The sequence below is a fragment of the Uloborus diversus genome, chromosome 8, assembly GCF_026930045.1.
Source record: "Uloborus diversus isolate 005 chromosome 8, Udiv.v.3.1, whole genome shotgun sequence".
Taxonomy (NCBI): domain Eukaryota; kingdom Metazoa; phylum Arthropoda; class Arachnida; order Araneae; family Uloboridae; genus Uloborus; species Uloborus diversus.
Window position 1 is genome coordinate 49,855,622 of NC_072738.1, and position 72,089 is coordinate 49,927,710.

The 72,089-nt window shown below is 32.4% G+C and overlaps 2 protein-coding genes across 2 annotated transcripts; both read right to left on the reverse strand.

Moving 5' to 3' along the window:
* Positions 1-8,221: 8,221 nt before the first annotated feature.
* LOC129227369 (aminopeptidase O-like) lies at positions 8,222-53,727 on the reverse strand. The gene is made up of 16 exons (XM_054861919.1): positions 53,102-53,727; positions 51,246-51,409; positions 49,077-49,179; positions 48,012-48,072; positions 35,946-36,067; positions 32,949-33,135; positions 31,499-31,605; positions 28,705-28,813; positions 26,119-26,226; positions 24,628-24,668; positions 24,369-24,426; positions 22,017-22,076; positions 19,925-20,005; positions 15,875-15,991; positions 13,633-13,719; positions 8,222-11,083 (listed from the first exon to the last, which is right to left on the reverse strand). Exons 1-16 carry the CDS (start codon positions 53,635-53,637, stop codon positions 10,928-10,930), a joined length of 2,097 nt encoding a protein of 698 aa, XP_054717894.1. The 5' UTR covers positions 53,638-53,727; the 3' UTR covers positions 8,222-10,927.
* LOC129228354 (syntaxin-17-like) lies at positions 53,716-54,660 on the reverse strand. The gene has a single exon (XM_054863033.1). It carries the CDS (start codon positions 54,658-54,660, stop codon positions 53,716-53,718), a length of 945 nt encoding a protein of 314 aa, XP_054719008.1.
* Positions 54,661-72,089: the final 17,429 nt, after the last annotated feature.

Below are 72,089 nucleotides of genomic sequence, written 5' to 3' on the forward strand. Positions count from 1 at the left end.
AACAAAAAAGGAACTCTTAATGTTTATAGATTATTTTCCATAATCCCTCTGATTTAAAAATCCAACTGTGCCAATGCCAACCATTTCTTCGGAATTCGGAAAAGGTGCCATTGTGTCTTTTTATACATATGTATATAAATCAAAGAAGTACCTTTGTGTAGAAAAGTAAAAGAAAATGTAACAATGATAATTCGTTACAGACACCTGTTTTGAGGTTTCAAGGATCCCATTTTTCATCGAGAAAAAAAAAAAGATCGTGCTCACTTTTCTGCATTAAAACTGGGTGTTCCTTGAAACCCCGAAACACCTGTCTGCAATTCTCGGCAAATTTGTGTAACTCAGCGTTGTTTTATTATCTAAAATAACATACTTCAACCCTGTACACGCGTTTTCCTTTTATACTCTAGTAATAACGGTGAAGATCCAAGATTAAATAACCAGTTTTCGAAAAAAAAAAAAAAGATTGACCTTTCTAAAAAAATTTATTCAAATAAAAAAATTTAGAAACTTCATGGGAACAATTAGCTATTACTGCATTTCGGAGCTCAGAGAAGATATTAATTTTGAATTTTCCAAAAAAAAAAAAAAAGGTCGATTTTAAGCTCAACTTATTTATGAAAAAAGTTAAAAATAATAAACGAAAATGCATCGAGGTTTGTGCAAATAGAAAAGTTATGGCTCTCCATTTTGCGTGACTGTGAAAGTATATGATTAATCCCGAAACTCAGTTTATTAAAAATTATTTTACTAACCCTTAGCGTAGTTAATGTAGCCTACTTTATAGGTATATTTTGGGAGTGAGTAAATTTACTTAATATAAAAAATTAATTTAAGGCAGGGGTTCTAAACCTGGGGAGGGTGGGGCGAATTAATTTCGTATTTCAAGGGAGATGTGTATGTTTCAAATTTAAAGTGAAAAAGCAAAACTTCTTCATCCAGCAGTTCATCGGTGTAAATTTGTAATAGTGAATCTGTACATACGTGTGTAAGAGCATTATATTTTTTTCCTCCATAAACTTTTCAAACGATCCAAAAAAGAAAAGAAGAAAAAAAACGACTTTTGCCGTAGCAAGGATTTGTACACAACAAGTATTCGTTACATTCAAACAAAATTCGGGTTTCTTTCATTTTTTCACAATAATTTTCTTGAAGTTTGGGCTCATTATGTAAGAAACGAAAGCTATTTAAAACTACCAAGTAAAATAAATCTCGAATTCAAAGAAAAAAAATCCCATTGTATTTGTAATTGCAGCAAGTAAATAATTGAAAATTAATATTTTCATTTCATTTTTTATTTCTTACTCACGAAAACTGTTTTTAAAAATGTATTCAATTGCTTGGAAATAACGATGGAAAGCATAAATGAGAAAACAGACCAGGCAGAAATGCTTTGACCACAATAAGGAGAGTTCTTTCAAGAGTCATAATGACAATCAGATGTTTTTCCTTGGGCGATGCGAAGTGGGGAGAAACGAGTTCTGGGGGGTTTGCCGTTCCACAGGAAGCCCGCCAAGGTTAACCTTGAAAACTCAAGTCTTCGCCAAGACAAAGTCGAGTTACGGCACTTTGATTTTCCTTTCGTAATCAAATTCTTATAAATTAAGTATATTTAACACACAACAACTTCAACTATATGTCTCAACCACATACAATCTCTATTTTTTTTACATCATTTGGGAATTTACACCCGTTTAAACCTCCAAATTTACTAGAACTACTTCTCATCGCGGAGTAACACATCTCGTACCTTTCCCTTCAGTGCCAACTTAGATTGGAATATACTATAATTACCTTGACGGCGACAGCATGAAATCAATATCATCTTGACGGCGACAACATGTATGCAATGTTGTTATTGTAAGGTAATATCAATATTGATATTTTAAGATGAATGCAATGTTGCATACGTGTTGTTATTGTAATATTGCTTTTTAATCTTTATGCAAGCTTTATGCAGTATGAAACACATCAATATTGACGCCGTCAGTATAATATCAAGATCTGTCAAGGTTGATGCAAGAAATTTTGCTAGTAGGGAATAGGCATTTTGTTGAATGACAGGATCAATAATTTTTTTAGATTTTTACTTATGTAACGAGATGCTGTAATAACATTGATGAGAAACAGCAAAAATTTTGTTTCAATTCCAGAAGAAGAAAAATTTGCAACGGCTATACTCCCGCCAACAGAGCCATCAACATTTTTTGGTGTTAATGCCACTTCAAAAGTGGAGCAAATGAGGCTTTCTCAGCCAACGCTATCAAGAATGTGCTACCAGTACGGCATTTCTGATAGATGTGCGATGTGCTGCAGCAATTGCTTCAGAAACATTACAGGATTTTGGTACTGTGTCAAATAATTGTCGCTCTAAAGTCGTTGATAGGAATAAAATTCGAAGACAGCGACAGAAGTGTCACAGGTGTCACAGACGAAGTTCGTGCTTCTCTTCAAAACCTGCAACCTAGAAGTGAAAGGGTTTGAAAAGTGCATTTTTCGATAGCCGAAAAGACAAAACTATGACAAAAAGAAATGGTTGGAGACAGATACCAACCAAGAACCATAAGCGAGGAATCCATGGTTGAGAATTCCAATTCTCTTTATTTGGGTCATGTGATGCCAATTTCTGGAAAGGGAAAACATGTCGCGACAGCAATGAGATTTTTGAACTGAAAATTTCTTTAAGCCTTAAGGATCTTTTAGCTTTTGGCTGTGATGGCACGACCACGAATATACCAGGAAAAAAAAAAAAAAACGGTGCAATTGCGGCCATAGAGAATAAAATTGGACATCCTGTCCCATGGTTAATCTGCGAACTGCATACGAGCAGCCTTTGCGTCACCTGTTCACATTACTTGATGGTGAAACTGCTGGTCCATGTAAATTTTCGCAGGACCAATAGGTAAATAACTAGACAGGTGCGACAATTTACCACTGGTCCAGTTTGAAGAAATTACGCTCCTTGTCGTAAGTGCTGGGCTGTTAACATAATAAAGTATAATTTCATTTCCGTTTAAAACTGCATTCTGCACAGTCATTGCAAAAAAAAAAAAAAGGACTTTAAAAGAAAAAATATTGCAATGTGTAAAAAGGCTTGAAAAAAGTCAGTTTTTGAAAATTTCACGAAATTTTACGAACTTGTGTGCGAACCTAATACTGCAAAGAATGTAAATAATTTTGGAGATACATGAAAAGCGTGTTAAAAGGAAATATTTTAATGGTATTAGAACAAAAATTTTGAACCTTATTATTTTCATAAAAATTTTGAAAAATCGACTTTTTTTACTATTTTTGGAGAAATTCAAGCCTTGGTAGGACCCTCAAGGAGTTGTTCAAACTTGATAATATTTTACATGTGTATTGTTCTTACACATGCACAGCTTTTGGTGGGTATTCCAAATTAAGATTCGAAATTTCATTTTTTTCGATCCACCCTAACGTTCATGAGCGTTATTTTCCCTTGAAATTCGAAGTATTGAGTTGATATTAGACCAGGGCTCAACTTCCCAATAGGCAGAGTAGGCACCTGCCTAAGGCGGGCAAATTTTTGAAATGATTTTTTTTATTTTTGAAAGTAAAATAGTATTAGCATTCTTTCACTTTTCAAAGAGACAATTTTTCTTGTAATTTAATAATGATTACTTTCACACACCTTATCTTATTAGTCTTTGAAATTCCTTAGCAAAGTGTACTTCAATTTTATTTCTTATCTAGTGTATAAATAATGAATTGTCCAAATGAGCAGCATAATAATCTCTTGTTACCTATTTTCGAAATCTGTACACCATTTCTTTTAAAGTATTTTTTACTATTGATCATTTTGTACTTAATTCATTGTTGTATGCGTGGGTAGGTTGGAGGCTTGATCAAAAACTAATTGCATTGAAGCGACAGCCAATGTAAGCAAATAACAATGCATAATCATCTGTTCTCCCTTGTTTTTTCTCTCTGAGTACTGCTGTTATTGATTTGTCAACTCCAAAACAATTTTTACTGTGTGTTATCGTAATTTGCAAAAGAGTATGTTTGCCTATTTTTATACTTCCAATTGCCCCTTATAAGGCTTCAAAATGCCGAATTTTAAATCTATTTTACAAAACTCCCCGGACCCCCCTAAAATTGGAGATATTCTATACCCCACTTAAAATGGATTTCATTTCCCCTCTTGAGTTCAAGTCAAAAAGGACAGCAAGCAACACAAACACAAAAAAAGTAAGGCATTACCTTATGTATCAAACGAAAAAACAACAAAATGGGGTGGGGGGGTGGCTATATAAAATGGCCTTTTTTCGCCACCAACAGAAAAGTTGTCTGGACTACAAAAGAGATCCAAAACCAGAAATAGTCTTGGGCCATGTTAAGTCTAAATTCAGCCTTGATTAGAACTAATGCTGCTCAAAAAAAAAAAAAAAAAATCGCTGCCTCCCCCCCCCCCCCCCACCCGGAACTTGGTCCTAAATCGCCGATGAAAAAGAGTTATTTCAGATGTTTGTATGATGCCTGCAAATTCTTGATAGTACATCCCTTGAGCGCCGACAACCCTTTTGCCAGCAGATTTTCAAGATTCGAAGACTCCCAGGTAGGTGGATTCCAGAAAGTCCTTAATGACAGAAGGGTCCCATGGCGGTGTCCTTTGAAGGAGGGGGGGGGGGGGTTAACTTTTGGGAATAAGAAATAGTTAGCTGGTGCCAGGTCGAGACTCTAAAGAGATCGGGCATTTGTTGGGGCATGCCGGTATTTCGCCAGGCAGTCGGTTACCTTGGATGGATGGTGCACTGTCATCTTATCAAAGCCAATATGATCTGTGATCATGCACACTTTACTGGTGGTCTGAATTCAACCCTTAAAGGGCACATATTGCACGTTATCGTCGGTTCTTGATGTCAATGGCCATCCAATGTGGACTTTGTACTCCACATATTCTCGGTCATCTTTCAAGAGCTTGTGCTACATGAAAACTGCAATTTGTAATATTCTTTCATCCTTGAAGAATTATGCCCAACAACTCCGTACCCGATTTCATTAGTCCAACACAAAATTTGATCGTGTACCGCTCTTCAATCGGAATTTGCATTTTGTGCTTGCACCGAGTCAGTCGGCAGTAGTCCACATAAAACACGATCTAGCATGAACGAACAAACGCGGACAACTGGCGCTTGGCGCTCAAGGTCAGACCGCCCACTATCAAGCATACGTGGAGTGAATGCGATGTGATGTACAGTCACGTCAGCAAAAAATTGCTCCTGATACTTTTTATACAATCCTTGCATATGGTAAGCCTCTTTGACTTTGAAGGGTTTATCTTCGCATTAGAAGATTTCTCTCAGTGCAATCAGGTTCTTTCTATTTCTCGAGATTGATCTTTTAATCATAAAAATGTTTCATTTAGTTAGGGGGTTGCTCATAAACGATGTCCCTCTTTGAGGGGAGGAGGGGGGTTCATGATACAGTGGTCGCCGCTTATTTGAATCCCGTTTTGATTCCATAAAGCGGCTAACTCAATAAAGCTGGATTTTGTTGTTTTTGACAATTTGGTTAATTTAAGCGATTGACTCAATTAACCACTGATTCAATTAAACGGCGGTCCACTTTATTACGATAAGAAAGGGGAGGTAGGGGTAATAAAAAGCATGAACTTACACATTTTGGGTTAAATAAAAACATTTAAATCAGTAAATGTTCAAAAAAATCTTGGGGTAGTTTTTTCCCTCCTTATAATATCAAAAACAAAAAGGCAGTTTTATTCTGATGAATTTTTAGTGAAAGTTCTCGAAGTGGCTAGTTCCTACGGTACAGAATTTTTGCCCTATCCACATAAACATTTAAGAACAGCATTTAAACCTCTCTGAGCACCAGAGTAGTCGAGTAGCGGCCTGAAAAAATAGATTGGCCACTACCCTTTAATTTCTTTTTTTAACTTGCATGCTTTCGTTAAGTGAGCTACCAAGAATTTTCTGTTTTTAAATTGCCAGGTTTTGGTGTGTGTGTGTGTGGGGGGGGGGGGGGCAGTTTGAGATATAGGCACGTGTAGGTGTAAACTATCGTTTCACCAATTGGCTGCTTTAATACTCTGAGGACTGATACTTTTTCCCCCAGAAAGAAAACAATATTGTTTAGATTTAGGGGAAAATTTTAACTTTGATTAATTTTTTACTCATTGATTGATGATTGTAAAAAATAATTTATGACTTTTAGGTAGTATTTTGGATTTAGATGATGAAGTTTTTTTATATTTGTCGTGATAAACAGAAATAGATTTTTCAACACAGCAAATTTTAGAAAACATTAGTGATATCACCGCTAATTCGAAAGCTATAGCTGATGATTCAATTTGGGATTTGCTTTAACAAGTTTAAAATAAATTTGAAAAGAAAAAGTTGTTTTAGTAAAATTGTAAAGAAATACCCATTGAATCATTTTCCTAAAAAGGATAAATCATGGAGAAAATATTTTCTTCTGTTATTTCCTTCCTTAAATATCATTAAAAAGAGTTGAATTATATCACTAGTAAAGCTTGACCACGAAAGAAGGCGGATGACCTTGAGGCGAAACACCATTTGTATCATTTGTAATAGGTAGAATCTGTTAGAAAGCACCGAATAGTAAGAGGCATGGTCTCGCTAAACCTATCTATTCCAAAATAATAACAAACCTATTACAAATGATACAAATGATGTTTTTGCATCAAGGTCATCTGCCTTCTTTTCATGGTATAATTCAAGTTCAGAAATGAAAACCCTCAAGAGCGGCCACCTCCTCTGCGTGGCCACATTTTCACAGAACAGAGGGGTGGGAGATCGGGGAGGTTTCACTTTATTTTGCATTTGCATTGATTTTATTTTGCATGGAAAAAAATAGACACTGATTAGAGTTTGAATTAAGTCTTAGTTTTATGTTTAAACTGTTTAAAAAAGTTTGACAGAAAGTTATTTCTCCTATTAACGTGGTAGCAAGTGGAAAAAAAAATCAGAAGACACTGGAAAGTGAACTCGTGATACAGGCAGCAGCGCTCATAGCATGTCAGACATTTTTTTCGAGCTATAAGATAGCTGATATTGTTGATTAGAAAACTTAAGTTAGAAAACATTGCACACAATTTTAGTTGCAACACTTATAAGGATTGCATGAAAATAACTGATAAATTAAAAAAATTGCAAATAAAACGTAAGATAAAAAGCTTCAAAATAAAATTAAAAACTGAGGAGCCAGTAGTAACTGCCAGAGCAAGTTCTTTAGACTTCTCAGCCACAACGGACCAATGCATAGATTCAGGCTCATTTTTTGTATCTATAACTTTTGTTTCATTCCAACAGAATGTTGCAACTTTATATTCAATAGAATCGCATAGAAAGCATATATATATATATATATATATATATATATATATATATAATTAAATAAAATTGTTTCCAATTTAGAAACAGTTTGCACTTCCTCAAGAATCTACGACAGGGATTTCACTGCTGCAGTTCCTGCTACCGGAAGTAAGAGAAGTTATACAAGAGTACTTCCTTGAATATAACTATCCACAACTTTCTCCAAATATTTTAAAATAATTTTATGAGTTTTTATTCTAATAATTTGAATTTGTTCAATTCGCTAATTTATTGATAAATATGTACGAATCGAATAAAAGTGAATCGTCAGTTTTGTAAAGTTCTGTGGGGGACCTTATACCGAGGTCCGACTGTATTACGCATTATGGCTTTAAAAAATAAATCTTTTCTGCTTTCACATTGCTTTTTACTGTATTCAGAATTATTTTGACAGATATTCATCTTCATACGTAAGTAACATTAAGCAGGGTTAGAGTGAGTAAAAGAAAGAAAAACTGTTTAAGTTTTAAATTTTGTCCAGCAGTTGTTTGCCATTCCTGTTTACAAAATTAAGCAACTAACGTCCACTGAAGGCAACATTAGGGCAGGTCGTGCTATTCAAATAACTTATTCAAGTAAAATGCTGTAATCCAGGATTTTTTACCTCTGACTGTGTACTTTTGTCCAGGTTTCACATCGTGTTAAATGTCAAAGCTGCCCATTTTTTAGTTACGTTAGTTTTTTAATTTTACTGATGAGTCATACAGAATTTAGAACTATTTTTTAAATTACTCATAATTATGTAAATGAGAAAAGTTAAACTGAGTTAAGTTATGATTTAAAAAAAAAACGAATCTATAATTATGTCTACCAGTTTACTTAAGAAGTTTCCATACATACCAAAACAAATCCCATTTATTAACATTGCTATATACACAGTATCAAAGCAAACAAAATATTTGTATGAAACTTTCCATCTTAATACAGCACTTAAGAATATGATACACATTTTAAAATTAGTTATGAGCATTGATTTAAAGATATCTACAATGCGATAAAATAAAATACATAACAATACTAATTTCATCTTAATCGATCATGATTCAGAATTTTTTGCTCTTTAACATATAGATTTGACATATATATTCATTCATATATTTCCATAAATATTCATATCAAAGTACTAGACAAATATCCATATCACAAGAAGATATTCAAATAGTACTTTTTCAATCACAAGCAAAAAATGGAAACTTAAATAAGTACATAAATTTTTTTCATTGATATGCCAAGTTTGTACAATCCTCATTAGTAAAGAAATTCTCCATGACAAATTCTAGATAAAAATAAAAGATCACAAGATTTATGGGTCAAGAAAGCAAATAATCATACTTAAAATAACACAAAATACTTCACAATACTTACGACAATGAAACACTCGCTTACAAACAATTTTCAAGGAATATAGTTTGAGCAATACAACAGAAAAAAATCTTTTTAAAATCTAGAAAAAGAAACTATAAAAAAAGTATTTTTCCATTATGGGACTACTATATTTAGCATATTTTCAAAAAAAGTGTTTATTTTTCATTGTCCACAAATTTGGTTCAAGTTACATAAAAGCTATTTACCTGGCAATACCATACGTTATTTCATCCTTGCAATGAGCCTTCAAGCAAAACAGACCATCCAATAAGACATAAGGTTCAATTAAAATGAAAAACTTTCCATTAAATAATTAAATTAAGTGATTAAAAAGTAAAAATAACAGGTCAAATAAAAGAATAAGCCAAATAAATAGCATGAAGAACCCCATTAAAATAACTTGATAACTTAATACAGAAACTTAAAAATCTTCATTAAAATCTTATATCTTTAAACGAGCAATTCTTGTGGGTATAGATATATTTCTTATCTCCGAAACGGCTCTAACGATTTGGATGAAATTTTGGATTTAATTGTAGTTTTGCATTCTAAGTTCATCTACATCAGTGTTTTTTCTGTAAAAACGCGATTTTTTACAAAAAACAGTTTTTTAATATAAAGTCAAATTGAGTTTAGCCTTGAAGTAAACTGTGAGTTGAGGAATCAAGCAGACAATTTGCAACCATAACAATGAAAATTTGTCTCTTCTCGCATTAAAATTTTATACTTGCTTAGGGTTGCCAGGCTTGGCTGATATTGGATACTTTGGCTAATTTCAAACACACTTGGCTGAAAACAAATTCAAAAGCATTATGTAAGAGTTGATGTAAGGCTTTTTTTCTTTTTTAAGTGAAACTATTGCTTGACCATCCTATTTATTTTATTTTATTTATTTATTTTCTTTTTACACTTCAAATAGTTTAACATGTTCTTTAAATCACGCATCTAAATTTTATTTCGAAGAAGCGTATGTCTTGAGATTGTTTATGTTTTGTTAAGACAGTTGTTATCATTTGTTAGAATGGTTTGTGGATCATCAGTTTTGATGGATATCATGCTGCATTTAGCATTTTCTGGCGTAAAAACTAAAAGTACTAATTCAAAAAGAAAATCTCGACTGGGATAAAATCCTGAAACGCATCACAGTATGAAAGGAAGTATTCGGTTAAAAACCGATTTCACCATAGCAAAACTAAGGTCAAAATATTTTAATTACTGACAAGAAAATTGTATAGTGGAAACAAACGTAACAGATAGTTTAAAGCAAAATGTTGATTTAATTACATTCAGAATCTTCTTTGTTTGGTACTTTAGTGTTATAAGAAGGTCGAGTACATAATATTTCGTTAACGTGAAGCTTTTCAAGTATATTTGGAAAAGTATTGAACGTTAAAAAAACACAATTTGACAAAAAATAATTCTTTTAAAGCCGAGCGAGGCTCGGTCGTCCAGGTACTGTAAAATAAACTGCCAAGTAAATTTAAGTCATCAAAAATAATATCAGTTGTCTAAAATGTAAAATCCAAACAGGAGGAGCAAACAAAGCGTAAAAGATATTTTTTAATTTTTGCCAAGGTGTAAAAAAAGAAAAGTAAAACGCCAAGTGATACTTAAACATTTGCAGTACCTATGACAGAAAAGTACTAACACAACGAGAAATATATATATATTTTTTTAAATCTTACTTATTCTTTAATAAATTTTAAATATTGCAAAAAAAATTTAAGTTTTTGATTCAAGGTTTCAGAAATCATAAAAGTACTCAGAAAATTTCGCACATACCAAATAATAATAATAATAATAATAAATAAAAACTTCAGAGCAACCTGTTAGAATTATAAAATTTGTTTTGTGAATCATTGTTTAAATGACTCATGAGCCCCACTGCTGCAGGAAAAGGAGCACCCATACATACTAGCACAGGTTAACTTACAGTGCTTCTTATCTACTTTTAAAACATTCCAAAAACTGGGAAGCTAATAAATTTCAAAACAAGCGCATATTTATTTTTCAGACAAATTGTAACAATATTTTTATGAGCAAACAATTTGCATTTGAAGCAATCTTTTTATTAAATTATTAACAATATGCTTTTTTTTAGCATTTTGAGTTTTTCTCTTTCAAATGAATGAAATCAAAAAATAAATTAATAAATAAATAAAAACAAAAATAGAATGAAATATGTTCTTTCAGACTTTGCCAGAATTTTTCAGCATTTGGGTAATAGTGAAAATATAATTAGGCTCCATTTCATGCTCTAAACTTCGGAAACATTGTTCAGCAATTTTCTTCTGTTTCTTATTCTTAGAATGGATCAATTCTCCATACAAGTAGATTCCCATAGCCTATAACAAATAATAATTTCAAGCAGCATTTTTAGATTAAACTAAAATATAAAGCAATAAAATATGAAAATTAAGTAAACTGATACTTAAACAAAAGATTCTGCAGTGATTAGTTGGAATGAAAATTTAATCCTCATAGTCATGCATTTTGATGCTGAATAGAACAGAAATTTTAGCATTTTTCTTTTAAAAAAAAATAAATAAATCATTAACCGCATTGAGTCATCGTAGAGAAATGGAAAAAATGGCGGACACCTCTGGAAATTATTAAGCCTTGAATGCTTATAGAAAAAGCTTTGTTGCACACACACACAAAAAAAAAACCACACACACACACACATATATAGGGGAAAAGGGGGCTCATGTGAACATGGGGCACATGTGAACATGGGGCACATGTGAACATGGTGTGTTTCACTAAGATTGCTTCAAGCAAAAAATCTGGAAAAATTCTCAAATAAGGACAGTACCAGTTGTACCTCTTATACAAACATTTAGAGCAATGAGCCATTTTATGTTTCTGTGGTGGCAAATTCTTTGTTTTCGCAGGCGTTGAAAATTTTTTATCACTCTCTTCTTCATGTGATAAAATTTTCAATACTAACTGCTAATCCAAATCCAAGTATTACAAACCATTGCATGAACATTCAAGTAAATTTATGACAATGTTTAAATTTTTTTATTAAATTAAAAATTCTTTATTTTTGAGAGTTAACTTTAAAGTAGACAATGGTGCACTTGTAAACGCAACATCTTGGGGCACAAGTGAACAGTTCCCATAACTGTTCTCCATAATATTGATAGTGTACGATATTGAAAGTGTTAAAAAATGTGTAAACATTTATAATTATTATTGTCCTATAATCAGTTTGTAAATTTTATTTTAATTTTTATTAATATTATCAAATATTTATTTATTTATATTTATTATTTTTTTTATTTTTTATTTATTTATTTATTTATTTATTTATTTTTTTTTTGTTACTAAATAGTTGATTAATAATTTAGTGTCATATAATACTTAGAGGACATAAAAAGACACAAAATATTTTCATTTAATTAAAAACTGAAGTTCAAAATCGATTTAAAATACAATATCAAATAATGTATGAAGCTTAAAAGCAAAACATAAATAGATTAACCCTTACGTAATAAACAAATTCTTTGTATCCTGTAGCTATATAAGTTTTTTTCTAGTCTATTCAGTGATCAGAACAGGTAAGGAGACTTAATAATTTGACAGTGAGCAGTTAAAAATTCAGAAAAAAAAAAAGATTTTCTTAGTGGAACAACTACTGTACAATTAAAACTGACGCAGAATAACAAACCCTTCAAAGTATTTGTTATTTATCTACATATTTCATATTGAAGAATTTTTCTTTAAAATATTAGAGTTTCTCCTGCATTTTTTACCCATTTTCATATGTGCCCCAAGCCTGTTTACATGTGCCCCCCATAAAGGGAGCATGTGAACAACTGAAGATGTTTTTTAAAAATACCATTAAGTATAGAAATGATTTTTTTTATCCCCCCCCCCTCCAAAAAAAAAATCCATGACATAAAGAAAAGTTTATTCAATCATAGGGACACTTTTGCATTGAGAAATCGATAATACTTTTTGAAAAATGAAAAACAGTGTTCACATGTGCCCCCTTTCCCCTATCATTTTAAACAACTTCAATGAAAATTCATAATAAAAAAACAAACTTCAAATAATTTACAATACAAAACAGGTAAGCAGCAATTATTGTAATTTGATTACAGAAGTAACAGTCTTCCTTCGACAGAACAAAGCACAATAATGACTCATTCTTACGATTCTGCTGGCAGTCATAACATTTGATTGGTTCCGAGAACAAGAACTGACTTGCCAGGAAAGTTAGGCATTGCAAACTACTCCATAATTGTGCTTATTACAGTACATAACAAAGAGAAGAAATCGGAGGGCGCAATGGTGGCAGGCATCTAGTTCCACTCCTTTAGTGAAATAGTTAGTATGCTATATACTACAATTATAAAGAACACCATATTTATAGCACTAGAGCTCAGCACTCGGTAAACTAAGCCCAGACTTTAAAAATTTAAATGTATTTATTATTGATCAAAAATAATCAATTAGAAAAGCTTGTCAATCATTAATACTGAGTAATCCTTTTTTTTAAACATTTTTATAATTTTTAATAAATCAGAACAGTTCTTATTATCTCACTTATTGCTCAATACTATAACATTTAACATTTCTCATTACTAAATTTCTCAGTATCTTGATTTCATATTTTTCTACTGTCATCAGATTTGTAACATAAGTTAAAACAAAATTATATTTTCAAATAAAATTTTTTAAAGTCATAGACCTGAATAAGTCAAAAGAGGTATAAAAGAAAGTGTTCAATGAAGAATTTTAAAAACCAGGACGGAAGTAGGAAGGGGGGGGGGGAATGGAATGTGAACACAAGTACTATTTCATGTATTTAAAAACCAATTTTATTTTTCAATGCATTTGTTTTAACACAAGAATAATTACTTCAGAAGAAAAGTGAAATACTCACTAAATGATTCCTTAAAAATTGTTCTAATTGTGCATAAGCAACTTCATACTTTGAATTCACAACTAGCTCAAACCATCTGTGCTGAACCTAAGGGTAAAAAAATTTCAAACTGATATTACATACAATAAATTCTAATACAGTGGACGCTGGTTAATTGAATCAGTAGTTAATTGAATCAACCGCTTTAATGAATCAAATCGTCAAAAACAGAACAAAATCCAGCATCATTGAACTAGCTGCTTTATTGAATCAGCCGCCTTATGGAATCAAAACTGTTTAGAACAATCGTGATTCATAGAAGCGGCGGCCACTGTATGTTTGTTGAACACATGATTTTAAAATATGCACATTAGTTTCAATTTTGCTTAATTATTAGTTTCCTATGCCACAAACCTGGGTCAATTCCCAGAACACTGGGCGTTCTGTGGTCGCCTGAACAAGTAACTCGACCATCCGTGTTGCACCCTGGAGCCCCTAGTCAAGAAAACTAGGATGGCCACAGTAGGCCTTGGCTTCCATGGGCTGTTGCCCCACTGAGTTTAGTAGCATCAGCTTTCCATAGTCAAGTTTACTTGATCCCGTAAGAGTTTAAAGAAAAACTATACATATTTTTAAAGTTAAAGGATAGAGGCATTAGTGGAAAACCGATAAAAGGAACAGTCAAACAAAATAATGCAGGTGGAAGAAAAATATATTTATTTTAAGATAGAAATTTCATTTTAAGTCTAGAAATGCTTGGCATCAACATCAGTCGTTGCAACGAAGTCAGCATTTTTCTTAAGGTTGTGACATACTACTGCTTGGTGTCTATGCCTACTCAACAACATTTTAAAAAGTGAAATATATTTATCTTAAGGTTGTGATTCAAGTTTATCTCTAATGATCATTTATAGATACTAAAATAGAAGCATTTCAGCTTTGAATTCACTTTATTTCGTCTAATTTTGTGTTTTCCATCAATAAATCTCTCACTTGTGTCATTGAGTTACATCTATGGAAAATAACATTTCTGTTTATATTAATAAGTTTTTTCTATTTGTGTACAAAAAAATATAATATACATTTGAAATCTACACTATTTTTTCAATTTTAAAGCATTAAAAACTAATTTTGAGCTCAGTTCCTTTTTAGAAATGAGGTTAAAACTTCTCATTCAGACTTAATGTTAAAATTTTTTTATTATTAAAATTTTTCTTGAGTTAACCAAATCAAAAATCCTTTTATAAATTCATTTCATGCCAAGAGGTCACTCCAGTTTAGTTTGATTGAAGGAAATCTACCTTTAAGTTTACTATTAACATCTGCCTTGCTTTAAATATCTAAAAGGTGCTAATATTAAACTACTTTGAACAGTTCAAAATTAAACAAAAAATAGCTCAAATACAAAAAATAAATTATCCAAATGTGGTATTGCGCTGAGGTTTTTCAAAAAAAGAAAAGAAAAGAAAAAAGGTTTGCGCAAATCTGACTGTTCCTTTTAAAGTTATTGGGGGGGGGGGGGGGGTTACACGTAGATTGACTGACACGTACAGACACACACACATAGACCAATAGACTCACTTTCCCACATCTCAATGCTTTACCTTGAAAAAAAATCCATTTTTCACTACTTATTTTATTAAAGTATGTAAGACAAATAACAACGTTAAAGAGCACAAATTGCATATTACTGCAGACACGTGTTCTGGCGCTGCAAGGAATGCCTTTTTCAATGCAAAATAAATGAGCTTATGGATGAAAAGACATCTGATAAAAGCCACTGCTTTTGTTGGATGTCATTGGAAAAGACGTTCCTTGCCAACGCCGAAACACGTGACTGCAGTAATCTGCAATTTGTGCTTTTTGACATTGTTATTTCTGACTTTACTTTTCAGCACAAGGGTAAATAATTATCACTTATTTTATTATTCATTTTTGACTTTTGTTTGCTTTTTTTAAATAATTTTACGATGCATAAATACTTCTTCCTATTTTTCAAACACTTTAATGGAGAGTTAACAATAAATTAGCTAGACTACATAATTTTGGCATCAGTTTGAATGGGTTTAATAATTTTTAGAAAACAACTTATTGTACTGCAAAAATCAACTAGTTCGTGTATTGCTAATTTTATAATAAAGAATCCATTACTTTGAAAAAAAAAATGGAATCTTGAAAAATCAAAATCTACATTTAGTACAATTGATATTGCATGATCAGATGCTTCAACTAAAAGACTAATTAAGCAATTAAGCTAACTTACCTCGGCATTTAAAGAGTTGAAGTGAAAAAAGTCATTTAAGCGTTCCAGCAGTTTAACAGAAATTCTTTTATGGTCCAAAATACCTTCAAGTAATAATATGATTTGTTCAGGTGTAAGCTACAGAAAAAAAAAAGACTAATGAGCATTTCACAGAATTTATTTTGCACATATTAGATGTATTGTTTCAACATGAACTTCTTGGTAGAACTAAACAAATCTGCTTTCTGTATGTCAACATTAATTTTCTTACTGAAATCATTTATCTCATTTTCTAACAAAAACCATATCATATATCTTGATTATCTTAGGCTCCAATAAACATTTATCCGAATATATTTTTTAAGATGTACTGTAATTTTCAAACATGAACTATGGCTTATAAAAAAGAAATCAAGTAAATTAGTATTAAAACAAGACCAAGTTCATTCTTTCAAACTGTTAAACATCGTGTTTAATTTAGTCTTTTTTTTTTTTTACTATTTTTATTATTATTTTTTTTTTTTTTTAATTTTATTCTTTAACAAGAATATTTTAAATTCAGCATATATAATTTCAGATAGAAATTCTTTTTTGTCCCCTAAAAAATAAAATTTATAGTTTGATTATTAATTAAAAAAATCAAAGAAAGAAAGAAATTTCTCGTAGGCTGTGCAATACTTAACAAAACCTTCCAATAACATATCAGTGAGATGCACATTAAAAATATATCCGAGATCATGTGAACTCTCTTGATGTGAATCATCCCTTAACAGGAGATGAACAAAAATTTCAGAAAACAAAAATTAAACAATATATTACAAAAAGTATACATTATATTACAAAAAATCTTAAATATGTAGTAATTTTTTGACCATCAATTACACTTTTTTTTTAATAGTCTCGCTATGGTTTAATGGTTTTTTTTCTATTACTAAAAGCCTTAGGCAAATAAGCAATATAAAGGGAAAAACAAAAATAGGAAACAATAGATATTTTATTAAAATAAATTTTCACCAAAAGGAAGGTAAATTCCAATCTACATAGTAGTTATCTACACTGTCTTTCATTGATAAGGTAAGCCATAAAACATTTCTGAAGTGAACAAAGAGAAAGAAATCAAGATTGTAATTTCCATGTACAGTCGAACCTTGTTAAACTGCCAAGCTTGGTGACAGGGGCGGCAAATAGGGGGGTCAAGAGGGGGCGGTTGCACCCCCAAATTTTTCACTGTGAATAATAAAAAAATGGGTAAATTTAATTTAGATAACTTAGAAAATCAATTCCTGCATTTTCAGAACAGAAAAAAACTGATGGAGAATAATGGTTAGCCTTAACTAAAGAAGTAATCTCTAAATATTTTAAAATTGTGTAATCTGTGTTATGATGGTGCATCTTGTATGAGATGCCTGTACCGTGTTGAGTCTGTGCAATTTTTACACGTGAACTCCATTATATATATTATATGCTTTCATAGAAACTTTTTGTAAAGATATGCTATTTTTGAAAAACTTCCCACATCAAAAGATACTTTCATATCAACTAATATATCTTGAGGCTCTTTACTTGACAATATCTGAGTGACACAAATGGTAGTCAAGAGCTAAACCTATAAAAGCTCTCTAGAAGAATTACTGGAAAGTAATCTTCCCAGTGATGGAAAATCGAATATTATTTTAATATGTATGACTTTGTTTGAATTTTTGTTTACTTTAATTCCTGCGGAGCGTTTTTTGAAGAATGCTACACTCTAGCATAAAAATTTCAATCTCAAATATTGGATTGACAATTGAAACTCTTAGTAATTTTTGCACTAATGCATACTTGGACCAAGTGTGGAACTTTGTGACAGAACTTTGTATAACAGTTTTTACTGTATGCCAATGTAGAAGAGGTGACAAAAGTCACATGAAGTTGTAGTCAAAATATAAAATTAATATTTTGAATAAAAATATCAATTCAGTTTCTCAAGAAATTGAGGCAGGATTTGGTGAGATACATTTATCATTAGTCTTAAGTTCAATATTATGTAGGTTGGTTATAGAAAACAAAAAAGAAAATATATTACACTTATACACTAGTGCAGCCAAAACAAGATAACTTTAAAGCTTTGGTCGCAAAAATTTTAATTGTTATTAACAAACCTACTTATTCTAAACATTAAAACCATTTTATTATTCCTTCCTGTTAACCAATATTTATTTTGTACCGTACTGAGGAAATTCATGTTCAAGAAACTCGACCCCCCAAACAAAATGCCGAAATGCCGCCCCGCTTGGTGATGGGCCGAAAGTTGGCGAAAGTCGAGGGTGGCGGTTTAAACAGTTTCTCCCAAACCTGTAGAAATGCATGTTTTCATGAAAAATCATTTGAAGGCATGTATTTTGCTTTCCAAATGAAGTTTAAAAAATAACAGTCATTGGATTTCCAGCAGTGTGTCATGGCTCACTTACGGATCTTTGGCTACCTTTTTTTTTCTTTTTCCAGAACTTGAGAAGTATTTATCTACAAGCAGAGTCGGACCAAACCAAAGTGGTGCCCAGGTCCAAGTTCAATTTGGTGCCCAACTCACAATAAAACCTGCACATTATCAAAGTACAAGTTTCAAAGAAAGGGAAGAAATTAATAAATTTACCCTTTTTTGGTGCCCTTAAAATTATGGTACTCAGGTATATGGCTTATGAATAGGTATTTATTCTTAAACTCACAAATCAGAATTTTTTCTTGCATGCTAAAGATTGTTTTCAGCATCTTAGCAGAAGGAAGCAAAAGAACACAATGTTATATAATGTAGATACAAACTTGTTTGCTGAAGTCAGCACACAGTGCTCAATAACAGGTAAATCCTCAGCACTCTCCCCGGCTGACTGGAACAGAAAAGGGGGTAAAGAAGGAATGCTTTTGTAGCTGAGTAGTGAAATGTCAAAATAAAAGGTTGAAAAAAGTGGGGGAGCAGATAAGATCCCGTTAACATCATGGAGATGTTAGGAACAATGCACCTTGATGATTGAGTGCAGTAGGGGCGAATTAAACAGAAAAAGAGATAAGAAAGCTATACACTATTGTAGTGGCTAATGTAGGTGCATTTGTATGAGGTATTAGTGGCAGGTATGTGTGACATTTGTGATTTCCCTCTGTAGCTCCTGATGGACATTCATTCCTCTAAATGACTTACCGCCAAGTTTGAATTGCTTGACAAGGTCTTTCAAGATGGCGGTTTAAACCTTAGATCCCAATGGTCTAAGGTTTAAACAGCAATATTATCATACCAAGTATGCAGTTTCCCTTGAAAATCTGTGGCGTTTGGCAGACGGCTGGGTGGCGGTTTCAGGAGGGAATTTTGCATTGCATTCCTGTACTGAATGTTTTTCTCACCACATTTCTTGACGAACTAAGAGGGTGGTAGTTTTTCGGGGGCGGTTTAACGAGGTTTGACTGTATAATTATTATAGACTGAGACGCAAGTTTCAGATGCACTAAATTTAAAGTATTACATGCAAAGAAGTAAAAATTTTTAAATTTTCTATCAAAACTAAAAATAGACAAATAAAGACAGAATAAATGTTGTACTAATGACAAAATGTCATGCATTGCTATGAATAATTTTTAGAAGCATTAAGACCTCAAATAATATACATTTTAGTCAGAATTATTAAAATATTAATAATTACAAACATAAAAGTACTTAAAAGCTTGATTTCTTATGCTTGAATTTCTTTAGCAAAATTTTGGGAAGAAATGACAAAAGTATTCTTATTAATGCATAATTTATTTTGTAGTTAGTCTGAAAAAAGACATATACATTATAAATATATAGCATTGAGCTTGTCATAGAGACACATAATGAGCATACATATTGTTATCAGGGCTGAAAACTACGAAAATGAAAAAGAGAAAACTTATTCTATCAATAAAAATGGCCCAATAGCATATGAAAATCAGTCACTAATTTCTTTGCTTCTCCACATGATTTTATAAACATATTATCAGAGCTACTGCTTTGAGGAAACTTTGTTTTAGATTTAGATCATTTATTTTAGAATGCTTGTATTAGCAAAACAACCAAATACTTACTGTGACAAAAGCTTCAGAAAAACCTATTTGACTTTCAGATTTTTGCAAAATAACCCTATTTAAATCTCGCCACTTTTTAATCTGCAAAGATAAAATACCTATAATGATACTGAATACTGTATTAAAAATGCTCAACATACATTTCAAAGCATTCAAACAAAAAATGCCATTGGAAATTTTAGTGACACCTTGGATGGATCTAAATGGGGGGGGGGGCATTACACCCCAAGTCAATCAGAAAATTTTAAAGATGAGGGCAAATTAAAAAGCCTTCACACCTTTTTGTAAAGCCAAAATATGGCTGTGAATACAAAGCAAACATATACATTCCCAGCAGTGACAGTTCCTTAAACAGTACCAGCCGTGTCTGCTTTTTTGCTCGGAAGAACTGAGCTGCTATCAATCATTTAAGATGACGGTTGTTCTTCAGACGTCCACAACTTATGAGCAGTGAAGTGTTATTTGTTTTGTATAGAGCAACGGACAAAACCCATAGCAATTCACTGGGGCACCTACAGCCCAGACATTGTATTAGTGATTTTTATTTTCACTCCACTGAAGAAGTTTCTGGCAGGACAGAGGTTCACATTTGATGAAGAAGCCAAGAACAAGGTCTGATGGTGTAGTGATGTAGTCTGATGGTGAAGTCCAGACCTTGTATTAGTGATTTTCACATTTTCCCTCCACTGAAGAAGTTTCTGGCAGGACAGAGGTTCACATTTGACGAAGAAGCCAAGAACATGGTCTGATGGTGGTTCCCCAGGCAGCCAGAAAAATTCACCACAGGGGGATCTCTAATTTAGTGCTGCGATGGGACAAATGTCTGAACCGGTGTGGTGACTATGTGGAGAAATAATGTAAGGTACGTAGTACACTACGTATATTTGTAAATACCTGTATGTACCTGTTTTTGGCGAATAAATAAATAGGCCCAAAGACTTTTTGATTTGCCCTTGTAATAACATACGAGCTGAAATCTTAAACAATTCCACATTCTGACAAGTGTTATGTTAAATTTAAAAAAAAAGAAAACTGACCCTGATTGCCAACCTCCTGTTAAAATGAACTTTGCGGGTCCAAACACAAATAAAGTTTAAATACATTCAATACAATATTTTTCAAGATGACATGGAAAACAAAAGACCATCTAAACTAATAAAATTTGCTCATCACAAAAGCAGGGTCAAGAGGGAAACTACAGATCCTTTTAAAAGCCTTTCTTATATGCTAAAATGAATTACAAATATTTATTTGTTTTGAATTAGAAACTAGCAATGGATAAAAGTTTCAAATCATTGAGCTTTCTTTCCTTGTCGGCCAACAATGACGGTGTAATCAATGATGTGAATGAAGGCCTAAATTGTGTTTAAAATCTGTTAAAAAAGCTACGTAATTAGAGCTCTATATAACTTGGAAGTTTCATAGAAACTCCATCAGACACAGAAAAATTCTTTCATTGGGTACTAATATTTTAACTGAGCAAAAGGTTTCCCTACCAAAATCAGGAAAAGACGGTAATTTTCAAGGCTTTAAATTATTATCTTTGGTATTTAAAATCATACAAAGATGAGGCCTAGCTAAGCACACTCTTGATCAAGTCTATTCTAGAAAAAAATATATATTAAAATTGGTTTATCTGTTTAGAAGTGCCACAAATACAGATACATCAAAACTATAAAAGAATTGACCGTTTTTTTGAAAAAAGTCAAATCAAGTTTAAAGGTGAATAAATAAAGAAACAAGAGCCATGCCGAAATAAAAAAAAAAATAACATTTCAGTTTAGAGATTTTGATTAGCAAACCAAAAACAATAATGTAACATTGCCAGAATGATTGTTTAAAACATAAGAAATATTCTTTGATTTTGAGTAATTTTTACGAAAGTATCCCTTTCATCAAACAAATATGAATTCTCTAATTTCCTGTTCATGTCGCTACTTTGCATTCATTACAAACAGAACTAATACCAAATATAATTATCAGGTTTGAGAGGAGAAAAAACTAATAAATAAAAGTAATTCAACAAATATTTACAAACAGAGCTTATCATAGATTTTTTCTAATTTAAAAAAGTATTGAACATTTTACATACCTCAATTTGTACCTGCGAAAATAATTTATTTTCTGGTGGTGGCTTCTTTTTCCTGAATTCCTAATAAATTATAAAACTAATTAGATTTTGTCAAAATTTCTTTCAACGGTTGAAAAATACTGTACATAACGAACTAAAAAAACACTTTTAAATCAAGCTTTATCAAATTCTTCAATGTATGCAAAATACTTCTAGACCAAGGGCTTCTAAATTTAATTACTATAGTAGACCCTCTGATGAAGTCAAAAACTCACTTTTTTGTCTGATTTGATATGGAATTTCTCATCTACGGAAAAGATGTAGACTTTTTTTTTCTTTTTGTGCAGTGCCTTGCCAATGAGGTTCCAGCTTTATTTTCGATACAGTGTAAGAATAGTGTTGGGGCAATGAAATATATATATATATATTTTGAAAAATTCTAAGGGGGGAGGGTGTTTTAAGATATTCGAAGTCAAAAATCACTGTGAATAACCTTGAAACCTAAATCTGTTGTAAGAAAGTCTTGCATTACATCAATAGAAAGCTCTATTTCTAAGCTTTACAATGGTTTTAAAAACTTTATTCTACTATAACTTGGAGGGAATGTACAGACATTTAAAAGAACGCACCACATTTTGAGTTCTTTTACAGGCTTTTATTTTGAACAATTTTCAAAACATAAATTAAAAATTGGCAGGATTATTTACCTTGGCAAATACAGTATAACTTTGATTTAACGACACCCGATTTAACAATTTCCTCAATTTAGTGATTTCACTGGTCCGGATTTGACTGTATTGAATGTCAATGTTTCTCAGTTTATTGCTATCCTTGATTTAACAATAACTTTTTAAAGTCCCTTGACAATCGTTAAATGGGAGTTACACTGTATGTCCTTTACGCCAAAATTTTATGAAAATCGAGAATAGTGATGTCAAAAACTTCCTTTTTCTTATTTATCTGATATGGAATTGCTCATTATAGATTTAGTAGTACTTATTTGGTCAAAAATTAAGCAGAAAAACTTTATATTTTCATGCAGAATTGCAGCAAACAGTGGCATTTGCGTGAGCCTCTATTTTCCAGCAAAGGAAACAAAAGATGTTACATAGAAATTTTGTTTTTTAATGCCAAAAAACTAGATATGAATGAACAAAAAACATTTAAATAAAAATAAATAAATAAATAAATAAAAACTACAGTACCGTTGGTGCAAGTAAATTAAGGGAAAATAAATTTTTTTTCTCAACTAGTTTATGCATTTTTTTAATAGTTGATTCAAAAACAGCTAAAAACTAACTTTTAACTAAATTGGTAAACCATACCAATTCATGTGGAAATTTTATAAATAAAGCTTTTAAATGCTTGGTAAAAAAAAAAAAGTTGAAGCTATTTTCTCTTTTGCAGGATAGCAAATTATGCTTGTATTCACATCAAAACAGCTAGCTTATGAAGGGTATAAATATTTGAAACAGTAGCAAGTTACTCATTATTAGTATATGTATAGTTATTTCATTGCGAAGCAACAAGCAGTATTTCTCACAATACATTAATTAAAGAGGAGTATGAAAATGAAATTTGAGTTGAGTTTATGTAAAGGTCCTCATTTGGAAAATGAAGCAGATAAGGAAATACTATGATCATTGAGAAGTTTGCATGATCTGCAAATATTGGACAACAATCCTTTCATTCTGTCAATATCTGATAGGTCAAAATACATTGACTCTTAAACTTTGGGCCAAAACCATTGGTGAAATAAAAGTGGTAAGATTCCCAATTGTTGAAATCTTCCAGCAAATAGAATTCAAAAACTAAAGTATCTTCAATATGAGTTCAAAATAGCCTAAACCAGAGAATGGCAAACTGTGTTGATTGGTAAACTGAACAATAGAATACTATTTTGGAAAATACAACTGAAGTGTGTGAGTTTTATCATGTGTTTTTATTCCAAAGAGTTACATGCTAAATAAATTATTTTTTTGAATGTGTACTAATTCTTTCTGAAGTGGAGATAAAGTTAGACAAAAACATTTTGGCAGTTTACCAGTTAACAAGTGAGTTGATGAAACTGGGTAAGCAGTTCCAGGGGCTGGCAAGTAGAAGTGAGCAGGAGTATTTAAGCCTCTAGAAAATTACTTGTTTTCAAGTGACACTTAATCTATTACTGTGATTTTTTTTTTTTTGCAAACTTATATAATAACGTTTTCTTTCCTTCTTTGAACCTTAAGAAAATAAATAGAAACAATTAAAATTATAAATAGAAACAATTCCACAGATGCTATCCACCTCTTGGCTCTTTTTCAGCATTATTATTCAAAGAAATATATCTCATTCATCAATGTTGAATGAATTAGAAAATAAAAATGCACTTACTTTCACCACCCCTGGATTTTTGAGCCAATTTTCAGAAATGTGGTGTATGGTTTTGATGCTTTAAAAACAAGAAAAAAACATGCTATAATGAATGAATTTTGAACTACCAAAATGAATATTTTTACAAAAAAATGATACATTAAAGAAAAACATATTTCTTTTTTGGTAAAAGCATTGCTTGACTTTTGCTAAAATTATTTGACAAACACCAGAAAAAGTATGCAGTATACTGTTGTTAAAATCAAGAATAGTAACTTACTCAACATTGTGGAAGGTTTCCAGAAATAAATTTAAAAAATCCTATAATAGAAATAAGAGATGGTTAGTAAATAAAAAATGTTAAGTAATAGTTTGAATTTTAGACTTTTTTTAGACATTTATACATGTTTGTTTAAAACAATTCCAAGAAAAATGTTCATTTTCCAATTTAGGAAGAAGAAATCTTATCTTTTATTACAGCAGAACTTTTCAGTACATAACAATAGCATTAGGCAAGAAATTTCACAAAATAAAATTTATACATGTCTATTTCTTATACTAGATAATGAAATGCAATACTAGTAAAACAAAAACAAAAAAAAGTATACAATCTGACCTCTATTATGCAAATTTCTTCATTTTAAGAATTTCTTTTTAAGAAGTAAGAATATTTATGAGTTTCCTTGTAAAATAAGCCCTATATCACGAAGTGCAATCAAATGATATTTTTCTCGTAATCCTAACTTTTTAACCCTGTTTCTCAATTTCTTTTCCCTTTCTACACTTTATGAAGCTTCTTCAAATAAAATTGGTTTTTACATTAGTTTTGAGTTTAAATTAAAAAATTCTAAAATATTTCCTTTCTTTCTACCCCTTCATACAGCAGCAGGGCCGCCACAAGAGGCAACGGTACCCAGGGCAAATATTTTCAGGCGCCCCCTTCTCCACAAACAGAGCAATGAAGTCAGCAATAAAATACTTCAATACACAGTTATGATATATTTTTGTGTTCTTTTAAAGCTGCAAAAATCACCCTAACATCTAGTGGTCGTAACAGCATTGAATGTTTTTATACTTTGATTATTAAATAATTGAACATGTAATCTCTGTGTAGCACAGAAAAGACAGAACTTAAATCTAATGTTTTAGCATTTTAACAAGTATTAGTTAAAAAAAAAAAGTGATACTTCTTCATGTCATCACATCTCCAAGTAAAAAATGCACACTTGTATAAATCCTCTTTCCTTTGTTTAGTGAAATTTTTTGAGATTTTTGAATGAATTATTGGAGGGGAGGGGGAGTGAACCAGGAAATAATGTCGTTTTGACAAACAGATATTTTTTTTAAAGTTTTTATATTTAATCAATGATGCAACTACCCTTGATATAAACAGCCTTTTACAATTCAGTATACAAATTTTCTATCCTGGATAAACAAAAATCAATTAATTTTTGGAACAAAATATCTGGAAATGTCATTTTGGACACAAGCAAAACTTTCATGATAAAACATGTTTTAAACATTAGAAATTTCCTTATGACAGATTCCAGACTGTCATAAGGAAAGATTCATTTTATCCAAAAAAAGAAAGGGAAAAAAATCAACAGGTAACTTTCAAAATTACAAGAAACGTGATTTCAACCACTTTAAAAAGAAAGGAAATGTGAAAAACAATTGAAAAAATAGAAAAGAAAGAAAGAAAGAAACAAAATTATCACACTGCAATTCAAAATAATCATTCATCTCTTAAAATAAAAAGAAAGAAACTTACATCAGATGTAACTAAACATCCTTTATATTTATCAACATAGAGACGTAGGAATTCCATAAAAGAATCAAATCCAACCATGTCAGACAGTATCTGTAGCAAAAAATATCCCTAAAAAGTGCCAAAAATATGTTTAAAATACAAATTCAACACGCAAATAACACACAAAAGGCAGAAAAGAAAAAAGTTTCTTCAAACAAGTATCAACTGCTGTGTGGGTACAACAAAAGAACAAAATTGAACTAAAAGAATCATAGAAATGTTTTAATATTTTGCAGCTTTGGGGAACCAAAAGTTTTCTTCAGTGCATAATAAAATAACATGCCAAACTCAGAGATGAATTTACATGGTCTGCACATAGTATTTTTGAGGACCCCTTAGTCCATTACTTTTAATATACGAATTTGAAAAACATTTACTATAATTCCCTTCAGGGGGACTTATGTCATGGAGGTCCTTGCAAGAGCTACAAGGTAAACTTGACACTAGACATACTTTTATCAGCATTTTCTTTTACTTTACACTGAAAAAGATTCCAACTCCAAAACATATGAATACAATTTTCATCTTAATTTGTTTCCATGCAACAGACAGAACAAATGTGAAAATTTGTCAATAACATTTAAACAGCATGATTACTTAGTGAAAACACTAAACTTTTGAATTTCATGATTGATGGAATACCCGGTTAATACTTCAATACTCGTAGTGTGGTTGGAGCTCTAAATTGTTCTAAACTTGTAAGGCATTATTTAGTAAAAGTTTCCCACGAAAAAGGGGCTTATAGTATTAAATGCAACTGAACTGTTACTTTTGGAGAAATAGATGGTTATGATTGACACAATCCAGATAGTAAGATAGTGTCCTAATCACATCACTTTTCTTTTTTTTTCCATATGACATCTACATATTGCTTCTTTTTAGTCAAAAATATACCTAGAAAAACCTGCAAGCAAAAATATGACTGAACGTTGTTTTTCTTTAAGATGACTGAGATATGTTTGTAGGGACAAATTTTTTTGCTTCTGTAAAGGCAAAAAACACTTCAATGCATTAGGAGAAATTTAATAATATTTTCCCGAATATAATTTACGGCATTTGTAAAGATGCATGATGTACCTTTATGCACCAAAACAGTGAAATAAATCAACATTCAAAGATCTGACCAAAACAGAAGTACTGTTAATTTTAGGAATAACATTATTCACTGTATTCCTAGGAGATCACAGTGCGGCTGATACTCATGGAGACCTTCAAATCTGGGCAACGAATTTTACCATGATAGACAAGTCAACCAGGCAGTAGCATCTATGGGAATCATCTAGCTGCCAACCAACTCCCAAGTTATTTTACTTAAAATTTATGTCTAAAAGAACTTGAGTTAGCACTAGTGCAGTCACAATTATCATTTAAAGGAGCTTTATAATTAAAACAGCTCTTACATTTATACAAACTACTGTATTAGAATTAGTGAGAAGTTTAAAAACAAAGATTCTGGGGGGTGTTTTTACTTTCATCTGTAACCTTAGATGCATCACCATGAGTAAGTAACATGTGCATTTAGAACCTGAAGCAGTATGTATAAAAAATTGCAATGACGAAACAATTGGACTTATTTTTTTAACAAACACTTAAAAATTTATTTCAAGCAAAATGCAAAACAATATTAAAAATAACTTCACTGAAAAATCAATTCAAAATATAACAATACTAGAGATAAAACATTTTTGAATTTCATTGAGTGCACTTTTTTTCTATTTCTTTGTTTCTTTTTTTTTTTTTGACTGTAATTCTCTAATTTAAATTCAATTTTAGATGGTAGCATGTCACTCAAATTTGAACATCATTAAATTGGTTCTAAAATAAAATCCATCAATGAAGGAAACACTAAATAGCATAAACGTTTTAATCAGAAAAAATAATACACTTCATATTTTAACTTGAGAACATACATGTTTACTCATTCATGTATCGCAATATTATAAATATATTGCTTGTCCAACGAAGAAAAAACTCTGATGCTCAATAGTCCCACATTGCAACAATCCTGCCAAATAATGCAGAGCAAATGGAGAGAAAATTACTCCGTATTACATAAAATCTCGATACTATGAACACATACTTTTTTCTTCAAAAAGATTAATCTTAATATTTAAAAATTCTTTTTTTTTTCACTGCTCTGAAGTAACAAATTTACATCAATATTATATCAAAATGAAACTCATGCTCAAGTAATCTGCCATATTTGTTGTACATTCCTTTCTTTTTTTTGTTTCTTCCCCCTTCTCTTTTTCCACATTTTTGAAAACTTTACTCAAACTTCAAATATTTTAGTGTAAAAATGCAGATTCAAATAGCATAGGGGAAATATTTTCTGCTTTTAAGTGCATATTATGATTCAATTAACTATTATAATTATTACTTTTAATTGCATGAAAGCAAGATGGAAAAATATGACAGAATGGATGAATTCAGAATTTAATAACTTATGAGTTAAAACAGTGTCAAAACCTATTAATTATTGATGAACATCAAATTTCAAACAAAGAGAAAAAGGAAAAAAAAACCATTGAATCTGAAAATACTCACTTTAATATAATGCACTTGAACAAATGCTTTTTCAGGATTCTGACCATTTTTTACAACTGGAGTATCAATACCATCAATGCTCTGAGTAGTTGTTTCACCTTGGCACGGTCTGCGAGAAGGGAAAACAAACATTCAAATTTGTAGCTTGAAATCAATTCATTTCACTTAGAAAGAAAAAATTTGAAACCAGTTGCACATTAAATGTATAATTAGACACCAATTTCAAAAAAACATTCAGCATAAGCTTCAACTAAAGAAGTAGGCTTTCATTGAAAAAAGTTAAGAATCTTTATTTCCCAGCTCAGACAATTACAGTGAAGCACCGTTTCTACGTTTCTGAAGGAACTGTATGAAAAAAGCGTATACAGTCGACTCCAGCTACAACACAATCCGACTTACGTGAAAGTTTTTGGAGGGTGTGTAAGTACTGGCTTTGTTATTGGCTACTATATATATATATATATATATATATATAAACATCAATAAAACAACAAGCAGACAATGTTACAACATAGATAAATGACAGAGATGAAGCCAGAACTCTTTAGCAGTGGAAACTTCATCCTATGGTCGACAGATCAAAAAATTATACTAAAACTAAATGTAGGATGTCCTGTTCTGAAAAAGCTAGCATTTAGGATTACATTGGGCTAAACGCATCACATGTGAGAAATGAATGCAGATTTTTGGAGCTAAGACCTAAAACTAAGCACTGGGGTTTTATCTCGGACATTAGAAGCCAAGGTCATCAATAATGTCCCTCCACCGTACCGCCAGCGAAAAATCACAAGACTTACCTATGTGTCTGGGTGCAAATTCCAATCTGTATTCATCAATTCAATTTTTGTACCCGTCGATTAAAAAAAAATAAAACAAAACCAATCAAATGACTAAAAAATAAATAAAAGGATTATCCAAAAAATCAGATCCAAAAACATTTCAGGTCTACCAAAAAACACGTTTCAAAAAACATCATCAACATGGTTTCGTACAGAAAATTCATACACATGAACAGCTAGATGGTTAAAGTGAAGCAAAGTGTTGATTTAAGGCTATGCTAGAGAAGATATTATTTACAAGATTATTCGGGAAATTGTTTTCAAGTAGTTTATTTTTAAGTCGATTTATTTCTTGGTTGAATGCAGTAATAGTGTTGCAAATGCTTTTGACTCTGATGGCTTGCAAATATTATATATCCAGTCCAGTGTGCAAATGGCTAGCATTTTGTGCGACTGGGATGAAAATTGAATTGATGAATACAGATTGGAATTTGCACCCGGACACATAGTTAAGACTTTTGATTTTTTAATTTTATCCCCTTTAATATGTTTTCTTTTATATATATATATATATATATATATATATATATATATATATATATATATATATATATATACATTTGGCTCTCTGTTTAACGACTTTTAAGGGACCACAAAAAATTGTCGTTAAATAGAGTGTCATTAAACAGAGAGCGAAGTGTATATTTTGTGAATACCTTCCTCCCTTTCGCATCCCTGAGAGCGGAAGTTCCCAACCATACTAAGCAAACCATTGCTCATACAACTAACTACTACTTATTTTCCATTTATTTTTTTCCTTATAAATGAGAAAGTTGATGAAATATAATGATACCTAAGAGCGCTGTTTCATCCAAAGTTTGTGAAGATAGAAAGAAAAAGAGAAAGTATTTGACAATTAAAGAAAAGTTAAAGCTTCTTGAAAAGCTGAATCTGAACTAAAAAATGCGTTGAAGGTAGCACGACAATTAGGTATGAGTGAATCTTCCATACATACAATTAAAAGTCAAGAAAAGGAAATCCGTAAAAGTTACCGAGTAATATTTCAGTAAAATGCAAAAATTTATGAAATTGGAAGCTGCTCATGTATTGTGAATTAAAGAAACCAGGAAGAAGGGTGTTGCCAATGTGTCAGATGGGAAGGTCATAAAAAACTAGTGAAATAACTGTATTTAAAAATATATTAGAATAACGGTTTGATTACGCAGCATAAATGATCATCATCTTCACTTTTTAAGTTACAAATATCATTACTGGATCTACTTTACAGTTCAACTACAGTATATTTGCTTTTCTTTCTATATACTATATGTACTGTATACTGGTTTGTTTTCTGTCTTTCTTTCCCATTGATTTTGTGCATCGTAGCAGAATTTTATGTTAAATAAAATGGTTTATAAAAAAAAATATAAGTAAACATTCAGTTCTTCATGTAAGAAACAGTACTTTATAGTTAAGAAATGGTTTTTTACAGTTGAGGGGGCATTAACAAGTGTCTAAAATAATTGGTAATTTTTTTTGAGTTTTTACTTATACCCTTTCCACAAAGCAAAAATTCGACTTATGCGAAGGGTCTTGGAACGCATCCCTCGCCCCGTAAAGTCAGACCTCGACTGTAATAGGTATACATTAACATGTATTAAACTCTGCAGGGACCAAAATAAAAAATGTATGATTGATGAAAACGTATAAAAGAGAAATGTATAAAAGGTGCTTTACTGTATATAGAATATTGAGTGTTTTTATAGTTTTCCTTTACTTGTAGTTTTCCCACAATAAGTCATTAGTTTAAATATTTAAATTATAATTTTACTCTACGCTCAAATATATGTATAAAAGAAGTAAGCTCAAATATAATATTGCCTTTTCATATTATCTTATATAACTCCAGCAGGTTCTGAAAGTCTTATGGTTTTCAGACTTGATAAAAGAAAATGCTAAAATTTTTTTAGCTGTATACAGTTCTGATTTGTTTCTAAAATCGAAAGAAAATATACCTCAGTTTTTGAAGATCTTCTGGAGTATTGTCTATCTCATCAAGAAGAACCTTTTTTCGAATCAATGCTTTGATTTCTCTGTAATCTTTAGCAGAATCTTTCTTCATCTATATTTTTTGCAAATGCATATAATTATTATTTTTTAAATATATGGAACATACAGTTCAATCTCATTTATCTGGACTAACTGGGACAAATGACAATCCAGATAAACGAAAATCCAAATAATACGGGCAATATGGTATTAAGCAAAGCATTCTTAAATAATCAAACTTATCTTTTACTGCAGCAAAAAAAAATTCTTTGTAACAAAATTACAGAGGATTATTTCTCACAAACACTTTATCAATTACAATTCAGCTACAGTGTTATTAGACTGACGTTCCAAGAACACGTGGTTTGTTAAATTACTCTGATTTATTTTACAACTTATGTGGGAGTTGCACATTGAATCACAATAAAAAATGAATATTCTGCTTATTTATGGTTCTGTTCTTGAAATCATAATTTGAAATTCTTATTTAAGTATAGATTTTTTTAAACTCAAGCAGTTTGATCCGGATTAACTGGCAATTCAAATAAAAATGGGGGCTAGATAATAGAGGTTCAACTGTATCTTGAAGTTATAAGACTTTCACTCATTTTTGCTTTAACACCTCTATAGTACCAATTTTACAGAAAAAAAATGACTCTGAAACTGGCAGCAAACAGTTAATAATGTTAAAAATTGGAAATGGTTACTGCAATTATGTTATCTTCAAATCTTAAAAAAGTTCCTAAAGACCAACAGAGGACTTGCAAACTTGATCATGATTTTTAATGAACTTGAGCACTGCATAGTTTTCAAATTACACACATTCAACATAATTTATTTATCTTCATTTAATTTTAACAATCCCAAAAGGTTTCTGACTTACATTCAAGGACAATTGCATAAGAATTAAATGTTATATAAGTGCCTTTTTTATACAGTGAAAATATTTTTGTGAAAGATTTTCCAAAAAGTACAAAGACTGAAAAATTAACTTCCTAGTAAAAGTTTGACTTTTAGTGTGAATAAATAGTTGTAAAACATGTGTAAATACATTTTGTTTAAAATGCTTTTTTAATAGTGCAATAAAATTTAACAATAGCTTTTAAGCAAATTTTGTGCTTTTTAGAAACAAAAGTTTATTTTAGAGATGACCTAATTAAATTTAACAATAGCTTTCTTTTTTTTTAAATTGCCTTTTTTCAACATTGTCCAAAATTTTTACTTTTTAGCAAAAAAGGTGTTACTTTTCATTTTTCAATAATGTGATGAATATAAAAGCAGCTCTTGTTTTGTTTATTTATTTGTTAATATATAGCATATTTAATTTAAATTTTGTATAAACTTCAATAATTTTGATATTAAATCATGATAGTGCTATCTTCTCAAAAAGCAATACATTTAAATAGTTCAACTCACATTTAATGTAAGCGCATGCAGGAAATCTTCCAGAAAAGTAGCAAAACCTTCACTTAACCATTCTTCAGTCCAATCAGATGCTCCTATCAACAGTCCAAACCAACCATGAACTATTTCGTGTGCAACTCTAGAACACATGCTGCCATCACCAGCAAGAAGAGATTGGGATAAAAATATAATATTTGGGCTAAGAGATAAAACAAAACAAAAGACTATTACACTAATGGTAGAATTCAACAATGACCAAAAATAACTTTTCGTCTTAATTCAAATTTTGTATGAATAAATAAATAAAAATATTCTGCTTTATATACTAAAAATAAATAAATAAAATATAAAATAAATAAACATGAAGTTGGTTAACTGCCACTATATTGATCAAGAAGAGATTGGAAGTAAAATATAATATTTGTGACTAACAGGTGAAACAAAGCCAAGTGGCTCAGTGGTAGCACATTGTGCCTCCACGCCACAGACCCACTTTTGTTTCTTGGGTTGGCATGGTTGACTCATCTTCTCATCCCTACAATGGGTTGATAAAATGAATACCAAGTGTGATTGGTGATAACTTACATTGTTTAAACAGAAAGTCGAAAGGATAAGTTCCGTAAGCAAGTGAACAATATTAACGTCCTTATACAAGCAGAGATGATATAATGCAGTAGAAGATACAGAATTAATGTCAATGTGAAGAAATGAACATTGGAAACTTGTTTAAAAGCTTGCCAAATATTTCCATCGAAACTAAAATAAACGCACAAAATAAATTAATAAAAATAAACCCTGGCCATAAGCAGAGGTGGAGTACACAACTCCCTAACACCTACCGGACCTAACACTTAAGAGGATGAGCAAAAGAAAAAGAGAAAGAACAATTGGAATTGTTCGCTATTTATTCTTGCATGCCTCGTTTGCGCATGATTGGGCATCAAAGGATGCCAACCTAAAACTTAAACTTTACATGCGCGAAAGAGTTGAGAAGTTAATCTCATTTGAGTAAAGACAATTTTACATTACATTGCATGAGGAATGAGAATGCGGTTGAATATCGTTTACCGATGTCTATCAACTGGGAACTAAAAATTGGGGTTTCCGTGTTTCGCTGACCACCAAATTGGATCAACTGCCTCAGGATCCGAGAGTCCTAAGTCATGACAACCCTGATGGGCACAGTAGGCCATGGCCGCCCCAATGGCATGTTGCGCCACTGAATTTAGTTCAGTTTAAAGAGATAAAACAAAAGTATAACACTAATGGTAGGATTTAACAATGACCAAAACCGTTTTATTTTAATTAAAATTTTATATAAATAGATATAATAAACATTCTTCTTTTTATATCAAAAAATAAAACACATAAACAAATGAAAAATTGTGTGTGGGCTTTGTTAACCTTCAATCCCAGATTCTAGACCAATAGTCTAAGAAAATTTTTCAGTTGGTAGATTTTTGAGATGCAGAAAATCGTCACAATCCATGGCATATGATTATGTGGTATGTTAAAGGTGCCTTGTGTTCCTGTTTGGCTCAGGCACTCAGCTAAATCAAACTTCTAGTGGACAAGTATAATTTTGCATTGTGAGAACCCAAAAGCCTCCATCTGGTGAAAAGCTGGGCATCAAAATTCTCTGTGCCATTGGCACATGCACTTAAAGTTGAGATTACCTTCAGACTAAAAATTCCAAAGAAAGAACGTCTGCCTCCAGCATGGTTATAGCTATTTCAAACTAACGAGACCAAAACAAGGGTGAAACTCAAGTCTATGGACGTAGAAATAGGCTGTTGGTATATGCTTGTAGTTCTGCCTCAGCCCCTGCTTAGGGCAGTAACTTATAGAGTATTACCGAAGCTTTAACTGTCACTCTGCGAGTTGAGTTGCACCAGGCTTGCAAACAATTGATGGTGTGTTAAATTGATTTCAGCTTCAGTGATGTCTCCTGCTTGGTTATGGTTATTTCAAGACTGATGATTCAAAAACAAGGACAAAACTACCATCTCTGGATGTTGGAACCAGGAATGTTGGTATAAGGTTGTAGCTCTGCTTTATCCTCCCATTGGGGCGGCCACTTACAGATTAATACTTTAACTGTTTAATAAATTACAGTCGGACCTCCATATATCGAAGTAGCAAATTGGCGGAAAAAAATTCGATATATAGAAATTTTGATATATAGAAACTATCCTATTTTATCATAAAAATCTCCTAAAACATTAAAATTAAAGCTAATTTTCGTGCATGAAACCCAATTTCTAATGTATACGAGCATTGGATTAAACGAAAGTGAATAACTGAAAAATTAACAGAAATTACATTTTTGTGCCTTCATACATCTTCATTCTTCGGCAGTTCAACTTGATTCGCAACATAAGGGGATTTTCGTTTTGACAATGTAATCGAGAGAAAAATAAAAAATCAATCTTCTTCACTTGAATGATTTTTACTGAAGCTAAAAAGACTAGGAATGATAATCAACAGACAAAAAGGATAACTTGAAACTGATTTTACAGTGTTACTGGTTACAACTAAGATTTGAAATAAACTTGAGGGAATTTAAGAACTCCAGAACGGAACAACGACCTATCTACACACCCTTCAAACCCAGATTTCTTATGAGTTTCTTAGCAACCTTTAGTAAACATAATTTTCCCCACTAACCTTCTTTTTCATGAGACAAACAGCCTAAAGTAAAAAAAAAAAAAAGATCTACGAATGTCTCGATTAAAAATTCGATATATAGAGATTTTTTCGATATATAGAAACAATTTTTCTATGTAATAAACATTGAAATTTGCTGGGATTTCGATATATAGAAAATTTCGATATGTGTAAGTTCGATATATGGAGGCTCAACTGTAAATATGATGAATTGAACTGAAACTGAGACTAAACTAAAATAACAAATTGAACTATGCAAAACAAGTTTACTGTAACAGTGCCAAATTTACGGTTACTTAGACTTACAATATTAACCATCGAATTAATTGCAAAAATGTTCACCTTGCCATTCCCAAGCTTCCAAAAGTTGGAGGTACAATTAAAAAGTCAATTCTTCTAAAAGGATAAGGTCCTAAGAAATCTTCTGAATGTTTAAGGCAACATGGAATATACTCAAATAACTCCTGAAGAAATGAAACGGTATACATAAGATTAGCTTTACATAAAAATGATAACTAATAACTACACAATAAAATTCATGCATTAATTTTGGTTGGGCAGAAAAAATTCAAGGTTTTCAAGTATCAGATTGTACCAAATTAGTGAGTAGTATAAATTTATACAAACTATATGGAACAACAACTGACTACATTAGCCACGTTCACATGAACCTTTCTACCCCGGGAAAGAACCTGCTTTAAACCGCATTTTGCTTATTTCCAGGGTAAATGTGGATCTTTCTTTTTCCTGTTTTTAACTGGAGTAAGTGTGAGGGTTTTACCCAGAATGCACTTGGCAAAACCAGTTTGTTTACTAACTAGGTATAGATGCTAATGATGGCCCCTAAGGGAAAACCCCCTTCTTGGGTACAGGATACAAGCTCCTTTGGCATGTTAACGGTGAATTTCCCAACCATACTTTTTTTTTCTCCTAAGGTTAGAGCAGGGAAATGCGAGGTACAAAAGTTTCATTTCAATGCAGCAACTGACTCTCTCACACAACAAAACCAATCAAAGTGTCAGTCAATCAGAGTCTTCCTCTTTTTTAGTTTTTCAATACAAAGCTTTTAGGAAAGCAAATGGTAAAAGGAAAAACGAACAACATATCTTCATGAGAGATAAATAGAAAACTAGTATGTTGTGGCCATCACGAAACTTTGTTCTATATTTTTCATTTTTTTTCTGATCCCTCCCCATGCTTGACGAGAAAGCAATATTCCCAACAAAAACAAAATTACACATGCAAAAACTTGACGACCATCCCAATGTCTGAATTATTGCAAAAGCAAAGCAAAGAGCGAAAATTGAAAGTTATTTTAAAAGCCTTGCTTGAATTAATTACAAATATTTTATTTGTTAACAAACATAAGATGGCAACAGTTAAAATTTTTAAATCATTGAGATAATATTTCCGATCATTTCCATTCAATTAAAATCACGAGAAATACGCAGACGACAATCTATTACGATTTATCTTTCTTATTGTTGCATTAATAAAGCTATTTTTATTCAAAAAAAAAAAAAAAAAATCAACACCTCTTGGAGCGATTGGCGTCAAAATTGAACCAAAGCCTGTTTACATATGGATTCACATATATTCCAAATTTCAACCAGAACGTAGCATTACTTCTTGAGATAGGGCACTCACAATGGAAAAAAAGAACGGGTGATTGCGCTACCCCCCTTTTTAGCTGTTGACACCAAAATAAAATCAGCTCTTATACCCACTAAGGACTACTTGCCGATAAATTTTTCTTTCATTCTGTTCATTATTTCTTGAGATACAGCAGTCACAATTGACGACAAAAAACGTTCTATAGCTCAACCCCCGTTTGAGTGATTGACACCAAAATTGAATCAGCACCTGTTCCTGTTAATGGCAACATATGGACCAAATTTTGTCTGATTCCGCCAGTTACTTCCTGAGGAATAGCAAGCACGCGTAACTCAAAAAACGTCCCATTGCTCCACCCCCCTTGGAGGAATTCGCGCCAAAAACCAATGGGCACAAGTTCACATAGGGGCACATATGTGTACCAAATTTCGTTCGATTTCATGCGGTAGTTTTGCTGCAGAGCGGCCACAAAAAACTGGTCACACACAGACGTGACACACACACATACACACACACATACATACACACACAGACAGACAGACATTTTCCAAAAATAGTCGAAATGGACTCAGCACACCTCAAAACGTTCGAATCCGTCAAAATTCGAAATTCGAAAATTTGCACGAATCCAATACTTTCTTCTATGTATTAGATATAGAAGAAAGTAAAAAGCATAAAACTATGATTTAATTACAAAAATAAAATAGAAGAACAGAACAATTTGAAAAAAGGAATGAACAGTTTGAAAAATATATTATTAAAACATCTATGCAGTAAAAAAATGTTCTCCCTTGTGCAAAAACAGTAAATGATGAAACCAACATTGTTAAAGCATAATTACATAAGAGCATACTGATATTTACACAAATTTGCAGTTCTTATGAAACTGAAAACCTTAAAATTTCTTTTCATAGTTCATACAATTTCATATTAGCAGCCAAGCATAAATCACACAGTTTAAGTACTCCATTGCAAACAGCAGAGTTAAGCAGGGGGGCCCATTCCCCCCCCCCCCCCAAGTTCAATGGCGCAAATTCCTCCCCAAAATTTTTCTCAACCATATTTTTGTTTTTTTAACTTTTTTTTTATTTCATTATTTTTTAAAAGTATTTTTATTTAATTAATTTTTTTTACTATTTTTTAATTATTTATTTTTAACACATTATTATTATTACTATTGCTATGCCAATGACATACACACACACACAAACTAAATAAATAAATGACATAAAATATAAACAGAATAAAATAAAATAAAATTAAAATACCTTTAATCAAAAATAAATCAGTTAATACAGTTAAATAAATAAAATAAAATATACCCTCCCCTTTTTGTGGGCACCCCTGAGCAGGGTTGGGTTTTGGACTGTCCAAAACTGGTTTAGGACAGGACAGGTGGTTTTTACCGTCCAAAACTGTCTAAAACTGTCCAAAAAAGTGTCCGAAACTGTCTTAAACTGTCCAAAACTATGCTAAAGCTAAAGAGGTGTTATCTAATCAATTCGTATTTACTGCAATATTCGTAATGCATAATTATAAATAATAATGAGGTTTAATTAATGAATATTTGGTAATATTTTTCTCCAAAATGTTAATTAAAAATATTTTACTTAAAAAATTGCCAATAACTATTACATAAAAACTTTCTTATGTAACAGTTGGTAGAGTTATGAAAGGAAATTCACAACACAACCAAGACAACTAATTTCAGTTCCATTTATAATTCAAAGGAATATTACAAAATGTGCAATATTTAGGAGCCAAAGAAAAAAAAATTTAAAATGGTTTTTTCAAATAAGTTTTACATGATGGTTTAACGAAAATTATTTTTTAAATCATATATGTAAGAACAAGAAATTGATGATGAAACACTTATGTTATAAAACTAGTGCTATTCTTTTTTTGTTCATATTTTTAATATAATACATTCTGTAACTATAAAAAAAATTGTAATTTATTGCATTTAAGTCAGTTATAGCACCATATTTTGAACACTTTCTTTTGCATACATGCATAAATGTTGAAAAATTTGGTTTGTGAGGGAAAAAAAACAAACTCCTGCATGCAAATTGAAATTTTTATTGTAGAATTTAATTTCTATGTAACTAGATTAAAATCAGCTACATAAATAAGTTACACACACACACACACACACACATATATATATATATATATATATATATATATATATATATATATATATATATATACTTGAATGTTGAATAAATATATTAAATGGTCAAAAAGTAGTTTTGGACACAATGGTTTTGAACAGGATGATAAAAACCTTGCTTTTATTTGCCCACCTGCATAAACATAGGGAAATTTGGTTACTAATATAAAAAAGCTAAATAAAATCATGCATACAAATTGAAATTTTAATCAAGAATTCAACTTCTATATAACTAGTTTTAAATCAGCTGCATAAATAAGTTGAATGTTCTCATTGAATAAATGTTCTATCTAAAACATTACTTTGATACATTTTATTGTTTTTGATGTTTTCTAACAGAATACAATTTTTCTAAAAATATAGTTTTGGACACTTTTGGACAGTTTTGGACACAAGGGTTTTGGGCAGGACGGTAAAAACAAGGGTTTTTACCGTGGTTTTTACCGTAGTGTCCAAAACCTTGCCAACCCTGCCCCTGAGTATAAGATGAAAAGATAAAAAATATATAAAACATTTAATACATATGCTGCTTATAAATTCAAACAAAAGTTTTTAAGAATACTTAAAATTTCCAAATTTGCTTATTGTAACATTGTTATTTTCAAAAAATAACTAAAAATCAGATAATCTATTCTGAAAAAAATATATAAATAAAAAAAACCACAAAGCACTGAATATCTACTGCTAGTACAATTGAAAACATCAATAACTTCAGATAGGTTACAGCAGAAGATACAGCAAAAGAAAAAAAAATTTAATATGCGCTCCTGAGATCCATTTAGGGATTGTTGCAGAAGATAAAGTTTGAGACTGAAATGTCCATTTTTCAAGGGAAAAATACTGTCATCTTTGCCAGCATTGAAAGATGAAGGGGACTTATGCGTAAAATTAAGAGACATTTTTTACGTATAAATTTAGCTACAAAATTTTTGGAGTAAATGGGATTTGTACAATGTAAGTAAGAATTTATTATATTAAGCCTGTTAAGGACCCAAAATTTGACGTTTGGTAATCCGGCAGGACTTGAAATTCAAAAACAAAGGTTACTATTTTTTACTTTTTTGAAGATGAAAAGAAAAAAAAACCTACAACTTTTAGGTTTGGGGAAAAAATGTTTTAGTTGAGACATAAGCTTTTCTTTAAGAAGGATAATAAATGTTCCTTCAAACAGGTAAAAATTTAGGAAGTTCAGAGAAATATTGGAAACATTTTACCTCATTTTTTAATTAATAAAATTTTAAAAAGAAGAAAAATTAAATAAACATGCTTCAAGAATGATCATACACAATTTTTATACTTGTGCATGAAAAGACTTTTTTTTTTTATAGCAAAAGATTTATTGTGGAGATTTACCCCAAAAGTCTAATCACTGAAAAGTCCTTTTATGGAAAAATTTGTTTTGATGAAAACTCGAAAGATTTTTACTTTATTAGGGTGTTTGGGAGAAAGGATAAAAATTTCTGGAGTTTCCTGAACCAATTGGCAAAGTTGGCAGTTATTTATTGTGAAGGGTCTGTTTTTCAGGGTTCATACTCACTTCAAAATAAAAAATTTCCATAACTTTTCCAAGACTTTTTCATGACTTCAAAAAAATTTTCATGACCTTGTCACACGAAGAGAATAGTACTGTTTAATGTCAAACTTTCCAATTTTCAGAAATAGACATTTAGCAAAACTTTTACGTGAATGACATTAACTCATCAAAGAGGTCACTTGTGCTTGTGATTGAGAAAATGTCAGTGCACACTATAGATACTAATTATAAACAGTTATTATTTGTTTTTAACATATAAATTTAAGTAAAGTAAAAATATAGAGAATGCAATATACTGATGCTTAAATGTCTAATAAACAAGGCAGAATAGTAATGAATATGACAAAGTTAGCATGAGTCATTAAAGTTTCGAATAATAAATTCACTTTATAAAAATATTGCCCTTAGCAGGGTTGCCACGGAAGTTCAAGAATGAAATTCCCTGACATTTCCAGGTTTTCCAGGTGGTTTTGAGAAAAATTCCAGGTTATTGATCTCCACCTTCATTTTGCAACATTAATATATACATCTCAAATTTTGATAAAACTTACCTCATTTTCAAACTTTACAAACAATGGTTACCAAATTTAATTTACTCAAGCTGAAATAATCAAAAATATGTACTAATGGTGGTTCATTTTTTTTTCCTCTCAGCTCGAGTCCATGACACCCCTTATTTTCTTTTTTTTTTTTTAGACTTACTAATAGTATTATGCTGTAAAAGTTTTAGCTTCTTACTCAAATTTTAAGAGGGTGCTCAATGAACTCCCTTAATTTAACATTAGCTCTAGCATAGAAAAAGTCACAAATTTAGAAACATTTAATTTCCCCAGCTGTTTTTTTATGTAAGTAATTATTTTATTGCAATGAATATGCATACAACTCGTGTAGATTATAGTATGTAACATTGTTTTTTCAGTTCAATGTATTTTTTAACCCCCTCCTCATACTTATGAAGTTTTGAGGGAGGGGGTCGAGCACCCTCTTTCAGTTGGAATAGGAAGTTAAAATTCTTCCAGTATTTTACTATCCACAAGTCAACATTGAGTGGTGTCCTGTATTCTAGGAGAAACCTTTTTTTTAAGTGTATTTTTGAACTACCCTAATGTACTGACACAAGTGAAGCAAATCACTGTAATAAACAATTAATGTAAATGTAGCATACTTATTTTCAATAGCGAGGAGCCACTGCCTTACATCAAGTGAAAGAACTGCAAAATTAACAATTGTGACATCTGTATCACAAAAATAAAGTTAATTGCTAAAATAATCTGAACTAAAAACTTATGAAACCTAAACTTTTTCAATTATTGCCTTCTACCCCTCCAATCCATTGAACTCAAAGCGCTTTTAGACTTTGGCCTGTAAAAAAACATGCATCTTTTAGCTTCACATATTTTCCCTGTTTGTAGCTCATAAAACAGGGGTGCTCCCCCCCCCAAGTTCAATGGCACAACCCCCCCCCCCCCCCCAATATTTCTGAACGCCTTAGCGCTTTTATTTTTAACCCTCTTTTTTTAGTTTACCTATTTATTTATTTTTACTTTCTTCTATATCTAATATACAGAAGAAAGTATTGGATTCGTGCAAATTTTCGAATTTCGAAGGATTCGAACGTTTTGAGGTGCGCTGAGTCCATTTCGACTATTTTTGGAAAATGTCTGTCTGTCTGTGTGTGTGTATGTGTGTGTGTCACGTCTGTGTGTGACCAGTTTTTTGTGGCCGCTCTACAGCAAAAACTACCGCATGAAATCGAACGAAATTTGGTACACATATGTGCCCCTATGTGAACTTGTGCCCATTGGTTTTTGGCGCGAATTCCTCCAAGGGGGGTGGAGCAATGGGACGTTTTTTGAGTTACACGTGCTTGCTATTCCTCAGGAAGTAATTGGCGGAATCAAACAAAATTTGGTCCATATGTTGCCATTAACAGGAACAGGTGCTGATTCAATTTTGGTGTCAATAACTCAAACGGGGGTTGAGCTATAGAACGTTTTTTGTCGTCAATTGTGACTGCTGTATCTCAAGAAATAATGAACAGAATGAAAGAAAAATTTATCAGCAAGTAGTCCTTAGTGGGTATAAGAGCTGATTTTATTTTGGTGTCAACAGCTAAAAAGGGGGTAGCGCAATCGCCCGTTCTTTTTTTCCATTGTGAGTGCCCTATCTCAAGAAGTAATGCTACGTTCTGGTTGAAATTTGGAATATATGTGAATCCATATGTAAACAGGCTTTGGTTCAATTTTGACGCCGATCGCTCCAAGAGGTGTTGATTTTTTTTTTTTTTTTTTTTTGCGAATAAAAATATTTTTATTAATGCAACAATAAGAAAGATAAATCGTAATAGATTGTCGTCTGCGTATTTCTCGTGATTTTAATTGTATGGGAATGATAGGAAATATTATCTCAATGATTTAAAATTTTTAACTGTTGCCATCTTATGTTTGTTAACAAATAAAATATTTGTAATTAATTCAAGCAAGGCTTTTAAAATAACTTTCAATTTTCGCTCTTTGCTTTGCTTTTGCAATAATTCAGACATTGGGATAGTCGTCAAGTTTTTGCATGTGTAATTTTGTTTTTGTTGGGAATATTGCTTCCTCGTCAAGCATGGGGAGGGATCAGAAAAAAAAAGAAAAATATAGAAGAAAGTTTCGTGATGGCCACAACATACTAGTTTATTATTATTGTTTTGAAAGAAAAGTGTGCTCGCTCCCCAATAAAATACACACACAGAAGAAAATAATAAAGTAAAATAATATGAGTAAATAATTTGAATAAAAATAAAGTAAAATAAGTAATTAAAAAATCCCCCCCAAAAATTTTGATGACGCAACTTGCGCCATAATCACTCCTGTGGGCACCCTGTCATAAAGTTAAATTTTGAGCATTGATCAGAAACTCCTCTCTTTTTTTTTAAATCGGTTTACGTTTACTTTGAAAGAAAGAAGCGCATTGGAAATCTTTAAAGATCACTACCAAAATACTAAAAGATTAGCGATACTTCTGTAAAAAAGAAACTTTCTAAGTTTAAAATTTTCCAATGAACTAAATTTACAGAACAAAATTGTTTAGAATAATACGATTCCATTAATTAATTTAAAGAAATAATATAAAATATGAAAAGATTATTGCAGCTCATTAAAAACTTCAGTCCACTCGCAGACAAAACAATGTGCTGTGCATCATAACAACTTCAGAACTGCTGACGTAAACAAGCAGCGTTTAAACAGAGCCCGCTCAAACGAGGAAGAAAGTACCTTCTGCGCATGTCCGCCGCAGACTGCTATGGCGCACGCGCCAATGGCAGAGAGTTGATAAAAAGAACTGCAGGGGGAAGAAGAGGGGAATGACAAAACGACGAATGGGAAGGGAATGGCGGCGAAAAAAACAAGGCTGAAAGTTTTTTTTTTGACGTCATAGACCGCGGGCAGCTCTAAGAACGATCAAAAATATGCAATTTTTCATTTTCCCTGACATTTCCCTGATTTTCGGCCATTTTCATTTTCCCTGACAATTCCAGGTTTTCCCGGTTTTCCCGGTGCGTGGCAACCCTGCCTTAGGTGTCAACAGTGCATCTAACCATCCATGCAACTTGACAGTATTTTCGTTCTTTAAAGTAAAGCTACGTTTTTCAGTAAATTCATTCATCTAAACCAGATATTCCAGCTGGCCACATGAATCAGTTTTACGAGTCATATGCTGGGCACCACTGTTTTAGAGTATTAGAATTCTCCTTTTTCAATGTTCTATTCCCTCACAAAAGTATTGATTTTCCAAAGTCTTCAACAAATTAAGATAAGCTCTACGAATTTAATAATGATTTTTTTTTTACAAGTGGTTAAAATGAACTCAGATGCAATTGAATTACTTTTTGAGTGGGCGAGGCAAAATCAAGAACATGTAATTACACCACTAAAGAATCCTTATACATTATTTCTGTAGCCTGTTTTTGGTTTCTACGCGAGATCTTCCTCAATTCTTGATCGATTTCTTTGATTTACACCTTATTTTAAAGCTTATTGTGATGGCTATTGACGAAAAATAGACCCACGGTCTAAAAATTGTTTTTTCCGTCAAAAAACCTGTTTTAAAGAACCAGAATGAGGTTTTCGGTTAAATTCATAACTTTAACTTGCACAGTGACCGACAGAGCTGAATAGCTTGATCAGCAGAGCGTTCGCCTGGTAACCAGGAGAATGAGTGTTCGGGCCCATGTCCGGACAATCTGCATCAAAAATATTAGACAAATACCGCGCATTACGTGAACACTTAATAACAATGATTAACAAACATGAGGGAATAGATGGGATGGAAACGCTCCTTGCTGTTATGAAAACTTGATGCAACACACAGCTAAATTGATTCTTAATTGTAAGGAGATTTTTTTTTTTTTTAACTTCGGCTCTGGTAAGAAAATTAAAGCATAATGTAAGCGAAAATATAAGTATCAGGTTCAAGATTTCAGACTACAATGGAATTGTTTTTTGTTCAGAAAAAAATAAGAAATCGTATATTGAAATATAGATTTTTCTAATGAGTTTTTGACTCTTTGTACAAAAAAAAAAAAATTACTATTCCAATTTCAAGGGTAAAATATATATTTTTTCTTCTTTTTGCAAAAAAACAAATACCCTATCACATTTTTACTACATTCGAAAAGCTACGCTTAAAAAAGAACTTAGTTCAAATCATTTTGTATTTTAACCATGATGTTAAATGATGAAATGAACATGTGCTGCCATCTAAACCATAACGGTTCAAGCAGCCTGCGATAACAAATTGTAAAAATGTTCAAAAATAAAAACACTTCAATTCAATATCTTATCTTATATATTATTTCTGTGGATTATTTTTCTGTCAGTATGCGAGATCTTTCTTATCTCCTGAAGAAATTCCCCCTCATTTCAAAACTTATCAGGCCGGCTAATGCCGAAAAATAGATTTACGGTTTAAAAATCAAGTTTTCGGAAACTCCCCTTGCTGTTGCAAAATATTAATGCAGCCTGTAGGTCTTATGCAAATTTTTTTTGAAGCAAAGTTCTAATACAATTTTCCAATTTTTTTGTGTCGCTTTTGGCAAAAAAATAAATAAATAAATAAAATAAAACAAAATTAACCTGTGTGTGTTTTTTTTTTAAACAAAGCTTAAAAGCACTGGACTTAGTTGTTCGGTTAAATTAATAAGCTTTTTTGGTAGAGCGTTCGGCTATAAATTATCTGAGCTTCGGGCAAGCTCGGGCTATCAGACATAATATTAAATTTACATTAATATTACTCATTACATGTACTCATAACATACAACAGATAACACACGTAATAAAATAAATGCAGTGGGAATGCTACTTGGTGTTTCGACTCCTTTATGCAGGCTACAGTTATCATTCAGATAATTTGACTGTTAATCGAAGGGTGTTCTTCCCTTTTTTAACAAAGCCTTGACTCCGACCAGACCACTAAGCATAATGTAAGCATAAAAAAAATATTAGATTTACCTCAAAGGAATCCTTTTTGTGCAGAAAACATTTTCATTGTATGCTGAAATGTAGATTTTTCTAATACCAGTGTTCGACCTTTTGTACAAATGAAAAAATACTATGCCAAATTGAAACTACGAGTTTCACCCAGTAAACCTATAATTTATTCAAATACGATATAAAACATTAAAATTATTATCAACTTCATTAGTAAGAAATCATTTTCTGCTCCTCTGCTTTCAGCTGAAAACAAAAATACATTTTGTCTATGTTCGAAAAATTACACTTAAAAAACGGAATTAGTTCAACTGGTTTTGATTTTGAATTTTAAGTGTCCGATTAAAAGAAAAACATGTGCGGGCATTTAAGCCGTAACGGTTAAAGCAGCCTGCTATGGGAAATTGTTCAATATTCAAAAATAAAAATACTTATTTTCAACGAAGTTATTACTTCCCTAGAATGCTTGTTTCAATCGCTACGTGAGATCTTCCTCATTCTTAAATCAAATTCCATGTTTTACGAATAATTTTGAATCGTATCAGGCTCGCAATGACAAAACATAGATGCATGATCTTTTTTTTTTCCCGGCAAAAAGCTTTTTTGCTGTTTTTTATTACGCATTCCTTTAATGAATAGCATTTGAAAAGGAAGGCGCAATCGCTAAGTTTGTTGGAGTGTCGTGCTGTTTATCAGAATGGCGCCAGTTCGAATCCGCGCCAATAAATATCTCTTGATTTTCTTTTTTTTCCGTCAGATGCTCACATGGGCAGGACTGTATTTGCCACAACCTATGTTTTCACATGCAAAATTACTGCTTTTCATGAGTCACTCAGCCACATTATTAATGATATTTATGTTTGCATTGAAAATACGTACAACCAAAAGGTGAGCGATGATCAAATTATCACAACGTTCTATTTAACGAGGTTTTGTTACTGATGTCTTCAAATTACATGCCTTCTCTTGTGCGCTTACTCTTTTCCGTTTACTTTTTTCGGGTCTTTTCTTTCTTTGAAATTTTTAAAGAGCCTTATGAAATGATTCAAAGCACAGTGCGGAGTTCCGCACGGGTCGACTAGTATCAAATATAAGAAATGCTAAAAATAATGGTGAATTCAAAATTAGTAGAATGAAGTCCCAGTAGTAATATCACATTACAAAAAAAGGCGGGCGGCTGTTATAGAAGCGGATGCGACAGGATTCCAAAACTCAGATTTATTTTTGGGATCATTCGATTTTCGTATTAATATCTTTTACAAGCAATATTTTTTAATCACTCAAGGTTTTTAATGCTCTTTCAGCTACTGTTACTCTCTTACTGCTCAACAAATTTTTCCATGTCTTCAAATAAATTTCCATGACTTTTAATAAAAATATTAATTTTCCATGACTTCTCTAGGTCTGAAAAATTTGTTTATTTTTTCCCATAACTTTCCATAACCCGTACGGACCCTGGGTTTTCAAATAAAAAACCTTGAGGATCCATTTCTTTCACAAAAAAAAAAAGACTCCTCAGAACTTAGGTATAATATGGTTAAAATGACAACTATTTATTTGGTATTTCAGATTTTAAAATAAAAATGGAAATAAATACAGACACATGTTCTTACCTGAACAGCTTTATCCAGTAGACTAGGTGGAGCAAAAATTCTGCATTTTGTCTTAGTACTGCTTTAAAAAATAAAAATAATATCAGCACAATGAAAAATTGATGTTGGTAATTATTATTTTTTTAATACAAGGCGATTCAAAAAGAATGATGTGGTTTCAAACATGTATATTTCGAGCAGATATGGTACAAAAACGAAATTTGTTTTACAAATCTAAATAACTCTAAGATATCCTCCTGATACCTGAACATTATCCCACAAATGTTCTGAAACTACTACTAAACAGGTTGAAGCATCAAGGGTGCCCCCCCCCCCCCAAGTTCAATGATGCAAATTGCCCCCCCCCCCCCAAAAAAATATATATATATTCTCAATCCTGTTTCTCTTTTTTGATTATTTTTAGCGCTTTTTTTATTTTATTTATTTTTTAGTATATTTTTTTAACAATTTATTTATTTTTTATTACTGTCGTATTAGTATTTTATTAGATAAGTTCTGTTCTACGCCAATGACACAAACACACACGAACTAAATAAATGTAAAACAGAATAAAATACACTAAACAATTTTCATTAAAAATAAACCGATAAAAAAACTTTAATAAATAAGTTAAAAATATTAAAAAATCCCACCCAAACATTTTGATGGCACATCTTACAATATAATCCCATCCTGTGGGCACCCCTGTGAAGCATGAATGCAGCCACAGATGCAGTTGATAGTGATCTAATTTTCGGCTTGTCTAGATTAGAAGGTAAGGGGGTATCAACAGTATCCTTTGCATATCTCCACAGGAAAAAATCACATCATGTTAGGTCTGGTGATCTACGGGGACTATTCATTAAGTGTTAAGTCACTTTTCCCATGATGGTCATTCTGAATAATAAATACCAAGTGGGACACGTAGGCACTTTGTAGTAGCCAATGGAAACTTTACAATTTGTTCTTCCAAACTCCACCAGAGAGCTGTATGCTCAATATTTCTAAATCAGTAGCCTTATCAAATGCCACCATTCTTCTTGAACCACCCTGTTTAGTAAACAACTGAAGAGAAAAAATAATTACCAGTAAGAAGAGCAAATTAAATGTTCTTCCCAAAATCCTATTGCCAAGCATAAAGTGGATAAAGGAAGTACACTTTTTGTATAGTAATAATAGCTTGTATTTCCTACAAAAAGAAAGCAAATTATTTTGAGATTGATTTCAATGATACTGATATTACAGTATAACTTCGATTTAACGATACCCGATTTAACAATTTCCTCAATTTAATGACTCAGTTCACTGGTCCGGATTTAACTGCACTAAATGTTTATGCCCCTGAATTTAACGATATCCTTGATTTAACGATAACTTTTCCAGTCCCTTGACAATCATTAAATACAATTGTTACATAGAAACAAACCAGAGAAATCTTTTATTTTTATACATTTATGCTCTAAACATTGTAATGAGTATTTTCAGTAACATAAAATAAATCCAAAATACATAGAACACACATTATTTTCTTTAAAATGAATGCCAGTAGAAAAGTATGGAGAACACGGGAAATCTTCACATATATATTTGTATAGTTTTTGTGCACATTTTTCTACATCTGAATACTTTTCACCATCTAACCATTTAATGCAAAATTTTTGGAGGATTTCCATGCACCCTTCCATGTACTGTGAAGTTTATTTCTTCACCACATCATTCTAGATTAACAGCTGTTTAAAAGGTCTGTATTAATGAGTTTCAGCTATAATGATAACTAACATTCATAATCAAACTGCACAATTACTAATATAAATACTGAATTTTAAGATGATAAAAAAAAAGAAAAGAGTACTTATACTTAATTTTAAAAAAAAATAAATTAATAAAAACAAACAAACAAAAATGAGAATGAGGAATGAAGTTGATTACATTTAACAACATTCAACGTTTAAAAAATATATATATAGCATTTTACATTTCGTTGACATAGTTGTATAATATTTTATTCCTCCCTGACTTTTCTATGACATTTTTGGCATTATTTTTAATTTCTCTAACTATTCCAGCATTCTTTGAACTTGTAAGAACCCTGTTTTAGCTTATTTAAAAAAAAAAAGAAAAAAAAAAAGAATGCATGATAAAATGGCTGAGTATAGTAATCAGCTAACAGAATTGATTTAAAAAAATTAAAAAAAAAAAAAAAAAACATGAAAACACAAACTTCAGGAAAATGTATTAATGTGTGCCTTGTCACTGATGTTGTTAATAAGCAGAGGTGCTCAGATAGATGGATAGTGATGGCGCAGACTGAACCATTAGAATACTTAGGGAAGTTTTCGAGGGTAATTTACTACTTTTCTAAGGTCCTTTACACCTTTGTTTCTGAAACAAATAATCCAGCTTTTTTAATTAAAGGAGGCTTAAGTAATATAAACTGCTCTTTTTTGGCCTACAAAGAAACACATTAACCAAGACATCAACCCTGTAAATACTATGTTCCCCCAAACATTCTGCTCCATTACATTACACTCCAGGATCTCCCGCACCTACCACTACATCTGGTTTAACTGGTTGTGTGGGAACTTGAAGAAAGCTCTGTTTTTCTTATCCAGATTAGAAACAGAGCATCCTCTGATCCAGAATTCCCAGAGGAATTGATTTGGAATTGGGAACTTGGGGGACTTTGTGACTACAAACACATTTAATGTGCCCCATTCACCATTAGCCAGCATGGAAGATCTTTGACCGGCTAGTATCAGACCCGGGACCCTTCAGTTACTAGTTTGACGCCTAAGTTACTAGTAGTCAGCCCACCCCGGCCTACAGCACTGTGCATAAGCATGTAAGAGAGTTTGTTACAAGAAATGTTACAACTTTGAAAATAACATTAAATTCATTTCAATTTTTTCTCCTCACAGGCTTTACTAATTAATTGTTTGAACATTCAGAGTTGAAATTTACTTTTATCTCTCTCGAAAGGGCTAGCTGCTGGAATATCACTCATGCATTTATTTTAAATAGAAGAAAACAAGAAATAAGAGCATAAGATAAGAAAAAAGGAAGAAATAGGAAAACAAACAAAAAAGAAAATCAAATTAGAGGCTGAAACTTGAAAATATTTTCTCTGAACTAGATAATTAGACAAGATGAAAGAAGATTTAACTTAACCAATACTTCATAATATTGCTTTCTGATCCTAAAGTAAAGCACTTCAACCTTCATAAATATAAAAGGTTTACATAAATGATGTCATACCTTCAATGCAATTTATAGTAGGTTCATCATCACCACTCATAAGGACAACAGATGAATTGTCCACACAAACAGTAGCTTCCCATGTAGCCATAGCAGTTGGTGGTTCTTGACATGGAAATAAGGATCGATTATTAATCCAAGCACCATAGGTAAAAACTGCAGGACTGCAAAGAAAATATATAATGCAGTTTGAAACACTTGTATTACTGTCTATAAAATACAAATGTTTGAAAACTTTTTTGCTTTGTCTCAAATGAGCTAGAAAGTAAAAAATATACAATGATAAGATTATTGCTTAGTGAGCAAGACAAAGGTACAATACAAATGAGACGACCAGCAACAGGCTCAGGGCCCAGCTACGCATTGAGGACTAATAAACAGTTTATTAGTCCCCAATGAAGACCAATGGCCCTCTTAAAGCTATCCATACCCTTACTCATTACAGCCTCTTGCGGTAAGCTGTTTCAAGTGCTCACAACCCTGTTAAAGTAGTAATTTCTCCTAATTTCTAGGTTAGCCTGAGATTTGAATAGCTTAAAACAGTGATCCCCTGTCCTGCTTTCTGTGCAAAAATTTACGCCATTAACATCTTTCAGTTTTACAAATTTTTACAATTAAATCATGACTCCTCCAACTTTCCTTTGCTCCAGGGGATACATGTTAAGCTTTTAAATCTGGTATCATTATCAAAATCTGAAAGTCCCTTTACTAGTCTAGTAGCACCTCTTTAAACTCTTTCCAATAAAGAAATATCTTCCCTGAGATAAGGAGACCAAAACTGATCAGCATTTACTCCAAATGAGGTCTTACCAAATTTCTATAAGGGCAGAAGAAACTTCTTAAATTTATTTGAAATAGATCTATTGATAAACACATGCATTCTGTTGGCTTTAGTTGTTGTTGTTGCAAGTTCTTGTTGGCTAAACTTGAAATTTTTATTTATTAAGACATCCAGATCATTTTCTGCCAGATTAAATATCAAACCCAGTAAACAATAACTTCTATGCTAATTTCTAGGGTCAGATTAAGGCATGGGCACATGGGGCACGAGCCCAGAGCACCAAATCTGTAGTTAAAATTTTAATTGGACTCATTTCATATCTCGTTACAGCAAGATGTAAATTTTAAATCTAGAAAAAAAAAATGGTATTAAAAATTTAATTTTCCCAAATTTACTCCAAAAGATTAGTTTATATTTACTCTATAAAAAGTTGTTACAGATAATTTTTATATTCGGGGCCTGATTACTAAACAGGCCGATCAGATTGTGGTCTAGGGTCCCCACTATTTAGGGGCCTCCAAATGGTAAAAATCATGGTTAAAATTGTACAGTTTGAATAGAGGGGGCTCTAAAAAATTATTTGGCCAAACAACCCGATATCTTAATCGTACCCTGCTTTTTTTCTATGAACGAAGGGTAGCACTTGACATTTCTCCCAACATTAACTGCAGTACCCCACTTATCTGCCCACTTATGATCTAATGAACAAACAGAGGATCCTAAATCTGCTCTATTTCATTTTAAAGTTAAAAATACAATTCATCTACAAAGCTTGTTTAATTTGTTCTGAAAAAAGTAACAGATGTTTAAATTTCTCCATGCTACCTCTCTTTTTCATGTGAAGGAAAGGAAGAAATAAAATATTCAATAGTTGCCGGAAAATTAAATATTAAACATTTGATGGAAAATAAAAATTCAGAACATGCAAAAGCTATGTTTACTTTTTAATATGAAAATAACAAAAAAAAAAAAAAAAAAGAATGAAAAAAGTTTCAACATTAAATGCTAAATCTGCATTTTAACTTTTTTTTAATTAATTGAAGCATAAATAAAAAATATGATTTTTAACACTTACTTTTGTTCTTGATCAGTAACCCAAAGCAAAGATGGCCCGTCAGGCAATGTGCTGTATGTAATTTTCAAAATTTTTGGAAAGCACATGTTGCATGTATTTTCATCTTTCCAAACTTTTAGAGACCATTCATCTGATGAGAAATTCAGCTTATGGCCACTGAACAATAAAGGGTTAGCAGCAATATACTTCAATGCATTATAGTCTGTGCACGCAATATCAATCTCTTCGACTTTTTCCACTAATATTTTATGGGAGTCTAACACCAAAACAAATCCATAATCTGAAACTGCATTACTAGCAATACTTTTATTCAACTCATTCTTTGAAAATTTAGAGTGATCACAGATACACCGATAAGAATCCTCTTCTACTGAACCAATATTCCCACCCAAGACTGGTTTTAAAAATAAGATCTGATGGCATTTAAAACTTTTTTCATCAAAATGGCACACAAAATGGAAAATATAATGCTGTACAACAATATCATTCACATTTGAAACTAAAGGAAGATCATTATTTTTGTCATCAGAAGACATTTTAAAAGGTTCAACACAAAAATGATTATTAATAGATAGAAGACAAATTAAAATATGCTAAAAAAGGAAATGGGATCGTTAAGGATTTTCAACAGACGTTAAATCAGGAACAGACTGAGATTTTGATTTTGACGGATATGTCAGAGCCTTCATTTCGATATCATTACTAGCCTGCTGCTTCTGTTTTAGTTTTAGACCAGCTCCAAAGCCCAAAACTGAACCACTAGCTAAACATGCAACACTACCAAACAGTTTTAATCCTGCTAGTGCTCCTACAGGGCCTAATACCAGTCCACCAATAACAGCACCAGCAATAGGCAAAGATGCAGCTTTATAATCAGATGCTTTTTTCAAAAATTGAACACCAAGTGTAACATTTTCATTAACTTGTTCAATGTTGTCCTCAATTGTATTTACACTCTCTTTCTGTCTAAAAACAAATGAAGCAAATTGTTTAATGATGGTATTTATTTCAATAAGTTCTTTCTGGAGGTATGACAATGCATCAAATCGTCTTTTTGATGTTATTATCTCAGTTTCACATTGCAATTCTTCTATGCCTAAATATTCTGCTGGCGGCTCTTCGTCATAATTACAAATAAGTGGAGGAATGGTATCACAAGAGTTGCTTGCATCATCTGTCTCAGGAAGAGGATTCAAGACGTCAGAATGCAATTCCATAAACAGAGAAAGAGTTTCAATTACATCCTTCGTTGGGGCTAAAATCTTTTGATTAAACAATTCTCTGTCTTCTTCTTTAACTTGAAGATTTAAATTTTCCAATTCGGTTAAATCTGCTTTAAGCAGCCTAACAGCTTCAGAGGCTTTCACTTGTTCATAATATAGCTCCAATTCTTTATTTTCAGCTTTTAAAGATTGAATGGTTTTTGTTTTTTCCTTTAAAATAGAAATGTGTAAAGGTATAGCCACATCCACAACTTGATTTAATGCAAATTTTAATCTCTTGAATGGTATTTTTGGCAAATCGGCTATATTTTCTGTATTTGTGGTACTATCTCCCATATTAAAAATCAATGCAAGAATAAATCCTGAAAAATGAAAAAAGAAAAATAAGAAACAAAGGGTATGAACGAATAAAATTCATCACTAAGAACAAATGAATCCAAGAATGCTCCAAATTAATATTTTTACAATGCTTTTAAACTTTTACAAAGCTAATTCTAATAATTCAATAAGATACAGACAGGGTTCATATTCTATTTGGATGAAAAAATTCCATGACTTTTAAAAGACTTCATAAAAATTTTCATGACCTTGTAAAATGAAGGGAATAGTACTATTTAACATAAAATTTGCCAATTTTTTCGGGAAAAAAAAACATTGGCAAAAACTCCTACGTATGTGCCACTACCTCATTGCACTGTGCAGCATTTTATTTAACTTTCTACAATAAATTTTCTGGATCTAATTTCTTTCTGCAAGAATGCTCCGTAAAGTGAAAAATAAATTTATGGACAAACTAAAGTGCAATTCATTTCAAATGTGAAAAATTAATTTATTTATTAACAAATTTTGCTTACTTCTAGTTTAAGTAAATTCATTTATACAAAAACAAAAAGCATTAAAGCTCAGTATCAGGGCTTCCAACAGATTTTCAGTTTTCACTAGAGAAAAAAAAAGGACCTTGAGCTAAATCTATATGGTTAAAAATATTATCACCATGGTAACTGCAATTGGTAAGAGGAGAAAAATATCAAATCTAACCAAAAGCAATGTAAATTATTATGTTATAGCATGGGGTGATGTCTTAAACAGAGATGCCACTCTCATATTTAAGTTTTCGGACTTAATCTCTTAGCACTTATCTGTAGTTCTTAATACCAGAAAAACACAGATGTAACATCTATTCAATATTCAAAGAAATAAGATCCAAAGAAAAAACAATTTTTATTAAAACATGCATTAGTTCGGGGGGGGGGGGTGAACCATTCCCCAAAGAAAAAAAAACTAAAACATGCATGTGGCTTGAAAAAATATCTAAGGATCACCCCTCTTCCTCCCATTAAAAAAACTGAATTAAAATATGAATTACACAATTATAACGAAGTATCCCTCTCCCCCCCAAAAAGAAAATGATTTTAATTAAAATCACGGGACGCGGGAGCGTTCTGGTCTGGTACCCTAGGAAACCAAACGTCAGCAGCAAACAAAAGCAAATCCACCGCCAAGAAAGACGGAAGAAAATAAACACGACTAAGAAAAATTTATAGACAACAGAACTAGTTGGGGTTTTCTGGGTTTTTCATTCCTCTGTATCTCAGCCCCACGAAGACCCCTGGAGTTGATTTTTGGTACACTCAATCTCTAGTGGCCCCTGACGAGGTAAACCAAAATACAATCCCTTGGACCATCAAGGGGAGGAGGAGTTTAAGTTAGAAAATCGCTGTTCAAAAAAGTTTTTGCTTTCTTTGACAGGGCTACAGCCCAGACGAAAAGAGAAATCAAGCTGAAATTTCGCACACATTCCTTGTGTCCTACTGATGTGCCTTTTGTGCCCACTTGACCCTCCTCCCCCTCCCTCCTCGTTTTTACCCCCCCCCCCCAAATTGTACCTTCCCGGGGTTCTATCACAGCCCCCCGGGGGGCTATTGTAATGATTTTTCGTATACATATTCTTGGGGGCCATTGAGTACATATACAAAAATTCAACCCCCAGGGACATCATGGGCCAGAGTAATTAAAGTTTGAAAATCACTAATTTCCCCTAAATAGGGTTTGTTCATCTCTGACTGCAATTGCAAGGTTAGAACAGATCTAACAGTAATTCAAAAGTTGTCTTAGGAAATGAAATTCAGTCAAGACTAAAGCAGATCCAACAGTTGCAACCAGACGTTAAATCGCTGATATCAAATTTGCCACAGCGACTGCGCGTACGCGCGGACTTAGCTCATTGGGCTTTCTGTTTTAAGATTCCATGCTGTTTGTTTATATTTAAGCAGAGAAACAAATTGGTGAATGAGATTAGAATGTGTCCATGTTTGCAATGAATTTAAGTAAGACTTTTATGAGTTTAGTCCACGTGAATCATGCCCAGTCACTGTGGTGAATTTGGAATATCTGCGATTTGACATCGCATACGTTGTATAGATTTTCTGAACCATTCAAATTAAAAATATTTAATGGCTTAGTTTTTTTTTTTTTTGCTTGGTGATAACATGCGTTATTTCGTCTTTTTAATGAACTTTTAAACAAAATTAGGAATTAAACAAGACAAAGACTTCCATCAAGAGAAAGATAAATCACCAAACAATTAAAATTATCCCATAAAATAATCCACGATTTAAGAAAAAAAGTCATTTAATAAAAAGTGAAAAGTTAGATTAAAATAGCTTGCAAGCTGTAAAACACTTAAAGAAACCATCATGAAAATGTTGAATAATCAATCAAATAAAGAAACTGCAATAGAATTTATTGCAAAGTTGTAAAATACTTGAAAACAATATAATTTAAAATATAGTATTTTATTATCCAAGAAGTTTTCTTTGCAACAGAGAGGATACAAGGATTGCAAAAAAATTTAAATGGCCCAATTCTTGCAAAAACGAACACAGAATCTTAATGGTCAGAAAATAACTTGACGTAAAATTAGGCTTGTCATTATTGTTCCTTAAAAACACAAAACAGTTCAATTGAAAATTTTCTGACTTGAAGTTCTCAATTCTAAAAATACAGACAAAGTAATAATATCAATGCAAAGAGATGTGATATCTCATCAAAAACAACCCTGTTGTTAAAATTTTCCCGCCAAGAAAACCTTTAACTTTCCCACGCAAAAAAGGCCTTCATCCTAAATGCAAAAACTCTCAGCCTTAAAAAGTTATGACACCTAGTTTGCCCCCCAAGTATGTGCCAAACTATCATACGCCCTCTTCTCTTTCATCACACCTACTTCCATTAGAACCTCCTCAGACCTTCAACTCCTCAGAAATATGGATAGATCCTTTGAAATGGTTTATCTTGTTTGGCGGGAAGCTTTTAGCCCACCAAGCAACTTTGAAAAGCTTCCCGTTAAACAGGTTAAACAATTTAAAGGACAATTTTAGGATATCTTTGGGGACGTTAACGAAGTTTACGAAACTGACTAGGATCAGCCCAGCTGGGCCCAGAGCCTGTTGCTGGTTGTCACATTTGTATTTTTATTTGAGATGTTGAGGTATTTGTCTGAAATTTTTTCAACATTAAGGCATAGATGAATGTTGCTAGAGATCCTACCACCTTATCAAAAGTGAAATTTGGCAGATCTCCTATCAATTTTTTTTCAAAATTGGCACCCTAAAAGTGTGGTTTGCTTGGTAGCGATAGGAGAAAGGAAGGCAAAGAATTCGAGGTGTCTTTCTGAAATTTTTTTTTAAACTGATGCCAATTTTGGGCTACTTTGGAAAGGCCAAATTCGGGAGAAATTTCTAAAAGTAAGATTTTGAGCCATCTATGGTGATGCTAGGGAAAGGAGTGGGGGGCACACCCAGGATTGTTTCCTGGACAGTTTCGCGAGGAGCTCCGATAAATGAAGTCAAAGGAAAAATCAATGAAGTTTCAAAAGACCCTCACCTAAAAAAATGTTACAAGTCTAAAAAGCATTACAAGTCCCTCCCCCCCCCCCCCCCAAAAAAAAACGTAATTTTAGGGAGTCCTTAGTGACATAATAGAATAGATGGAGGTGGGCGTTTCAAGAACCCCGAAAATATTTTCTGCCCCGAAAAATATCTGAAAAGAAAATATAAAAATGAAAATTTAGGGGTGTTAAGGGAAGATAAGAGGCTTTCCTCCTGGAGAACACTGCTAAATTTAAATTTCTAAATTCTGGAATTTATTTAAAAATTGGAAATTTATGCAATTGTGGTGATGTGAAAATGGGGTTAAGGGGCTCTCAACCGGAAATTTTTTGAAATTTAAATCTTAAAACGCATTTTTGGCTAGGTGTTAGAAGAAGTAGGTTACGTTTCAGGGGCTCTGCCCAGAAATGTTTTGATATTAAAGTTATAGAAATGCAAATGTAGACTATTTGGTGAGATATTAGGAGATGGGTGGGGGGCAATCTTGGTAATACTCCGAAATTGAAGCCCGAAAAATACATTTTTATGCTATGTTTGGTGATTCAAAGAATAGGGGGGTAGAGTTTGAGGGTTCTCATAGAAAAAATTTTGACGTAGAGAGTCCAAAAACAGAATTTTAAATTAACTTTTGGTGTACCAAGGGGTACAGGATGAAAGATTCGGGAGTTCTCCGATTTGAAACAGATTTTGCAGCTATCTTTTGGAGATGATACACAAAGGAGGGAATACTTTGAAAATAAAGTTCCCAAAACTCACTTTAGGCTATATTTGTACCACTTAGAAGAGAAGGAGAGGGTAAGTACCCCTCCCTTGGAAAGTTTTCTCCAACGAAAAATTTCCAAACTAAAGGTCAAAAAACGCAATTTTAGGCTCTCTTTGATCAAAGGGGTTTGTCTTCATGCTTCTGGGAGGGGCTTAAGCCCCTGAGCTCTCTCTGTGGGTACGCCATTCGTGAGGGGTCAATGGCAGGGCTAGAAAAATCTTTAAAATTTTACATGCTTTGACGGGCATGTTTGCTTAAATTTAAAAACTACAAAAACACACTTTAGAAGCAAAATGAACTAAAAAGTTAAAAATAATCTTTGGATGACAAGTATATGAAGTAATTGACCAAACACTTAATTTTACTGTGTAATAGAAAAAAAAAAGCGTGGGGGGCTGCCTATTTACATTTTTGCATGGATAACAAGTGGAAGAAATTTAAGACAACTGATAAGAAGCCCCCCACGCATTTTTTCTATTACAATAAAATTAAGTGCTTGATCAGTTACTTTTATATACTTGTCATCCAAAGTTTAAATTTTTAACTTTTTAGTTCATTTTGCTACTAAATCGTGTTTTTTAGTTTTTTAAACTATTATTTTATTTTTTACTTTTTAGTTCATTTTGCTACAAAAGTGTGTTTTTTTTTAGTTTTTTAAACTATTATTTTATTATGATGGAATGTATCATAGTATTGCATTAGTATTGCACTATTGCATCAGACATTTTGAATGCTTTCTGGTAAATTCATGTGCAAACATTGTTACATTCCGTAGCTCTGATTTGTACGTTGTAAGTAATTCTAATAAGCCACTGGCTATTTGTCCAAAGGAAAGTTGGACCCACAAACATACGAGTTAAGCTAATAAAAGCATGTTAATTAGAATAAACTAATAACTTATTGTTAATAAATTAATTCGATTATAGAATATTGCATTGTCATCGGGTCTGGCGAAAATTGAGTTGCAAGATTATAAATTTAATTTTGGTGTAGATGGGATTAGAACGCACCGCCCAACGATTCCCGGAAGTGAACGTCAGCGAAGACTTGCGCCTTAGACCGCTCGGCCACGAACGCTCATAAAGTGGTGGAATGTATTAACAGTAATAAGCCACTAGCTCTTAGTCCAAAGGAGAGTTACTCACAAACATACAAGTGAAGCTAATAAAAGCGTGTTAAAACTTAAAGGCCCCAATAAAACTTTTAAATGCCCAGTTTTTTTTATCGTACATTAATAAAAACATTTGAATTTTTCATTTAGCATTAATCAGGCAAAAATTGATTCAACAGCTTTATATCTGAATCAAGAATTATTTTAATATAGCTAAATCATTAAAAAATTAGTTTCAATAAATTGCACATAAGTAGTTGATAGTTACAAAAACAAGAGTTTAGGCTTCGTTTTAAGATGTTAAATGAACCGAGGTCAGCTTAGGGAAGGGCAAGGGTGATAGTGGACTCGAGTAAAATTTTTTGACCCCCCTTGAACAAACTCTTCAAACATGCATATAAAAATCCTTAAAAACCTGTAAGGTTTTTTTCCTTATATATATATAAATAACTTTTCAGTTTTTGAATATGTTGTCAGCCCAAACTTTTTGGAAACAACAACCCAAAAGTTTCGGATCACAAAACACCCCCGTGGTGAAGAGAGCGAAAGGAGGAGGTATTCACCTTCGAAATTTAATGATATTGAAATTGCAGGCTATCTTTGGTAGTAACTTTTGGGAATGGGAGAAGGGGTACTGGAATCAACCCCAGGAAAATTTTTAATATTAAATTCTACAAATGCATTTTAGCACTCTCTGATGACATTTTAGGACCCAGGGTTCTGTGGTGCCATTCCACGGAAAATGGTCAATTTGTCTCGCACATGACGCCGTGTATATATTGTTAAAAATAATACTTCAAAATATTACTGAACAAATTTTTTCTACTTAACAAATTACAAACTTATGTACGATTTTAAAATAATATGTATGGTCTGCTAATTCTATATTAGCTACCAGTTTGTTTCGCACTCTTGGCTTCCTTAAGAGGTTTTCCATCTCCAGCTCAGTCACTTTCCTATGCCGGGCTGATGGGTGCTAATAAGCACGAAACTGCAGTCCTCGGCTGGAAATGACAGAGCTGGCATATTTCTGCTTTAGCCCTGGCTAATAGGCGGTAATTTACTGAATTATGTATGATTTCTTAAGCAAAATATTTTGTCATTACCCCTTTGAAATTATTCCTTTTTAATGAAATATGTGAACCGTCACATTGGGGACAAAGGGTTGACGTTTTCCTGAAACGGCCCTGTGGATGTTCCCACCTTTTTTTTTCTTTTCTTTTTTTGTTGAGATTTTTAAAATAAATGTTATGCTATCTGTTGAAACATTTGAGGAGAAACTCTGTGTTCTTCTTTTGAAAGCTATTGAAATTGAAGGTCTAAATCTGCAATTTTAGGCTACGTTTGCGCACTTCCTAGGGAAGCTAAGGGTTTTGGGGCTTTCCCCGTAAAGAGTGATAGGTTCGGAGGCTTACCATGATAATTTAGTTAAAATAAGGGAGAGATGCGCTCTTCTCTCTCTCTCCATAGCTTTTTTTTTTGGCAATATCTTTATGCATATTTGTGGCTATATCTTTTCTTAGGGAGGGGGGGGGCGGATTTTCATATTCTTCTAAGAATATCCAGCTCTTAAGTTAAATTCTACTTTTTATGGAAGAAGGATTGGAATTTTCATTTCCTTCAAATGGTTACATGGCATTAGCACATGATTCAAGTCTTTGCAAACTAAATCAGAACTCAATTCTGAAAGGTTGGAGAGCATCAACGAACAGGGGCCTAGAGACCCTAATAAACGGAAAAATAATAATAAAATGTGCAAGACAGAAGTATATTAGACAGCCAGTCGAAAATGGATACGGCATTTTAGTGGCAGTGGTGTAGACTTGATGCATTTTTCGGTTGGTTCATTTCGAGAGGGACTGAATTCACATGCAGCCACTTCTTAAATACTCTCATGATACACATGTAAGGACAAAAACAATCAAAGCAAAAAATGGTTATACCATTATCTAGAAATATTGATGCTTTTCGGACAATCGAAAAGCATACAGGAAACAGAATGTTAATCCGTCGTAAACAACCGTTTTTTTCCTCCTACTTATGTAAACTGCCAATTTTTTCCCTCCTTTCCAAGCTCATTTCTTAAATTCTTTCAGGACATTTAAGCGCAACTACGTCATATGGCGAACAACATTTTTTGCATATTTACTATTTTGAATTTATACCTATTAATGAACTTTGAAAACTTTATTGAAAACTAAAATTTTCATACAAGACTTTAAAATGTCAGACTTGAGCAAACATTATGATAAAAAGACACAGACACAAACAGGAATAATAACTTCCTTGCGCTATCTTTAAGCACAAAATTTCGGACGATTAATTGGAATTCATAGAGTGTTTTTACAGCAAAACATTGGGAGAAGGGACGTAAGAAATGCTTTTATTAAAGGAAAGAGTGAACAAGAGGAATTTTTGGTAATTCACTATTGTACTTACATATTCGTCTCCTCTAGCGAACTTTTTTTTTTTATAAAAAACTCTGCACGTATGTGTATTGTTTACAAATATAGCATGATTTTCGATTTTGGTGAAAAACAAAAGGAGAGCAAAACAGCTGGAGACAACAGTCAGTTAGGGAAAATTTAAAGCAATTTACCTGCTTTCACGTGAGGGTTCGTTCGAATAGAACAACTGGTTGCACTCGTTGGTTGATTTGGTAACTCAGACACACTATTTATTTATTAACACAAGCATTCCCGTACCCGGCATTGCTCGGGTAATGTAATTAGCAGGGGATAACAGTGCTTGCTGCACCTAGTTACGAAAATTCTCTATAATAATTACTTATTGCGCATAATTTTTTTCTAATTTTGGGAGGGTCCCGGGGTCTCTGGATTCCTTATATACGGGGTGTCCACTAGGGTGGAACGAAAAGAAAAATTTTTTATTTTCATTTGGCCGTAGTGCGGAAAAGTTGCCTTTTTATGTAAATATAAGATGTAAAAAAAATATATGAAAAATATTGAAGCACGTCTTGAGGTGCCGCAAGTACGATCAAGTTTTGCAAAATTGCAATTTTGTCTACATTTTAACATTTTGAAAAATAAAATAATAATTTATTTTTATGCTTCAAATACTGTCGAGAAGCAATTTTATACTCAAAAGGCCGTACATATACAATATATGTATTTTTTTTTTTTTTTTTGTCGTTCGGATTATGTCTTGAGGTGCAGCAAACGCAAGGAAGTTCCGTGAAACAAGGGCGTATATAAGGAGGGGGCTGAGGGGGCCCGGGCCCCCTCCAAAATCTGAAAAAAAATTAAATGAGGGTAGTTATTTTTGGTTATAAGTTACTCACAAATAATTTCCAAACTTTTAGTTGCAAACAAAAATAAATAAATAAATAAATATTACAGTGTTAATAATAATTATAAATACGTTAGATCATAGAGATTTCCAAACTGGGTGCCGCAGGAAGAGGTGAGGGGTGCAGCGAAGTGTCCAAGTTCATGGTAACAATAATTTGTATATATACAACTAGACTAGGAAGCCATGAGAAAACTCTAGTTCTTCAAAAGGTGTCGCGAGTCGTTAAAGTTTGGGAACCCTGCGTTAGAAGAAGGCACGAGGCAATGGTGCTGAGAAGGGGTCAGGGGATCCGTACCCTTACTCAAGAAAAGAACATGTCTTGGGAAAGCGAATTTATTTTAACAGAAAGAAAAGCAAATAATGTTGGGGGGGGGGAAATCTCAATTCTCTTCCCAAAAGAAATTTTTTAATTTAAAATGTTTAACAGATGCAGCTTATGGACAGTATTCACCTGACGTCACTGCGGGTAAAAACTCCTCACTGCAGTGCATTGTGGGAACTGTAGCAGACGAAAATCCGGCACTACAGCGTATAATAACACTTGCTTTTGTGTGGCTTATAAACTCTTCTTTCTATTTAAAAATGGGAGGTTTTTTACGTTTTTAACTAAGAAACGTTGTAAAAGAATGATGAACGATTCATTTGATACGAAATACTCTCTTTATTATCGTATTTTCATGGGTTTAAGCCTCTTTGGTTTCTTATCAGAAACATGGTGAAAACTCGAATTCTCTTTTTATTTTCCCTGTTTCTCGGCATTTTCCATGCATTCGTAAGTCTTTTTAAGCCCTTAACATGTTCATTATGCGCATGAAGTCCAGTAATCCTTAAATAAAACGAGTTTTTTTAGCACTACTGACACTACGTAATTGGTCAAAATACCCGCAGACGGACAGCTGATGGGACCGTTGCCAAACCGTGAATAAGGTCCATTGTTGCTTACTAAATTTTAGGTTCCCATCTCTTTCTTTCACCAACACCCTTTCACTAAGGTTTCTACCAAAAATAGTCTGCAATTGTGCCTTTAAGCTTTCAATTTTTCGGAGAAAGATCCCTAAAACCGCTCTTTGCCTCTAAATGTCTCCTAGTTAACTTGAAATTGCGTTTCATCTTTCAGGGGAGGATTATCAAACTCTTCCTTTCCAAAGATTGCCTTATGTCGGGGGAAAAATTTGAATTGCTTTCGAAAGGAACCTTAAAATAATAATTATAAAAAAAATTGCGATCAGGTAATTACGTTCAACACCTCTTATTTCTTTTACCCCCCCCCCCCGCCCCATTTATTTTCTTCTTTTTCCTAGTCGGTCTAAGAAAGTCTTCAAAATGCTACACTTCGCAAGCCCCACTAAAACCATTAAAAAGTAGTGATGTGCCGGATCGTCAAAAAAGTAAATCCGCGGATACGGATACGGATCATTAGTATCAAGATCCGCGGATACGGATACGGATCTCAATATTTTATTTTTTTTACCCAATTCAACTATCCAAGTGTTTAATTTGTTGCGGAAGGTATTTCCGTCAGCATAATAACCCTGCTTCTTCAAAAAATGTCATCTACGGCGACAATATAATCAAAACTATGATTTACTCTTTAAAGAAATCACCGTTAAAATTGAGGGAGACTTGGAAAGAACGGATCAACGCTGCATTAATGCTTAAATAGAATGTGATAGATTATTTCTAGCTTGCTTGGTAGATGCAGGATACAGGAGAAAAAGAGTGCAAAGCTGCTACTGGACAGGCTAGAAATATTTTTCGCATTTTATTTCAGCATAAATGCAGCGCTGACCCATTCCACCCAACTTACTCCGACCGAAAGAATAACGGAGCCGGGAACACCTTTACAAACTGTAAATAGAGAATTTAGTCTCACTTTTTTTGAAGAATGCCGAGAAAAACCAAAATGAAGAATAACAGAAACTCCAAATCAATAACAAAAACTAATATTAAACTAAAAATAAAAAATAAAAAAAAAAACGTCCCAGAGGTCCGATCTGATATTGAGATGGATTTCGCGAGTCAGAACACATATTGTTAACAAATATGAACTGACAGCAGATAGAAATTTTAAATCATTGAGCTTTTCTCCTTATCCGACTATGAAATAGCTACCGATCACGCGTATAAAGGCTTTGAATTAAAATTTCCTTAATACGATTATAGCTTTTACTGTATATAACTTGGAAGTTCCAAACAAATATCAAACGCAGAAAACTTAGTTCTATCAATTTGGGGACAATATTTTTAACGTACGGGTAAGTTTTTACTACTATAATTCTGAAATACGTTAAGTCGGTTTTTATTAATATTTCCGGTAATTCAAGTTCTACAAAAACGAGACCAAGCTAAGAACACTTTCGATCATCAAGTCACCTTTTGAACGAAAAAAGAACTATCAAAATCGGTTCATCTGTTTAGGAGCTACGATGCCACAAATAGACACACAGATACACTTTTAAAACTTATTACCGGTTTCTTTTTGGAACTAGGGGTACAAATTGGCTTCTGAAATGATACCTTATAATTTAAATAGGGGATAAAATCTAATTTAAACGGAATTTAAGAGTCTTTTATTCAAATATTTAAGAATTTTTAGACTAGAAAAGATCCGTTTAAGATCCGTCAAAAAAGTCGCGGATACGGATACAGATACAGATTTTTATTTTTCCTCGGATATCCGCGGATACGGATACGGATATCCGGAACATCACTATTAAAAAGTTTCTCATACCTCGTTTTCAGGGTTTCATGTCGAAGAGTTTCCAGGTTACAATTACCAAACGCCTTCCCTTCTGAAAGCAAAAGCATCGAAAATCGTTAAAAATGCTTTTATGGAGCTTCAATTTTGAAAAATGGCCGAACCCCTAGCGTTACCAAATATGGTCACCAGTCGCGCTTTTAAAATTTCAAGTATGAACATCATCAAATTTAGTCTGAAACTGTTTTAGGACTTCAATTTCGAAAAATTGGGCGAGAGTGATGGATTTTGTTCTATTTTTTAAACAAAATCAATCGGGGGCAACTTTAAAAAGTCCCATTCCTTTCATTACACTAACGTCAACAAATATAACCTATAATAACGTGTATAAAATTTCAATTCCCAAAAATTTCGTTGAAGCTGTCCCCCTTCCCGAATTTTTCCACCCCCTAGCATCAACAGAGACCGTCTAAAACTACTGCGTTCTATGGACTAAAAATCCAAAAAATTTCAGGGGGTGAACCCCCCGGACCCTCCAATCAGAAGCGAGAATTTTTTAAGAGTGCCCTCCTAATTTTTTTTTTTTTTTTTTTGCTGCGCCACTGGGTAACAGTATGAAGTCGTTGCCCCACCTCGAAAAAAAATGAGATCAGGGCTCTGTTGCCGCCCCCCCCCCAAAAAAATAAAGTTACAAAAAAGTGGGGGGGGGGTGAGCTAATCTTGGTTATATGGGCCCCCTCCAAAATAAAAACATATATACGCCACTGCGTGAAAACGCACTTTTCCCGATTGCACTGGCATCTGGAAGCATGAGTCATTGCAGCAGCTGATGTAGAGGGGGGCGGGAATGGTCATCAGTGATTTGTGTGAGGGGGACCAAACTCGTATCAGGTGTCAATCTCTTTGTCGAGTTCAGTTGAGTTAGCGTCTATATATCTAAAAAAGAGTGACGTAAAATTTCGCTTCTTTATTGTTGTGAGTAACAATGGCTCAGTCAAAACAAGGGCAGACGAGACAAATGTCGGGAAGTCCAATTTTTGAGAGCTTTAGCGATTTGAATGAAGTTTTACTTCATATTTACGAAGATGAAATGAAATGTTACTGTTTCATTGGACACGGCCTAAAAAGTGCGACTGGGATCCTTCTGTGAGTGAAATATCTATGACTTTAGTTTCCAGAATTAAACACATTTGGTCAAGAGCTTCTATTCCTGTTGTCTCTAACCAAAGAATTTCAGATATGATAAAAAATTATCATAACAAATATAGGAATTTGCAGAAATCTAAAAAAAGAAGAAATGTGAGTTAATCTTCCTAAAATTTAAAAGAAGAATCTAAACGTTTATTTGACATTGCTGCCTGTAAGTGTCAAAAGTTTGATACTTGTAGATGTAAAAAAGAAAAAAAAAAGTAACCAGGTTTAGCACAAACGTTCTTAAAAGACCAACGCTCTGCGAGGGAACTGGTTAACGTTGAGAGAGTAACTAGAAGCGCCTTGCAGAAGAGAGTAGTGAGAAAAGCAAAAGAACAAGAAAGACAGGTCTAAATTTAAACAAGAAGGGGCAACAATTATTTGTGTAAGAAAAACTAATAATGACGATAGTGATAACGCTGAAATAAAGGACAAGAAAGACTCGATTTTCGAAGAGCATCAGTGCTCATCACCAGAAGAGGAAAATCAGCCAGGCCCTTCATTTGTACAAGAGGATTTTAATCTACCAGGCCCTTCAAAATGAAACAAAGGGATAAAGAAAAGGTCTCAAATGCGTATTAAATTGCCATCTGTAGCTTCTATTTGTGATCGTTCAGGGATATCAGATAGAGCTGCAGCAACTGTAGCTAGTGCGGCTTTAGGTTTAATCACAGAGGAAGACAAAACCAAAGTAATAGACAGAATGAAAATTAGACGTGCAAGAGCAAAATATCGAAGAGATCTCATTGATGACAATCCTAGTCAGACAACCAGAAACAGAGGTTTGTTTTTCGATGGACGAAAAGACAAAACACATATACAAGAAAAGAAAGGAACAAAGTTTTACAAAAAAGTTATCTCGAAAGAGCATGTTTCGTTAGTAGGAGAACCAAATTCAGAGTTTTTAGGTCACGTGACACCTTCATCTGGTACTGAAACAGACATAGCAAATAGTATACTTGAATTTATTGGAGACAGAGAAAAAAACACACAACTTCTAAACTTTACTAGGCAATGCTATGTGACGAGCGCAGAAATGTAAGAGAACTTGGATTACGACGTGTGTTGAAAGCAAGAACACAAAGTCGAGGCGGAGTTAGGAAGTTTAAAGTTCCACAAATAAGCTTTGCTGCCAAAGACTACATTGGTATGATCTCATGGGGTGAAAATGACATAAGTGAACCCCCCTCACGGTTGTCGTTGTTGTACCCCTTGGTAAAACCATTGAACTATAAGAAAGGTGGAATGACTGCTGAGGGAGAAAACGCAGTCCGAAAAAGACTATCATTCCTCCTCACCGTTTGACAGGGGTCTAGACGGCAAGACAATCTGGTTAGGGGAATCTGCTTTGCTCAATATACCGAGGAGTTTATTAATATGGAACAGCTCCAGTATTTAAAATAATATCCCTCAAGGTTCGCACAAAAATGCATCTTGATTTCATAACAAACTATTTGTTAAATGAACCGATTTACGGCATTTTTACTTTTCGAATCAATATTTAAACACCTTAAATAAACAATGAAAAGGGAGGAACATTAATAAAGTTTTCATTTTTATGTTTTAAGAAGATATTTAAGTACATAATTATAAAATATGTTTGTTAAAAAAATGGAATGAAAAATTCAGAATCCTTGAAAGAAAGAATCTACAGAAAATATCACCGAAAGAGTTTTGCAAAACTGATTAAATTATTACAACGCAAGTTATTTACAGTGTCAAAAAGTTTTCATTCTGTTTGGCTTGACAAATAAACTTAAAATAATTTCGCGTTTTAACAAAAATGAAATTTTTTATATCTTTTTAGTAAGTTATTTTAAAAATATGTTTCAATATAGTTCAAAATAGAATTTTAAAATAGTTTATACAAAGCACTCCTTATTTTAATCAAAAAATGTGCGATCTTTTTCTAAAATTTTTCAATATATTTAGAATGGATAAATGATGTTTTATGCATTTTATGCTCTTAAATTTTCACTAAATTTTTTTTTATTAAACTTGACACTAAATCAGGACTCTGCAGAGTGAAGATATATCAGAGAAATCAGGATGACCATAAGGCCATTAATCGGCCAATTTGCCGACTATTTATAACGGTCAAGTACTGCCAATTAATAGGCGGAAAAAATATTCTTCAAAATGATTTGTTTTAAACATACCTTCAACAAGAGACTGTGATAAAATCATTTGTTAACAAAAAAGGAAAAAAAAAAAGATTAAATAAATAAAATAAAATAAAAAAATGTAATTTTCTGCATACGGTACGACGTTACTATAACATGTAAACATGTAGTATGAATTTTTACATAACAAATAATTTACTAAGTTCGTAAAAAGGAATGAAATGTTAAAGGATCATGTTTTAAGTTTATGTTACGGGGGATAGCCTCACCCCAGTTTTTGATGACACTTTTTTTTTTTTTTTTGCAGTCTTTTTATTCCTTCTAACTTTATATGATTACATCACACATTTTACAACTTACTCTTTGCATTAATTTGATTAAACAAAACATTATTAATTATTAAATATCGTTTGATTAAAAATTACTTATATACAATGATGCACCATTTTTCATGTGTCTGTAATTTTCTCCATCTTTCATAGTAAGGGAATGTGGGGCAAAGTGAAATAGTTAAGATGCCTGAGCTGTTTTTATAATGAACAGATTGAATACTTGTTCTCAAAATTAAGGTTCATAAAGAAAGAACAATATACTGGCAGCCCCGCTTAATCGGGTAATGTATAAACGAATATCCCGCTTATACGAATAAAACTTACCGGAACCGAATATTTCCCCATAAACGCAATGTAAACAGATCCGCGCTTTTATCGAATAATATCCACGGATAATCGAATAATATTAATCAGCTTACGCAAATATTTTTACTGGGAAATTTTTTGAATCAATTAGAAAAAGTTGAGTAAGAACAATTATTGACGTTAAAGTATAAAATAATATTTATTGCCGACAACGGGCGAAAAAAACATTTATATTTCATCAAAACGTTTCCACTCTTCTATCAAAATTCTTTTGATTTTGTCATTACAAAAAAAAAAAAAAAAAGAAATAATGCAGTAGATAATTAAGTTAAATGACACAAATAAATATACACATTTTAGACGATAATAAATTGATAAATATCAAATATAAGATACGGTAAACGAGGAGGGGGAAAAAAAGGAGCCAGAAAAATGTTTCCAAAAGACCTTGAGCAAGCAATGCCCTATTATGGAATTTTTCAAAAAATAATTTACTGAAAAAAGGTGCCACAACAAAGATTTCATAACTCAAGTTGTACTTTTGATAATTTTCATACGTACTTGTCTAATTCTTAAGCTACTTTGTTTTTTTTATTTAGCTTATTTCAAAAACTCTTTTGCTATAACACTGATTATTTCCTGTATATAGCTATTGATTTATGTTTTAAGACAAATGTTCTCAATTGGAAAGGTAAATAAAATTTCCTCGCTTAATCGAATGATATATCTAGGAACCGACGATATTCGATTAAGCGGGGCCGACAGTATTTTATAATAAAACTTCCATTGAAACTTTATTATTTTTATTTTTGGCTTAGTTATAAACTAATTCCGATGAAATCAGCAAACCTTTTGAATGGCTCCTATACGAGAGACGCTATGTTTTGCCGTCTAGACTGCTGTCACCTCTCACGTACCTGTTTCAAAACTAGACCACGTCTTTAACAACAGGGGAAATCGACAGCAGTCATTCCACGTTACTTATAGTTCAATGTGTAAAACATGTGTCTAGTGACTCCCTCAAAGATTTTATACAAAAAGCATCAAAAACTCAATCAGAAAGTCAAATGTACCCAATTATAGACTTTCCGCGGATCCCTTGCCACACGCAAGCAGTTGAAAGAGTTGTGAAACTTGTAACTGAAGCGGCTCTCAACGTATGTGGTTCAGTCGCAAGAGACGGTTATACAGGGTGTCCCAAAAGGTCGTTTACAAACTTAACATGCTGGTCTGCCATATCATGATGAACAAGATTTACCTAGTAACATACGTTCGCAAGCCCAATGCTGGCGCACTACGCACACCAAGTCAGGCACTAACGGATGCAGAACATGTCGCATATTTATTACACAAAGACGATTTTACACAACATTTTAGTTTTCAAGGAAGGCTTATAGCTGTTGTTGAAATTTGCTGCCTTTAACTGTCAGACACCGTCGCAACGAAAGAAGTACCGACCGTCGTAATAACGATCCATTCTGACAAGATTTCTCTGATCGCTGCGTTGTCGTTGCAACGTGATTATGAGAGCTGGCAGGACTCAAATTTTAGCAACTGCTTTAAGCTTTCCCAAAAGACTAAAATGTTGTATAAAACCGTCTTTGTATAATAGATATGTGACATGTTGTGCATCCGTTAGTGTCTGACTTTGTGTGCATGGAGTGCGCCAGCATTGCGTTTGCGAACACATGTTCCTATGTAAATCTTGTTCATCATGATATGACAGACCAGCATGTTAAGTTTGTAAACGGCCTTTTGAGACACCCTGTAAAAGAGCAAAAATTGACTTACGTGAGGATATGCCGTTATTTGATACAAAAAAAAAAAAAAAAAAAACAGTTTAATGTTCAAAGAAGTAGATACTAACATCGTGCATTGACTTGAACATTTATTTACGATTACTAAGGATACTTTAAATGGTAAAAATTGAATTTTTAATGCCTTTTACAGTACATTGTGATTTTTTTTTTCAAATTATATTTTGTAATTAATATTGTTTTCGTAATCTAATGCTTAAAAAATGTATTTACTATCATCTTTTG

Excerpts from the sequence above, each read along its gene's own strand:
- LOC129227369 (XM_054861919.1), bottom strand. The coding sequence starts at position 53,637 with ATGTCTTCTGATGACAAAAATAATGATCTTCCTTTAGTTTCAAATGTG. Across the intron at positions 26,227-28,704 it reads TTCAAGTGCATTATATTAAA|GGATATTTTTTGCTACAGAT; the intron begins GTGAGTATTTTC and ends GGCACTTTTTAG. Across the intron at positions 13,720-15,874 it reads TCAACTCTTTAAATGCCGAG|GTTCAGCACAGATGGTTTGA; the intron begins GTAAGTTAGCTT and ends TTTTACCCTTAG.
- LOC129228354 (XM_054863033.1), bottom strand. The coding sequence starts at position 54,660 with ATGGGAGATAGTACCACAAATACAGAAAATATAGCCGATTTGCCAAAA.